This window comes from Ictalurus punctatus, chromosome 1, assembly GCF_001660625.3.
Source record: "Ictalurus punctatus breed USDA103 chromosome 1, Coco_2.0, whole genome shotgun sequence".
Taxonomy (NCBI): domain Eukaryota; kingdom Metazoa; phylum Chordata; class Actinopteri; order Siluriformes; family Ictaluridae; genus Ictalurus; species Ictalurus punctatus.
The window spans coordinates 24085187-24146134 of NC_030416.2; the positions used below are offsets into that span (position 1 = coordinate 24085187).

Here is a 60948-nt window from a genome sequence, read left to right on the forward strand (position 1 = left end):
GGCAGAAAACTTAATGACTGTTAAAAAATTCTGACACTGGAGACTCCTTCCATAAGCGTTAAGTAAAAACCTCCTCTCCATATCAACAAGTTGTGTTACAGCTAGAACTGTTGTCAGAACTGCTATTATAGAAAATTAGTCAACACCTTCAGTCCAATCAGATATGACGACTCAGTAGCACTGTAGTATAATTCATTTGAATTTGTTCAAATCCTACGAGGCAGCTATATTCATTGACATAATTCTGTCAATGAAATATGGACCCACATTAACAAAATAAAAAAGTCCGCTTGTCTAATCGTATAAAGCTAGAATATATTTACCTGTCAGACTAAAGGACAGCATTACCTCACTGGAAAATACATTTCTAATTATCAGCAGAATGCAGCCAGACTTTGCATCAGACTAGTGATATAGGAATTCATTTACTATGCAGTAGAATGATATTCATCATATTCCACTATGGCGTTCGCTGATTTGAGTGCAAGCATAGCCCATATTACGTCAGTGGTAGTCACTCTCCAGACACTATGTAAGACTGTCCAAATAAGCCCAGAGGACAGTGTGTGTACTTGAAGGATGATGTGCAAGATTGACAGATGTTTAGTATTCAGAACACTGCTGTCTCGGCTTCCTGTCCCCATATTTGGTGGCTCTAGACTCATTTAAAACTACGAATGAGTCATAGCACAGAAGGCAGAGGCTGAATTGGCTCCTTCCTAACCCTCTCATTAGATTAATCTGCCATTGCCATGTTTATTGGTATAAATAAAAAGACTCATCCCTCTGATTCTTCCGGGAGGAGGTTCATCTACATCCAGTCCTGGCAGGCCTCAAGGTTAGCTTGAGTTGTGCCAGGAAGAGAGCTATGAGCTGGGTGGCTGGGCGGGGGATGTCTAAACAAATCTCTGTCCTGACAGGTGTCCTCTTTGCCAAGGTTTGTCTGGGGCTGCTGGTGGAACAGGGTGCGGGGAGGTGGGGGGTAAGAGAGTGTGTGTGTCTGTGTGTGTGTGTGTGTGTATGGTGGGGGGACGCTGTGAATGAGGATGACGTGATCCTTTTTCGCCCAGCCAATAAAAGAGAGTGCCCAGCAAGACCTAGCTCTGTACGTGCTGTCAAATTCAATAAGGTAGTGCTTTAATGTTTTGGTTTAATCAACCAAATTGCATTATACACAGAAGGCCGGAGAGGAGAGAAGAGGAGAGGAGAAAAACGAGGGGAGGAGAGAAAAAGAGGGGAGGAGAACAACGGAGAGGAGAGGCAAGGAGAAGAGAGCAAGATAAAGGAGAGGAGAAGAGGAGAGGGTAGGAGAGGAGAGGAAAAAGAAGAGAAAAGAGCAGAGGAAAGAAAAGGAGAGGAGAAGAAAAGAGATGAGAGGAGAGGGAAGCGAATGAGAGGAGAGGATAAATATGAGAGGAGAGGAAAGAAAAGGAGAGGAGAGGAAAAGAGATGAGAGGAGAGGAAAGAATAAGAGAATAGAAGAGAAGAGAGCAGAGGAAAGAAAAGTAGAGGAGAGGAAAAAAGATGAGAGGAGAGGAAAAAAGATGAGAGGAGAGGAAAGAAAAGGAGAGGAGCAGGAAAGAGAAGGAGAGGAGCAGGAAAGAGATGAGAGGAGAGGAAAGAAAAGGAGAGGAGAGGGGGGAAAGAGAAGAGAGCAGAGGAAATAAATGTAGAAGTGATGAAAGAAAAGCAAAAGAAAAAAAATTAAGAATAGAGGAGTGGAAAGAAAAGAAAGTGAAAGAAAGGAAAGGAAAGGAAAGGAAAGGAAAGGAAAAGGGGAAAAAAGAGGAGAAAAAAGTCAGGCTGTCTATCACAGGCAGGAGAACTGGGAAGTCGGGTTAAAGAAATGTCTTGCACATCTGAATGTAAACCAAAAGGAAAAGTGCAGCTGGCCTCTACAATGAGAAACTGCAACATAAGAACCTTTACAGAAAAATGATATGATCATGTGATTATTCACATGTGAAACTGACACATGATTTTTATACACATTACATCCCACACATAACTCGTTAAGTTTCACACATTTTCACATGTAATGCACTTGTTTTCATTTCCACATGTAATTTTATTCACGTTCCATTTCTTTTCACGTGTACGTTTTCACATGTATGGCATCGCATTTTTCAGATGTGAATTTCTCATACGAATAATTCTTTTTTCACATACGATCAATATATTGTTCACATGACGTCACGTGTGTTTGAGTTCACATGTGCAGCTCCAGGGACTAATTTGTTCAATGTACTGTCACACTTTTTTTTTTAATCTCATACTTTTTTTGATCTCATATTATTCATATGTGGATCAACTAACGATCAGAGATGCATGTGAGTTTTCTCTATGGAAAACTTCCAGTATTCTCCTTGTTCTGTTACTAACTTGGATGTGTACAGTTAGGGTGATCAGCTTTGTGGCCTTCACTGCAGGCATCTTAATGAATGCTGCTGGAAATAATCATTCTCACTCAGTATCTAAACCAGCATCATGATTGGCTCAACACCACTGTCAATCACAATAACCTCTGGTTTTGGTGATCTCATCCCAATGCATGGCTCTACAGGGATTCTCCAAAGAACTTCTAGAAAAGTTCCATAAACGGTAATAGATGAGGGGAAAAAAATTAACATGCAGTACGCTGCAGTACGTTTGAGTCATTGAGAGCATGCAGAGACTTTCCACATAAGTTATGTGTGGGTTTGCCGCCTTGAAATAAGATATACTGAAGATTATATGATTATATGACTGTGCGCTTTCAGGATTGAAGATAAGCAAGAGAAGGAGAAAGGGAGAAAAATGATAAACAGAGATGGATGAATGTGTGTCAAGAATCTCCAGCCTTCGTTACTCTTCACCGTTTGTGGCATAGCCTGACTGGTTCTGACTGCATGCCATACCATATGCCATGTTCAGATGACGGAGCAAGTGCTCAGTCCCACAGACAGCATTAAAACAGTTGAGATCACACTCCGCGCTCAGCAAAAACATCTGAGCCCTAGAGAAGATGCAAAGTAGAGGAGAAACTAAAGGGATGACTTCAGCCACAAAGTCACTTTGACACAGCCAATGAGGAATCAGGTAACGGGATCAGGCTTCATTATGTGACTTCAGGCGGGCTGGCAGGCGACCAGGTGAGCTGGACGCACAAATGGACATTGATTTTTCAATAAGGGCCCTCAGAGCTGTCAGCCAACCACAGCACACTGATATCTTCCCCCTGAGGAGAGGACCTCTGCTGCCCAAAGCCTAGGACTGACTGGCATCCACATGCAGACTCTGCTAAGACCACTCGCTCTTAACCTTAACCTACAGTACTAGCGGGTGTGTGAGAAAATGCAGGTAGCGTGAAAAATTTGAAACCTTGAGAAAGTAATTTGTTCGTCATTCAGCAGGACACAGCCCAGTGGTTAGGTTGTAGGCACAAGCACGCATGTATTGTTTAGAGTGAGCGAGGTTATAATATTCTCTCTCTGACAGCTCGGTCATATTTCCCAGTTCCCTGTAGGCTGGGATATGGGCCCCCTGCTCCAGGGCCAGACACATTTAGTGCTCCCCATTCATCAGAGCAGCGAAGTCCAGCACACACAACACTGCCCTGCTCCTGAACCCCTCAAGCCAGCCACTGCTCTGAAAACACAACAAAGAATATGTAGCAAATGCACACAAATATATTTTTTTCCCGTGAGTCTTTTTCCACACTTGGCTGATATCCCGACTGCTAAGTGCTGGCCAAGTAATCATTATTATTTGATAGATCCACTTTGGTTTTGTCAGGGACAGCCAGTAATAAGGCCCGTGAAGTTAGCAGATGAGGAAGTCGATATTTGCACAAAATCATACAAGTTAGACTTCATACACGTAATTATCAGGTTTCAAAGCCATTCTCTCAGACACCATTTTAAGAGATTGAGTGGGTATCTGTTGTGTTAAATAATCCATATTCAGCCCTGCTTTCATCATCAGTTATGCTCAAATGAATGTCAACCCAGCCAGATTTTCTTGAATATATACTGCATATTTTATGTGAATATACATATTAAGCCATCAGCCATGCAATAAAACTTGACTAATGGTTACTAAGCGGTCATTATTAATGAAAAGGCACTTGTCAACAACTATGAGGTAATCCGAACTCAAAATGGTATCACCCTGTTGTAAAAGAGAAAGTGTGCTGGGCTAGTCTCTGGGAAAAACTGTGAATAGTTTAGGGCGGTGAGCTTAGTAAGGAAATTGTGGGGGGGTTTCTAAAGCTATAGACAAAGCCCACAATCCGTTTAGTATGCCTTGGGATCACACAAAAATATAAAATATTATATACCACCCCCTTTTAGCAAGAAGCAGTTGTGTAAATTTGACATATGTACCCTTGTGGTCTCTTTGCTTCTCACTGTGCTATAAGTATGTCTCTCTCATATACTGTCTGGCTACATTACAAACAGAGTTTTATGACAAAACATAACAGGAAGCATCAATCATCAGCTCTTTCGCTGCGTGTTTGGGAATGCAGAGTTTCCTTTTGTGTTGATTTTAGCCATTTAGTGCATTCTGAATGAGAAGAGAGGAAAAGCGAAATGTGTGGTACTAAACAAAGTGAAATCTAATAGTAGTGAACGGGTGTAAATCATGCGCTCCTACTGACACGTCTAGGTACACAGCTTCTCGTATAGGAAATGAGCAGGCTTATGTCAACAGTCTTCTGTTCGTAAAACTGCAAACTCGCATTAGATGTCAGGTCATAAACGAATCACCTGCAGGCTTTTGGAGCTCATCGAGGCTCTGACATCAGTGAAGTGCAAAGTGTAACGCACAGCTTTAGCCAGACTAATTTTTTTTCACCGCATTTTTATTTGAATACGATTTGCCAAGATAAAGCAAAAGCAAGTAATCATTTTCCTCGCTCTATACCCGTCCCTTCCAGTAAACTCAATGAAATAGCCATAGCAAACCGCGGCTGCCTTTTACTGTATTTATGAATCAAATATGAAAAGTTTTATGACCAAATGTTGTATTCCTTTTATTTTATAGAGCCAATACCATATGACTTTGGATGCCAGTTCTACTCTGTGCTCCTTATGCTTGTCCTATCCTCTGTCAAAGCTGGGCTTTATGCATAATTCATTCAGGACTGTCCCTAGAGAGCAGAGAGATCAAACTAACCTACTATTTCACTGCAAGCAAATGCTATGCATGACAATCTCCAAAAGTGATCTCAACCCGTCCGAAAGCAAAAGGATGCAGTTCACTGGGTTCAGCGTTATGAGAATGCTTTTCACTGGATCCTTGAACTGTTCATTTCAGAATTAACTAAGCTTTCTGATGTGTCCTGCAGAGCTCCCTGCACATGTGCACGCAGTCTGGATCAAGACAGCACAGTTCCATTAGGTTGCTGGATGGAGCCCATTTGCCTCGCCTTGTCTTGTTAACCACACATTTCTCATACGCGTCAACCCCTAAACTGTCTAGATTCTTTCAGCAATTAAATTGTTTCTCCCTTTCCTAGTCTACTTTCTTCCCTTTCTCTTTGGCAGGAGAGGTGACCATGTTGGTCAAGTTGTCTCAGGGCTTGCGTTCCAAAGCTGCCAGAGTCAATTTGCAGACACTGCCGTGATTTGTCAAACAAAAGGAGTGGCGTCTTATTGTGAGGGGAATGTCTGGGGTTCGGTGGGTGTCAAGAATCACAAAATCACAACAGGGCGTGCCATTGTTTCCCCAAACCCCAATGCTTTTCAGGGAGCTCTGTCAACCCTTTTTTTTTTCCCTTTCCTCTGCTAGAGGAGTTAGCCCACTTTGTCAAAATCCTCACAGAGAGGACATACGGAGCATGAATGGAAAATAAGAAGCATTTGTGTCCTTTGAGGGATGTTGAAGAAGTGACAGCCAAAGATGGGGTTGTACATGGTATAAGTGTAAGGGCTTCTCCCCACATCACACATAACTCAGACTTCTATCTGAATAACAAAGCAGCCTTGACTAGCAAAGAATTGTGCCGAAGGGGGGCTGGGGGGGGGATTAATTATTTGAACATTCACATTGGTTTGACGACTCACTTAATTTCATCTGGTATATGATTCTGCCAAAAAATGGGTAATAGTTTTATAACAAAAGTCCAAGTGATAATGGAGCAAAAGTTTGTGCATATACAGGATATAGGCTTTATACATGCATTCAACTTTTGGCCTGGAAGTCACAAATCAGTTTGGTTAAAATAATAATAATAAAAGTTTGAGGGTTATACAACCATTTCATGCGCCTATGGAGAATGATGAACATAACCGAGGAACATATAGATTGGCACTAACATTGTGTTACAGTACCTTTGCTAAATATGTTATTCATTTAACGGCTAATACTAATGACAAAAAGGTGATTACATCATACCTGCCTACACCTGAGCAAAATAAAACTTTTATCACCAGCTGCACAAACTAAACAATATCCGTTATTCTCAGTAATGTACTTCCTCAAGGCATAGCTTTTATTATTTTTGTATATTTTTTATGTTACTGTTTCTCATGGAAAAGGCCAAAAAAAGTATGAACGTCCTTGTCTTAATGGTTGAGCGAATATTGAATGATGTTTGACTGGAAGTCTTAATGTTATGAAAGCAGCGAAAAAACAAACATGACAAAGATCGATTTTTGCTGAGAGGTATTGTGGAACTGGGCTGGAGATATAGTACATGCATGTAAATGCTTGTGTGTAATTGTTGAGAAGTGAAATCACAGACGATGGGAACCGCACACAAACGTTTAACACGGCACGAGTGGTATGAGAGAGATGTGTTTTAAGGTCTCCCAAACCATGTGCTCTAGTGAATTGGGTCATGAGAGCCATGATTGGGTTTAGCTTTTATTTGACAGTTGGGTCTGGTTAATGTAAGTTCCTGCAGCTTCTGCTAGCAGACTGGTTGTAGCTATGCCTTTTCATTCATTCATTCATTCATTCATTCATTCATAATGTATTGTATAAATCATTAGCCAGCATGAATTATAGACCAAGTACCTGATGGATAAAAAGCAAAATGAGACCTGAAGGACTGTATGCAAGGTTGCTGAGGTGCACTCTAGATGAGCCTTATGGATAAGATGCAATATGTACTGTTCATTGTACTGTATTGTGCAATAGACATTGTGTACACACAGTTGTATCAAGAGATTAGTGACATCCGCATTATAGACATGTGACTCACTTCATATTTAATATAGTGTACTACACCAATTGCTCATTTCTGACCTTGGTTATATTATACTTCCATTCTTCCACAAACTGCTCTGACTCGAGTTTATTTTATGGAGTTAAATATTTTGGTTTACAGTTATCTGTGTGCGCGGTCATCATCTTTTTCTCTATTGCTTCCCCTGACTGATTAACAAAAAAGCGTACCTTACAATTATGCAGGGTTTATCATCCTGCTACAATCAGACTTGACTACAACTAACAAGATGATTTGGCTAGTTACATTACGAGTAGTTTGCATTTTACAACCCACCAATTTCTCTCATAAACCCTCACATGTATATATAATACGTTATCAAATAAACTCAAACATTTATATCATATATCTATCTGATGTGTGTGGCATATCTTTCAACAAGAAGTCAAAGTCTGGAAGCATAGTGTGCTGGGAAAGATAAACATGGGGAATTAAGTCTATGGGCAAAAGCTCTGAGGTCAGTTGAGAACCAGTATCCTGCTGATTTGGTAGTCTTGGAATGCAAGTTTTTCCACATAGTAGGCTACATTCTGCCAGTACATTATCAGGATGTCACTGTTTCCATACTGAACTTGACAACTGGAGATGATATGTGAGAGATTAAAAAAAAAAAAAAAAAAAAACTTCTGAAAATACTGTGTCCTCATAGCTAGTTGCAGCCATGTATACATGCATAAAGACATCACTTATTTTTCTATTATTTTATTACTTACAATTTCTTGGTTGCAGACCAGAGGTTCATAGAGCTCAAAACTCCCATGCCTTATGTGAACCATAATAAATCTAAAGCATTTATGGCAAGAACCACTCAAGATGAGGTTGACATCCTCAGATTTGCCTGGGAGTTCGATTAGGAGGTTGACAGTAAACCTTCCTATATGTGTTTTTTGCTGACACAGAAATTCTACTCTCATGCTTTATTCCTGCTGCCTGGTTACATGATACTAGGCAGTAATGGATTGAGAAACACAATGTTTCAAGTAACTTCCTCAGGGTGTAGCTTCTGAATGTTGCTGACTCTAAGGCTTCACATGCTACTCCTGGACTCCAGGATCTTCCGTTAATTCTGGACTGCCTCATGGATAGGAAGAGTCACCCGAAAACACTATTACTCCACAATCCAATATGTGGGTATGACTATGACATCAAATATCTTGGCCCCTTGCCATTTACCACAACACCCACAGAACAACGGTGGTAACTATGTGCTCTCACACAGTCCAACTTAAAGAGCTCCCACTGAGGTAAAGTCATGGGTCACTGAGGGCCTTCAGCGTGGGCCATGAAATATTGCTCTCCTCCTGTAACAATCTGCCAACTCAGATACCTTTGGAACACTCACCCTGGGAGTACTTAAGATGCACTAATGCTCTGTCACCATACTACATTTGCAATAAAGTGAGCTTGGTGGGAAACAGTGTCTGACTCCTTCAGCAGTGGGCTCCAGCTGGAAGCTACATTGTTCCCTTTAAGTACTTCAGGGCTTTAGACATTCATGTTGTGAGATGGAATTCTCTGAATTCTCTGAAAACTGAGTGTATTGCACAAGTGCTGTTCTTTAAGTTTCTTATGGGCATATCTCTGTTGTAAGGTTTGCTGTCAGAGCTTTCAATAGAGCTGTATGCAGATAAAATGTACTTGCAGAAAGTCAACAGTGCTGACAGACTGCTTTACAATGATGTTTGAGTAGACGACCAGTCCATCACAATCTACTTCGCATTGATCGAATACATTTGCAACCAAATATAAAAGCTACAGAGGATTCAAAATATACTCAAAAAATAAAATGGATATTTTATTCATGTAAAATTTACAACAATGTTAATTAATTTATCGTTTTACACTCTAAATACAAACATTATAATGTCAGTTTTTATATACAGTTAAATAGAGTCACATTCAGTTGAAATAAATCATTTATTATAAGCATCTCAACATTATTATATCACTTCAAGTACTTTATGTAAGTCATGCCCTTATGTTCGAAGGAATTTATAGAGATAATTGCCTGTATACATACATCGGCCATTTTAATAGGAACACCTGTACACCCGTTCATTCAGAATCTGCTGATCTCCTGGGCTTTTTCATCCACAATAGTCTCTAGACTAAATACGTCCAGTGAGCAACAGTTCTATGGGGCGAAATGCCTTGATAATAAGAGGTCAGAGGAGAATGGTCAGACTTGTTCGAGTTGACAGGAAGGCAACAGGTGAGAAAAGGCACACCAAAACTGGGCAGTGGGAAAAAAACAGGTGATGTTTTTCCTCAAAGTTCGACGTGTGAATAGTGATATGCTTTTTTTGCTTACCATGGTTGGTGTTTGAGTTACTGTAGCCTTTCTGTCTGCTCTAACCAGCCTGTCCATTCACCTCTGACCTCTCTCATAGAAATGCCACTTACTGGATGTTTCATTTTTTGCACCATTCTGTGTAAACTCTAGAGAGTTTAAACTCTGTGAAAATCCCAGGAGATTAGCAGTTTCTGAAATACTCAAACCAGCCTGGTGGGCACCAGTGATCATACTACAATCAAAGTAACTTTTTCCCCATTCTGATGTTTCATATGAACATTATGATTTTATTTTATGTATTGCACTGCTGCCATATGATTGGCCGACTGGACACAACATGATTGTAAGAGTTTGCGGGTGTTCCTAATAAAGTGGACGATGAGTGTATATGGTACGCTATCATGAACTTGCATAAGCACAGATACTGAACTGGCAATAAGTAAGAAAAAGAATTTCCTAATACATGGAGATTTTTTGTGTGGTTTTCTTCCCGTAGTTTATTAAATTTCAGGGGGAAAAAATTGACATTTTTATGATTTCTAAAATTTGTCTTGTACAAACATGGAGGAGATGCCAAGGGCTTGGGAGGACACAGTAGGTTTTTTCATTGTCATCTTTTTACCCTTTGGCTTTCCGATCTAACATTTTATCCACAGTCAGTAGCAGAAACAGCACACAGATTCTTGTCATATTTTTACTTTTTTGACTATTACAGTGGGTTAGAATTGAACTCCTCCTACCTAAAGCCTTCTGAACAGTATTACGCGGTGTGAGCAGTTTGACTTGCCCTGATGCTGGTTTTGGATTTTTCCCCATCTCCAGTTGGCTGAGGTGGTGGGGGCGAGAGAGGAAACTGAGAAACTATAAGCTCTGGAAGAAGTTTCTCTTCTATGTAAAACTTCCCAAGAGTCAATCAAAGCCTGCCATCCTTAAGAACATATCAATTCTTTAAACATGCTCAGATTAATAAAAGATTAAGGAAACGCCGGTATGAGTTTTTACCTCCATAAAACACAAAAGCACCAAACAGAAACATATACACAATGAAGAACAACATATGCACAATCAGTAATAATAATTAAATTATAAAACTCTTGGCTCAAAGTCATCCAAAATGTGCTTGAATTTCCATAAAACATGCACATCAGTTGAAGCTTATAAGGGCCAGAACTTCAACATTTAAGCATGTGATGTGTATATACAGTACAAAAATGTGCTCTAAATTCAGGGTGTAATTGCTGAATCAACATTGTACATGCAGAGCTATTATGCCATGTAACCAGCAACACAGCTGGGCAAGAAGTCATCAAAGTGACGTTACTTTAAAGTGACAATTCAAAGAGCAACAACGTCTCATTTTCGTGTCGAATCCTCTATACTACTCATTCCATCCTTTCATCTTTTCCCCGCTTTCTTACAGGGAGAAATTCAGATGTGAGGATGGGAAGCCAATAAACACAATTTGAAAAAGCAGAGCATATTCTCCATGGTCACTGAGAATATGTCTCTAGGTGGTGCTCAGGAGGTTTCACGTATGAGGGGCCTCAGCGATCTGTATCAGTAAGCAGTGATCAGTATGGCAAGAACAACTTTAATAGTTCCTGGTTCGCAGAAAAATACAGACTCTAGAGACGGAACTACAAATAGGCCCTGGTTCATTGAATGGAAATGCTACTATGGTTTCTGAGTTTAAAAAATTCCTAAATTCCTGAAGATGTTTCTGTGGAAGTCTAAATGATGTATTGTCTAAATTGGGATATAATCCTGAACACTACATATATTATATTGACCTAGGAGAGTTTAGCCTCATGGACAGCAAAAGGGTTAGTCAGAACCACATCCCAATGAATAACATATGTTGCCAAGAGCTTGACCAGGATTTTAAATGGATTTTAATGTATTAATTCTTATCAGGTGACAGCAGATTGGTGGGATTATAAATCATTACAGTTGTATAGAGAAAAGGAAAACAGCAATAAATGTGTTGAAAGGATACAGAAAGTTAGGTATGATCCGATTGTGAATAGTGAGTCCTGAGATGACTTGGACCTGTTTTATGATTACAGCAGCAGTTCTTAGGAAGCACACGTCTCTGCAGTATTGAGATGAGATTATCCACTCAAGCAGGAAGGTAAGTAATATGCGTAACTGTCCAGTGTTGCACAGGAGGCAAATCATAATACAGAGTGTGGAACATATTAAGAATATTTACAAAGCATGAGAAGTGAGCGAGTCATCTGCCAATGAAAAGTATTAAATTATCATGCTAGCAAAAGTGCAATAGGCCAAGGAAATATAATAAGATCAATAATAATGGGAATATATACAAGCTCGGATTAACCAAAAAGTGTCACACAAAAAAAATCTCTCAACAACCGTTGGTGGAATACTTTGCTCCCTGCAGTGAGAAAAAAAACACTTAATGTGTGGAAGAGTTTTGAGGAACAGACATGCCATGGTGCCGACTATGTCCAAGTCTGTTAAGATTTGGATGGAACAACTCGCTTCAGTGGCTTTGACTGTAGGCCATTTGAAATGTCTTCAGCTGAATCCCAGGTCAGAATGGCCTATTACTATGATTGGGTATTATGCGGCCTGACTAGTTGGAAAGCTGTGTACAATAAAATTTTACTGAGTTCATAAACCTCTCATGGATGTAGGAATTGCTCCACTCCATAATTGGAAGGTGTTAAAGGCAAAGCCATAAAGTCAAAGCAATGGAGCACAGATATCAGTGAAGGAGTAAGATGCCTGTAAACCACTCACAGCTGAGTAAAATGAGCTTTACTTGCTAATATAATAACTATGTATATATTAATGTTTGTGTCTTATAGGTACATCCTTTAATGACCTTCAGCAATCATATCAGTCCTTGTTAATTATATTTTTAAATCTTTGCATTTTATCGCATCATCCATCCATCTTCTACCACTTACTCCTTTTCAGGGTCACGGGGAACCTGGAGCCTATCCCAGGGAGCATCGGGCACAAGGCGGGGTATACCCTGGACAGGTGCATCACTGACACTCATTTCACTAATTTATTCTCATCACACTACCCTTAATTGTTTCTCTGACTAATGCCCTACTTACCCGGGCACACAATTTTGCTACACAGAGTCATGGTGTACCATATTTGTTACATTTTTATTTATTTAATGGTGCTCAAAGGGATGTTCAAAGTTTGAGATATATATATATTTTTTATAACAAAACTCTGGTTGATAATTTTCCAGAACTTTATTCTCTAACAAACTCTACAGCCTTCCAGGAACAGGTGTATTTATATTAAGATCACGTGACACTTCAATTACACAGGGATGACTTCTGATTGCACCAGAATTACAGTAATTTAGGGATTTCACAGCAATGGAGGTGAATATGCAATCACAATTATTACATCTTTGAATTTGAATGAACTATTCAGTGTTGTGCGCTATTTTGTGTAGATTCAAAATATATAACCCCAGTTAAGTCCATTTCAGTTCCAGGGTTTAAATGCAAACTGGTGGTGGTGGGGTTTTGGGTGGGGGGATACAAGCGCAAGGCACTGTACGCATAAGAGTTTTTTTTCTGGCCTGCAGGAACTACATTTGCCTCTGAGTACAAACCACAAAAAAGTAAAAGCACCCCCTCATGTACCATGAGCTTTTAAATCACCCCAAAGCAACTCCAGATTGGTGCACTGATCACAAAAATGTAAAGAAAAGTATTAACTATGTTATGGGAATATATGCTGCTATGGCTGATACACTCATACCAGTGCTAAACACACTATGTTATGCTCTGCAAACTATGGTCTGCCACCCAAATAATTCAGATCAGTGATGCCTTTCCACTGATGGACGAGGTAGAGTAGAGCTAACAAAATAGACAACGATCCTCTTGAGCTATGTCATATTGGATGGAGAAAGTAAGTGAGCCATAATGTTCACATCTCTTCAAGTCCAGTCTTTTGGCTAGTCTACTCAAGGACATTCAGATACTTGTGCCAAGGCTGCGAGTCTCCCTCGCCATGTGCCTCATTCTCACTTAAAAATTAAGCAATTTTATATTAGTTTCTTAATATAGGGAAACTAATTTAAAAAATTGACATTGAATCTATAAAATTGTGCAGATATTTAACAAAACCAGTGTATATACAGTAAAACAGACTAATGTGGAATTCAAGGCAGGGCTTCAGTTTGGAAAATGCCAATATTTGTCCAAGGCTTGTCATATGACAGAAAGGAATATATGGCATTTTTACAGAAAGACAATAGTAGCAGTAATAAATACTGCTAATCTAATTCATGTGTCTGAAACATGTACAGTATAAGAAGAACTGTATGGTACTGTTTTGGGTAATTTTGTCTTTAAAAAGATACACAATTCAAGACAACATGGTTAACAAAACAAATGTAACCCTATAGCCTTAATTATTGATTTATATTTATATCACAGTGCCGTTAAATTCTCCAGTCTATACGTTGTTGGTTTTTTTTAACAGCAAAGAAATACACGTATGTGATATCATCATATTGTAAATGTCCTGTATTTAGTGGTTTGCAACTTTCTTGCCTTAAAAAAAAACACACCATACTGTATGTAATATGTTTAATATTTTCCTCTAAATACTGCACGTGTATATATTTTTCCCCCCTTAATTCCATTTAATGGGAATAAAATCTGACAAAAAATACACTAATGTTTTACTGACTTCATGTTTACAGCTCAGGCACAAATGTACTTTATAGGAATGTACTGTATGTGGTTGTAGAATGCATTTAATTCTTGGATATGGTTAATACATTCAGTATTTCTAGATGATGATGATGCATATGGGTATATTTGGTCACTTTGCTGCATGCATGAAAACAATAAGCTACAATACTAGAATTTATTCCAGGACCATAAAAAACAGCCTCAGCCAGTTCATTATTACAGGACGGTTTGGTCTTTTTAAAAGCAGAAATGTGTGATAAGAGTGGCTTGTAGCAGCACTTGCATTTTAAATAGACTGATCATTTGAACATTCCACTATAATAAAAAAAAATACAAGACAAAAGCTAACAAGCTCACGGCATTGTGCACACGTTTACTGTGCATGAGAACTCTGAACTGCAACATGAATCTTATTAACTGTAACATTAGTGCTCTAGGATTTCTTTTTGTGAGTGTCAGAGAGTGCTGTGTTGCAGAGAGCCTACCAGTGTCTTCTACCGCTTCCACCGCTACTCAAGATTTCTGCGAAAACATTGAAGGATGTTCTGCATCGCCATGGAGAGGTAGCGTTAAGACAAGCAATGTGAAAAATGTCAGTGCTTGATCTGTCAGAGGTGAAAAATGGTAGGGCTGTCTCCAAGACGTTTGGGGTTATAAAGCCAAGCTCATAAATCTCTTCTGATTACATCTCATGCTGAGCCAGGGGTAAGTGGTCAATGTTAACCCAGTACACATGTAACTGGGATGGGGCTTCCTGAGCGTAGCAAGGCCCAGTGCTCTTCTCATTCCCATACCGAAAGGGCCCCAAATGACAGTGTTCCCCAAGTCCAAGAAATGCTTTGGCACCCTCATTTCCCCTCAGAACAAAACCAAAACATCCATATGGAGCTCAGGCCGCAGGCAAAATCCAAAATACAAGTTTTTGTTGTTGTTTTTTTTTTCCCTCAAATGTCAAAGTGTTGCCCTCTACAGGTATTTGGGTTTAATGTGAGTGTAGTATTTTGAATGGTTTTCCAATGCTCCAACATGTACGCGATTTTGTTTCAACGGAGTAAGAAAAAAAAATACTTCAGTGGGAAGGTTTACATTTACACATTTTCCCCCCCTTCCCCCAAATGTAACTGATCATCCAAGATCTTTTTGCTCTGGAGATAGGAGACTAAAGTTTCATTCAAGTGCACTGGCATTTGGTTACCTTCACTGATTCATTCATCTTTAGTAACTGCTTTATCATGGTCAGGGTTTTGCGATGGATCCAGAGCCTATCCTGGGAACACTGGACACAAGGCAGGAATACACCCTGAATCAGTTCATTGCAGGGCACCATGCACACACTCATTCACACCTCAGCACAGTCAATCCATCGACTGGCGTGTTTTTGGCAGGTGGGAGGAAACTGGAGAATGTGGAGGAAGCCTATGTGGACATGGGACAACGTGTACCTTATACTAATTTAAACACTTTGTATTAATAACAATGTAACCCTGAACAGGATGAAGCAGTTGCTGAAGATAAATGACTGAATGAAAGTACTCAAACACCAAAAAGTCTCTTATTAGTAATGTTGGCTTGTAGATAAAGTCATTACCAATAACAATTGAAGATTTAGTTTAGAAATGCAAAATAAAATGTAACTCTTCTTCAAATCTTGTATGGCAAAGTGGCACTGCAGGTAGTGTTGCTATCTCACAACTCCAGGGTCCCATGTTCACGCCTGAGCTCGGGTTTCTGTCTGTGTGGCGTCTCTGTGCATGTTCTCCTATGGGGAGCATGGGTTACCTATGCATGGGTTTCCTCTCATGTCTAAAAAACAGGGTGGATTGGCTATGATAAATTGCTCCTAGGTGTGAACGAGTGTGGTCACGGTTCTCTGAGATGGACTGGCATCCTATCCAGAGTGAATTCTCCCACCTTGTACCCAGCGTTACTGTGACAAGCTCCGGATCAATCACGGCCATGACCAGGAAAAAAATGGTTGCTGAAAAAGGAAGAATAGCAGGCCAGCAGGTTTCTTAGACTGATCTTTATTTTTTTTATTAATCCACTTTCTAGAATTGATCTTTCAGGTCAAACATTTGAAATGTTTGAGATTATTTTTCTGCCTTCCCAGCACAAATCTTACTCAACTGTGGCTTTTTGTCTAGCAAATCATTATGAAAACATTCAAAACTTTAGGTCCAAAACCAATTAGGTCCAAAAATGCCTAAAATGGCAAAGTAGAGAGAGAGTGAGAGAGAGAGTGAGAGTGTGTGTGTGTGTGTGAGAGAGAGAGAGAATGACTAGCTAAGATGGTATTTAGCCCAGCTGAGGGATAATTGTGACAGTAATTTCTCCAGTTAGCCACGTGTTGCTGATGATTGTGGAGGAAGATAGAGACTCAGTGGAACCCATCACGATTACCTTGCCTTTTTGTGGTCACCACTCTGCCATTTCTCTCTCACCACAAACAGATGGTAGCCTCTGCAGCCTGCCAACTATTTAGGCATAGCAGAAGCCACAGTGTGTTCTCTGCACCAATGTTTTAACATTAATCTGTTGAACTCAGCTCTCCACGGAAAGAGTGCCTGCCTGCCTTCCTTTCCCTGCAGCCTTAATGCTCCATGTGAGCTGTGGTGAGAAAGATGATAAAGAATAAAGAGAGAAAAGAATAAAACACTGCTACTGAATATGGGTGTTTTAAAATCCAAAGAATTGGGATTTAAAGAAAACTTTGAGCTAATATTACAGAGCAGGGCTGAATGATGCACAGGGTGTTACCTATCCTCAATTTCATAATGGGTTATGCCATGTCTTGAAATGATGCCTTTCCTTGTTCTAAAAGACAGGCCTGCAACACACTGAGCATTCAGAGTCAACATGACCTTAATGTCACCCTGAACATTGTATGCCCTACAGATGTGTAGGAGAATTTGCCTCAGGGAACAAACTCAAACAAAACAAGAATGGGCTAGGGTTGTTTAGATCATATCTTTAAGCTCTCTTAACCCTTTCCACATCTCTCAATTATCATTTGTGTTTAAATTATCAGTGGCCAATTACCTTGAGTCCTGTGGACAGACTGAACCTCTTTCATGAGGAATTCTGAACCAAAGCCTGCTAGTAAAGACAACCATGCGTATCCACAGTTATCTTCAGAACATGTGGAGGCCATCAATAATGTGTCTGTTAGTTTAAATGCTGGAAAGCACATGCATGTATACACACACACACACACACACACTTTACACAATAAACTTACCTCATTAAATAATCTCATGTTCTAGTCTTATAAGGAAAAGGATGAGGTTTCTCATGAACATGTCAGAAAGTTTATTATACAACAGTTAATTCTGATTCACTAATTTGATTGTATTCGTGGTGATTCAAGAGGCTAATATTTAGCACAACCGCACTGGGACCTTTCGCTATTTGTATCACTTCGCTTGTCTGTGTTCGCCAAACGATACATTTTTCATGAATATAACTTCTGACTTAAAATATGAAAACTCAGAAGAATCTGAAAAGGAAGAACGGAAGCCAATTTCACTGAATGCACTTTTAACAAGAATGTAGAAATCATTGTGAGCTAGTTAGCCAGCTAGCCAACTGGCTATCAGCGAGTGTGGCTTCTTTGGGATCTATTTCCCTTCATGGAACGGCGTTATTATTATATAACAAATTATTTGGCCATACTGTGTCCAAAATGTCAGTTACTGATATTAATTTCTTATTTATAAAACTGTTATAAAAGCAACGTCACACTCGCCATCGTGCTGTTATACTGCATATTGGTATAACTGCACTCTTGCTCATGAGATATTGCTTAAATACCAACTGTACATTACAGTTTCAGTCAGAAATGTTAGTTGTTCAATCACAGATAAGTCTTGTTTTGTGTCAAAAATTGGGCTGATGTGTGGAATAAGGAATATTTATGAATGTAGGAAAACTACAGTACAATGACATTTGGAGGAACAAATTTGCTGTGATGTCCCAAGAGGAGTATTGTCTAAACCCACAGGATCCAAACTCTGGTCCTGGAGTACCCCTTATATTAGTTAAATCAGATGTGTTGGGAGCCACCATGATATGTGTATCACACAAGGTACTCCAGGACTAGGGTTCACAACTTGTGGACTAACCCATCCAAAGGGGTGAACAAGATAAGCCAAAGATGGAGTAGTCATTGTAGGTTGGAATGAGACACTGCAAAAAGAACTACAAGAACTACTACCTGCAAGAGGAATGGAGGGAGCTGGTAGCTTGAACGCCACTCCTGAATCCCATGCTCAATGACAAACAGTTCTTGGGTCTAGAAAGACATCTAGAAAGACTAGAAAAACATGGGGCATTATGTAAAATTCACAGTAAAACCCAGTATCATGGTTTTCTGTACAGTTGTATGCAAATGTTTGGGTGAAAAGGTGTTCGTTTCATCAAATGCTAACCCTTTTTTCTCTAAACATACCTTTAGTGATTGTAGCCAGAGAGTTCCATTTGTACTTCATCAGTCTACAACATTTGTTTCCAAAGTGTCTCTGGTTTATCTAGATGTTGTTTCGCATACTTTAGATGGCTTTTGTGATGAGGTCAGAATTTCTGTATGAATTCCTTCTGGTGACTCTTCCATGCAGATCATATTTGTGCAAACAACACTCTGGAGTAGAATGGTGCACGATCCATTCCTGTGTCAGCTAATCCTTCCTGCTAGTCCTTGCTGTCATATGGGAGTTCTTCTTTGTCTTTCTGCTCAGCATACCAGCAGTTCTATCAGAGAGTTTCTGAGTCTTTCAGATCATGCTTTGCCTACCACAGTTCCCCTTAACTGACATTTCTTAATGACATTTCGGACAGTGGAAACTGCGAGCTGGAAGTGCATTGTATTTACTTTTTATAACCTTTCCCTGCTATATAGGCATCAGTTAGATTCATTTTCAGACCCTTAGTCAGCTGCTTAAAGGAGCCGATGTTTGTTCAGTGTTAGCACAAGGTTTGAAGAGTCAAAGAATTTAGTCAAGGTTTGAAAATCATTTCAATGTTATTTATTTTTTTTTTATCATATTGTTTTTTCTATTTTGAATTTTTATTTTTTAAACATAATGTTCAATAAATATAAAGTATCTGTGCATAAACATTTGGATAAAATGTTGTTGTTTTTCAGCAGTTTGCTGTAGATGTATTGTTTACTTCTTTTCATCTTAAAATATGAGATTGGGTGAACAGAGTTTGTACATTACTTGTGTATTTGAGCAGGGAGTCAGCATCATTGTAGAAGAGGTGTGTAAAGCATGTATATGAAAGTCAACACAAAGCCCCAGATCCCCATCACAGAGCTGAACATGCTTTAACTTGAGCACCAAGCAAGGTTCTACCCCATACCAACTCCATCTTGTACTTACCAACAACATTCACTCAGGAAGATCAATCAAAGGACAGGCTCCCTTTTTCTCATAGTCTCAGGCCTCATGAAGGCAACTAGCATGCCTTTGAGGCAAGATGATGGTTAGTAAGGGAATTTGTGGTTTAAAGTATTATGGTGGACATCACAACAGTGTAATGAATGCACTTCCTTTCTTATAATTGAACACATCATGCTTGCTGGATAGTTGTTGAATGTGCCGATTATTGTGCATTTCCAATAAAAGTATGTAAATAGTCTCTATAGCAAGTTAAAAGCAGATATTGTTTATTACTGAGAAGTGCAACATACTGCTGTATGTTCAGTTTGCTTACTTCAAATGTTTGTTATATTTCAACTGTGTCCTACACAAACAATTAAGACATTATACATTTCTCTATATCTGAGGTGATATCCATATTGCCTGGTGCAACTAATGAAGTGCTTGATTAGTTTCATCACGTGTGCTTGAGACAACATCTGTTTAGCATATTTGTGCTGTTGTCAGGGGGTTGAATAATTTTGAAACTGGAGAAGTCATTATAAGTTGTATTCAGTTGAATTTGGGGAAACCACTTGAAGCATTTGTTGTGTTGAAGTATTTCAATTGCTTTTGTTGGATTTGTTCATTGCAAACAGCTGAAAGTCTGCACGTTTTGACAATAAACCTGATTTGCAGTGTGGGTTGAATAATTTTGATTGCAACTGTATACACACACACACACACACACACACACACACACACACACACACACACACACACACACAGTCCTAGGCAAAATTTTTAGGGATATGCAAAGAAATGTTGTAGATCAAAGATGCTTTAAAAATAAGGAAATTAAATGATTCTACATTTAAAATAAATACCATAAAGAGCAGTAAACAGTAGTAAATGAAAAAGTCAATATTTGGTCATTTAACATGATAAAGGTTTTGGGTATGATGTACGTATTATGTTTGCATTATAAGACGAATACATCCAAGACTTTCCCAGAGCACTGAACTGCTTCTTGCAATAGTCATTCTTAAACAGGTCCAGAAATAAATCAGTTAGGTCTGGAATAAGCGTACACAGTAGTGAATATGCTTTGGTATTGCTTAAATGCTTGGACAATTCCGTAAATGAGGGGTAAACTCACAAGGCAAGCTTCTGGTCAAAAGCATCTGGGCTGTTTTTCATGGCACACTCTGTTCTTGGAAGACCACTGCTTGTGAGAACACATTGTTCCAGGAAATTTCATTTAGAGCATTAAACTTTGAACAGGGGAGTCTATAAGGCAATACTTTTATCAAATTAAAATTGTTGTGATATAAATTAACCCAATATGCATTGAACTTCTGTGCATGAAACCAACTGGAAAAAGCAAACCATATGAGCAGTTAATAGCAGATCTGTGCCTTATACTATCCAAATGTACTTACTGAAAACTTGGGTATTATAAGTCAGACTTTGTGCCATTACTGAGCAAGTCTGGACAAAAGAAACACTTTTCACATATTTTTGTCTGCAAAAAACAGGCTATGCAGTAGAATAATAGATCAATCATTTGTTGAAAATGAAATTTCTTCCTGAAGTGTTCATGCTAGGAGACGGACTTCTTCAGAGACAAAGAAATATTTATTGCTAATGACAGAGTCAAAATTCTAAGACATTAATTTTTTAAGCATGCTGTCTTGCTGGATAATGGTATGCTTAAAAGACAAACATTGGCTAAGTGTATACACGGATCAGCCATAACATTAAAACCACCTGCCTAATATTGTGTAGGTCCCCCTTGTGCTGCCAAAACAGCTCTGACCCATCGAGGCCTGGACTCCACAAGACCTCTGAAGGGGTGCTGTGGTATCTGCCACCAAGACGTCAACAGCAGATCCTTTAAGTCCTGTAAGTTCCAAGTTGAGGCCTCTATGGGTCGGACTTGTTTGTCCAGCACATCCTACAGAAGCTCGATCAGATTGAGATCTGGGGGATTTGGAGGCCAAGTCAACACCTTGAACTCACCTTGAACCATGTTGCTCAAACCATTCCTGAACAATTTTTGCAGAGTGGCTGGGTGCATTATCCTACTGAAAGAGACCACTGCCATTAGGGAATACCGTTGCCATGAAGGGGTGTACAGTACTTGGTCTGTAACAGTGTTTAGGTACATGGTACGTGTCAAAATAACATCCACAGGAATACCAGAACCGAAGGTTTCCCAGCAGAACATTACCCAGAGCACCACACTGCCTCTGCCAGCTTGCCTTCTTCCCATAATGCATCCTGGTGCCATCTCTTCCCCAGGTAAGCAACGCATATGTATGTACTGTATATGTATACACACACACTATGCACACATGCAGATACATACCCACACCCAGCTTTGCAGAAATCTCAACCTTTCAATCAGTTGCCTTAAACAATGAATTCCTGCCATATTTCTCTTTATACAAATAATAATAATGATGATGATGATGATTATACACAACAAACACCACTTTATAACTATGTTTAGCAGTGACTATATATTAGAAGAAAATACTTGATCAAACTCCTATCCTCTTCTCTGAAGCATGATGGCTGTATAATCTACTCAATGACCCTATCCTTTTTCTGGGAAATATGTCTATTCTAGTAATGGATAGTCTTGCATGCTCTCATCAGCTCTTTACAGACTTTCCTCTTGGTGAAAATCCTGTTGCAGCACAGTGACTCTCACACACTCACCAGCTTTTCTCTAGAATCTGGTCAATGTGGTGATGACATATGGTGAACCAATGATTAATATTGCTGTTGAGTCATCCACTGGGGTGAATCCACCAGGGGTTTAAATGTATAATGCAAAGCAGACATCTGTCCTACCAGCTTAGAATCACCTGCTTTCCATGAATAAACTTTCTAGGCCTATAGTTTGCCTTGAGAACATAATAAGGAGGCTTGCCCAAGATATAATAGTAAATGATGTATAAGAGATGGGATCCTGTTACTAGTACAAGCAAACTGCAGACACAAGATTAATACATTGAGTGAGGAAAAAAAACTTGTGTACCTTAGTTCCTCAGTTTAGTGAGACAGATGGGATGTAGACAGCATGAATTACTATTACATGTAAATTTATTACATTTACAGGCAGCATGGTGGCACAGTGGGCAACATTGCTACCTGAAAGCTCCAAGGTCCCCGGTTTGATCCTGAGCGTGGGTAACTCTCTGAGTGGAATTCTTCAATGTTCTTCCCTGTGTCCACATCGGTGTTCTCTGGGTTCTCCAGTTTCCTCCCACTGTATGGGATGAATGTGTGTGTGCGTAGTGCCCTGTGGTGGACTGGCGTCCCATTCAGGGTGTATTTCTCAGCTCATGCCCAGTGTTTCCAGATCCACCGCAACCTGGACTGTGATACAGTAGTTTGATTTTTTGTTTGTTTGTTTGTTTGTTTGTTTTTTAACAATTGTGCTAATAAATTTATATACCCCTTGCAGAATCTTCAAAATGTTAATTTACAAAAAATAAATAGATACATAAATGAAGGATCATAAAAATAGTATTTTGTTTTTTATTTAGTTCTGCCCTGAATAAGCTATTTCACATAGCAGATGTTTACATATAGTCCACAAAACACAATAATTGCTGAATTTACACAAATGAACCAGTTCAAATGTTTACAAATGCTTGATTCTTATTACTGTGCGTCGTTACCTGGATGATCTTCAACTGTTTTTATGTTTTGTACAGTAAGAGCCAAGGGGGATGTATATTGTTTTTTATTTTGTTTAAAGATCTTTTTTTTTTTTCCCCATTTAGTACTGGCCCTTCAGACACTACAAAAAAATATTTACATCTTTCCCAGAGGACAACATAATAATTTACCAACCCCCCCCCCCAATAATATGCAAATATTATTGATTAAAACATTTTGCAGATTCTGCAAGGTGTATGTAAATTTATGAGCACAACTATACATTTATAATATTTAAATGAATGACTATTAAATCCTTTTTATGGATTTCAGGAGTTAAATCATGCTGGTAAACTGTGCAAATGGTATAAATACACTATATAGCCAAAAGAATGTGGACCCCTGACCATGAATCTCATGTGTGAGGCACATGATTGTCTAGAATGTCTTTGTTTGCTGTAGCATTACAATTTCCCTTCACTGGAACTAAGGGGTCCAACCCTGCTCCAGCATGACAATGCACCTGAGCACAAAGCGAGCTCCATGAAGATATAGTTTGCCATGGATGGTTTGGAAGCACCGAGGGGGCCTACACAGAGCCCTGACCTCAAGCCCACTGAACACCTTTGAGAACCAACTGTTCCAGTTGCTCTTGTGGCTGAATGAGCACAAATAACCAAGCAACACTCCAAAATCTAGTAGGAAGGCTACCCAGAAGAGTGGAGGCTGTTATGGCAGCAAAGGAGGAACCAACTTCATATTAACGTCATGCCTTTGGAAAAGATGATCAAGAAGCACATACAAGTGTCATGGTCAGGTGTCCACATAGTTTTGGCCTTATAGCGTGCGCGGGACTCAGTCGCCGGGCTACATATCAACAATTTTCTCCTAGTATTTGCGGTCATATACTGTATCTGCTTTACTTGAAAATGTTTTGGTTTTCACATCATGACCTTTCAGTTTCTTGACGTCCCCATTTTGGAAACACCCTCCCTCCCCCTGACTACAGATGGCACCATTGCGTTAACTTTAGCCAGGTTTCAAAGTCTCAAACATATCATTCATACATCAAAGTGATTGACATGTTCTTTCACAACCCACTTACCAGCATTTAATGACCTTTACAAGAGAGGCCATTTACTTCCGCGTCCCTCAGGTGCCAAGGAGACAGGATCCACATGTAAAGATATTGTCTCTCAAGTCAAACATCCTCGATGGCTCTTCAAAAGGCGCACTTCAGTTCAGTGGTTTGTGTAAAAATAACCGCTCTGTCAGTCCCTGGGCTTTCACTGGCTTGGGTAGGATGGAATGTGGAGTTAAACACAGACACATCCACTGACCAAAGTATTAAAACTGACGTGTATATGGGTTTCACCGCTGCTACTTTGGGCTCTCGACCCCTTTACAACAACTCTGGCTTGCTGCGTGACAAAAAATGAGAAGCCATAAAGTCAACGCTCAACTTTTCCACCAGACTGGATGTAAAATTATGAGACAATTGCTGTGACTTAATAAACAAAGGAGATGGAAGTAGCAGCTGACCTTGCATGGGTGAATGAAAAAATAAGACCCTCATTTAGCCCCAAAGTGATTCAGCAATTACAAACCAAACCAGTGCGGTAGGAAACCAGACCTACTTTTCACAGCACCGCTCACGCTTGGTCTCTCAGAAGAGAAAGCTCTTTTAGTTTTATGTATCGGATATGTTCATGTGTTAATTAGTGGCAGAGCTTTGGTGCTTCCTGGTTTCCAGAAGTTCCAGTTGGATGATCAGTCTATAGAGCTAGCTGTGAATCAGCCTGACCTTCTTTTTAATGAGAGGTAACATAAGTGCTCCAACAGATGCCTCCACACTGTGGGTTATGGTACAGCCTTAGTTTTGCCTCTCTAGAAATAGTTAGCTGAGGGTGGATTACATGAACATGGTAATAGTGATTATTATTCTCTTTATTACAGTTATCAACACAGTGGTCTGAGGGTGGTCTGATGTGAAAAGTTGGTTAGAACAGGGAGCACTGTGTTCAGGCTCTTAACTTCTGCTCCTTTATTATGTGGAAAGATGATGATCTACCAAGCAAGGAGCAGCTGGTCAACTCAAAGGACTTGCCAAGCAACCTTTAAAAAGGGGGAAAAGAAATGAAAGGGGTGATGCACACTTCAACAGTCATGTCCTACATGGAACCGATCATGGAGACACTGAAGCTTATGCATGTTTAAATAGTGAAGTTCTTTAATTAGAAGGACAGGTGACCAAAATGGACACAAGCCATATATTACAAATGACAGCACACATACACATTTTCAGTCTAAACCACACCTGGCCTTCCAATAAACATCATTCACTGTCTATTCACATTAGCACACCTGATTTTATATTAATCATCTATCTGTACTGTTAAAAACACTATTAGCCCACCCAGGCATTGCTCATGATTCTGCATACCACCTATATACACCTGTGTGCGTTACTTCCCCAGTTCATGACCTTTCAGCCCTTGATGGGTTGTTTTAAGACTGACAGATTTATAATAAAAGAAACATGTGGAACGTCTGGGGGTCCTTAAAGCCTGGACTATTGGACAAGCAAGGACTGTAAGGGGGGAAAAAAAAACAAAAACAACAAAATAAAAAAAACAACAGAGCGGGAGAATGTGGTGGGGGCGGTCGGGGTGGTCCGCGCCGATCCGCATTGTGGGTGGTGCTGGGCTGCAGTGTGCAGGGAGAGCTGCCATGCTGTTGTGGTGACCGAGGCTAAGGAGGAGAGAGTTGAGGCTTAGGACATGGTGATCTGCATGGACTCCAACATCTCCTCTACCGCCTTCATCGAGCATTTGTTCTCCTTCTTCCCACGGCCGGCGAGCTGAGAGACAGAGGAGAAGGGGAGAGAGGGGGATTGACAGAGAATAAAGAGTTGAGGCAAGGACATATGGTCAGCCTAATTCATAATAGTTCTCTACAGATCATGGTTTAACACAAACTTTGTGGTTCATTGGATTCAACAGGAAAGCGAGATCATCTTACAAATAGGTTATGTTAAATGACAAGTATTTAAAAACATTCTATATATCTCATTGCACATACCGGATTCCAAGTTTCAAAGGATGAATAATGTGTCAAATGAATTCAGTTAACTGACGCCATAAACTTGCAATAACTTGCTGTTTAGTGCCAGCTCTCTGACCCCTGTGGATTCTCCACTGACGTGGCCTAATTGAGTTGCTAAGTGAGTCTCAGAGGTCAGCGTTTCTCTCTTCCTTTGCCCTACGTAGGGAACAATGTATGGAGGGAACAAATCTTAATGAGTCAGGCGCTTATTGGTCTATGGTTATTTGCCCAAACATGCCACCTCTCACATACACAATTTCTCCATCCAGTATGACTCATCCCAAGAAACCCTAAGAACTCCTCTGCTCTATTAATAAAGGACAAAAATGACCACTTCAGCCACGCCACAACCTTCCATATCCCTCCACCCAGCCATACTGTGGACCCATAAAAATTAGGCCAAAGGCCCTGCACTCAATTTCTCCTCATTAGCCTTTCTGAGAACCATACTGAGAAACTGAGGACATATGCCCACTGCTTAGCTCAGCACTTACTCCAATTGAGGTGTGTGTGTGTGTGTGTGTGTGTGTTACAGCTGTGGGTGCGCTGGCACTAGCCAAGGAGAGGAGCATGAGCTAGAGTGAACTCACTGGGTAAACAGCGCTAGAAACAGACAGAGCATGGCTGAGCACACTGCAGTGCTGTTTCTGGACGGACACACACATTTCTCTGCTTCCTCACTGATATCTCATTAGCCCCAGAGGAATAGAGGAATAGTACTCCTCCCCACCTTCCCTCATCACACAAACACTATGAAAAATGGTATTGCCTCACTGGGAAACCTTGCTGGATAAATATTCTGATGTGCGACATGGACACATTACTGCTTTCTCTGACAAGCGAGCGTCTTAAAGTCTAGAGCCTTACTGTCCTAATGCAAGTATTTCTTAAACACACTAAGCCTTAACATAACTATAAAAGATGATTTTAGCTCTCAATAGGGCTGTTACAGTGTCATAGTTCCCAAGTCCTATTTGGATTGGACTGGTTTTACATAGGGAGCTGGAGTAATATAATTATTACTGGAGTGTCTCTGGGATTTTAGTCATGTCCATATCAGTTTTGGTAATTTTTTATGGACTGCGTGTGCACGTCTTGAAAGATTACATTGTATAATAATGCATTATATATGGGATAGATAGATATATATCTCCAAACTGACACGTTGGTAACAATTCCATCATATCCTGTGGGAAAAGAGGTGTTTTGAGCTGTTTCCTTCAGTATGAAGCAACTACAAGAAGTGCTCTTTTCTATCGTCTCACACTGGAACCAAGTACTGGCTGAGTTTAAAGAATGTAAAAAGACTTGTCAGAGATGTGATGAGGTGTTCTAGGTACGGTTTGTCCTTTTTACCAACAGATGCAGCATTCGCTGGAAAAAACCCAGGGCTCAAACTATCCATCAATTCTTTTTCCGTACCGCTTATCCTACACAGGTTTGCGGGAAGCCTGGAGTCTATCTCAGGGAACTTGGGGCACAAGTCGGGGACACCCTGCCTCTTGCAGGGTACACTTGTATACACATTCACACAATACAGACAAGTTGGGAATGCCTACAGCCTACAACACATATCTTTGGACTGGGGGAGGAAACCTCCCCCGAAACACGGGAAGAACATGCGAGCTCTGCGCACACAGGGCGGAGGCGGGATTCGAACACCCAACCCTTGAGGTGCTGTGTATGATGTCCCCCTTTCTCCTGCCTAGGTATGCTACGTCCTACCTTGAGTTTGTGAAGGGTGCTATACAAATAAAATATTATTGTTATTATTTTAAAAACTCAATATTTACCATGTTGTCCACATCCTGTGTAAACCACTTTCATCCAATAATTCGTAGTGATTTTTTTTTTTTTTTTTTTACTAGAATTGGTCCTGCATGGAAGCAGGGGGATATGATATTTATAAATAAATGAGTCTATACAGGATTTTGAGGTATTTGTTTGTGATAAAAAATGCTTTTTTACAAATGTTTTGGCTCCCCCCCTTCAGAAAACTACTTCAATTGGGGAAATTGCAATTGCGCGAAATTGTTTTGCACAGTCTTTCGCAGTTATGTTTGTTGGTAAATGAGACCTTTTAGGTGTACTCGTGTGAACTGAAGACGGCTTGCTCTGAATTTGCGTTGTCATGACGTCACTCAAATATGACGTCTTTGGCCCGAATATGGAGAAAAGCTGCGGTAATTTTGAAAAATGCCAAGGTCCTCAGAATATTGTGGAGTTTGAATCGGGAAATCCTGGAGGGACCGATGAATATTAAGTACACTGATCCAATTTGAATGAACACTATCTCTGGACCATGTCCCATCACTTCATATGCTCCGGGTGAAGAAGAATCCAAAGCTGCATTCACTTTCAATGAGACACCATCAGCATGACAGAAACGTGAGCAGAACAATTTAATATTAGCCACCATTTATTGCACTCAAGTCTTGTCAAGTACAAATAAAGTATTGCAAAAATGTTAGGACATGGAATATACTGCCTTCCACAGTTAAAACTCTTTATAGCCCTTAGTCATGGAAAGCCTATTGAAGTGTGCTGCAATTATATCCAGGCAATATTCTCTCTTTTAGCCTGGGGAACATATTACTGAACTGAGAGAAGAGCCGTGTCATTTAAAACGTATTGGAAATCACAGAAGAAGCCATGTCACTACAATTTTCACTGACGTCCTAATAACGTTTTTTTTTTTTAGTGAATCTCTTCCAGTGATTCAGAATGCTGCAGCGCTCCTCGTCTTCAACCAGCCCAAGAGAACCCATGTCACACCCCTCTTCATCTCCCTCCGCTGGCTTCCTGTAGCCGCCCGCATCAAATACAAGGCCTTGATGCTCAGACCTTGTCTGGAACAGAACCCTCCTATCTCAAATCTCTCCTGAAGTTCTACGTTCCCTCTCGCAATCTGCGAACAATCAACGACCGACGTTTAGTAGTTCCCACTCAGCGTGGCGCAAGGTCCCTTTCCAGATCCTTCACGCTAACTGCTCCTCAGTGGTGGAAAGAACTTCCAATCTCAATCCGGACTGCAGAAGACCCACCTCTTCCGTGAACACCGAACCAACTCATTAAAATAAATAAATAAATAAATAAAAATAAAAATAGCACTTACACCTCTACTCTGTGCACTTTGCTGCTTCTGGAACTCAATTAATAGATCTTGTATGGTAGCACTACTTGTATTGTTCTCTGCTTGATATCGCTTTGCTTGTATTTTTCTCATTTGTAAGTCGCTTTGGATAAAAGTGTCTGCTAAGTGAATAAATGTAAATGTAACTGTTGTAACGGTTACTAGTATGTCATTCTGTGACTTACTGCCCCGACTCTCCCATCACATAAAGGCAGGATAAGCACCAGGTAGGCGGCTCTGTAAACTTCGACGTTGCCACGCCTTAAAACATCCATCAAGCTGAAATTACACTTCTTAATGATAAGAGGTCATTTAACATCTTTTTCAAAAGACACATCAAAGCATGACGGACAAATCCTTCTCTTCAAAAAGAGTGTACAGACTAGTGAAAGCTCAGCTCTCTGACTGCAAAAAGTAACGACATGGAAAATGTCACATGTAAAGTGCAAGCGGTATGCGCCGCAAGTGGATTCTTTTGAAAGGTAGAGCAATCGCACCCTATATTTCACACCTCGCCTAATTCATCTAAGGTAATATAGACAAGTAGAACAGTGAAGTAGTGTGCTTGTTACTCTTCTCACATGAATATCCAAGTATTCCCTCCACCACCAACATCAATGCCTGAGGCACATCAGCTTTTAATATGCTCAGGGAAAAAAAAAAAAAAAAAAAATATATATATTACTCTGAAATGGTTTTGTGTTAGCCAAAGTTCATGTTGGATAGGGGAGTAGATTTTAACTCATCTCCGAGCGGGCCAATTTTTCCCCAACCCTCATATGACTTTGTACGCAAAAACAGTGTCATCCTAAACCGGTGGCCTTTTCTTTAAATCCAGGTTTCCTATCAGATTCAAATAAATGGTTCCAACTGACAATGCACTGATACGGAGAGTGGAGAAGTGAAGGAGTAAGATTAATATCAGTTATTTTTAGTGAGGAAATTCTACCTGCCACCCGCTGACACTGTAATATGCATCATGAGATTATGAGATCGAGAATACTTTGGGGAGATGGAAAGAATGAGGAATGAGCTTCAGGAGCAGAGGATAGCCGGGCTTACTAGTCTGATACACATAGGTGTAAAAGTAAATGGCTGTAATCAGTCACATAACCCCTCGTTCTTAAATGTTCTTCATTTACACTAATCGTTTCTCAGAGGAAAAGTCAGACATCACTAAGAGGATAACATAACGCTGAAACTCCCTCTAACCACAAGAAAATGGGGAATGTGGATTTTTAACAGGAGTCCCCATAACACAGGAGGTACACTATAAGTGTGTGTGGGCGGAATAAGGCCTTCTTTATTACACAAGCTTAAATTAAGTAATGTATGTTGCCCTGATGGCAGTTGCTATTTCTATTAAATGTACATTTATTCTCCATGTGCCATAGCAACAGCATAAACCATCTGAGCAGCACTTCAGTTTTTCCTTTCCCAGTATCCCTACTCCTCTCTGCTATTTACTGATGTTAGTGGTACATATTTTCCTCTCACCGGGGCCTCGACACCAGAATTTGGCACAGGCTGGTATGATTCATGCCGAGGGGGAATCAATAGCAGTGCTTTCACAAACATAGAACAGCTGTGTAACAAAACGCTGGGCCATGTGGGCTTAAGTCAACACATTAGCTGAGCCTGGCCTGGGCAAGAGTGCCGAGAGTGGATCCAATGTGTAGGCAGAGTAGAGAACGGCGACTGTATGTGTCTCACCTGATAGGCTCTGTTGATCTGAGAGGCAGCCCAGGCAGCATACTTCACATTGTCCTTTTTTACCTTTGCGCTCACTTTAGGGCTACTGGCTATGTGACTCGCTGACTAGAAGGTGAGAAAGATAAAGAGCAAATCAGAAACAATGGAAATAAATAAATAAATAAAAGAGAATCAAAAATCCACAACAAATATGAAGAATAAATATATACATGGATCAACAGAGCGCGAGAGCGGGAGGGAGAGAGAAGCTGCTCGGTTTAAACAAGCATCAAATCATGGAAGGTAAAAAGCTCAGATGCCACACCATGCTAGTCTTTAGAGGGAGGAAAAAATGAGTGTTTCCCTGCTGATTGCACTAAAAGCCCTGCACCATGTTCTTTAATGCAGCCTCGTTTCTCCAAACGCAGAGATAAATGGTGCTGACAGGGACACGAATGTTTGGGAAGCGGCATGTGGCTAGTGCGGTGCAGTGTGAATCATACACTCCACGCCACCCAAAGCTCACTCCTTGACAACCACAAAGCCCGTATCGCTCCCATGTTTCTGCAGCCAGTCGCACACGGCAAAACCCAGAGCAGCCCATGAAAGTCCTCTCTGTGGATATGCTGAAATGTTAACTGCACACTAATCAAATAACCCCTCCGGGTCTGGCACAGTGTGGTATGATTTTTAACCTCAAATATCACCTTTAAGCAAGACACTTTGTCAGAAAGAGAAATGTAATGCTCCTGTGTGTGCCTGTTACTAATATTAGGTACAACACTCTACATACTAAGACAATGTGGGGCACTGGGACTATCAGAGAACCTCAACACACGCAGAAAACAACAGTGTGGAAGCCAGCTGGATGAGTAAAGCGCAGCGAGTGCCAACAGAGGACGTCTATTCCTCGTTCCTTGCATGCATGTGACACATGCTGATAGCACATCAAAGCAGCGTGACTGCCTGAGCCATGTCTGAAATCCTGCGACAGTCATGCGTGTACGTGTGTGCGGAAGAGAACAGTGCACGCCTGTGTGTGGTTCCCCACATGCCCTCTGCCTTCCTTCTACTCCCAGCTGGCTATTTGTGTTCCTATGTCAGGAGTCACTTACAAATGATGCATTGGTGTTAATGGACAACTTCCTGTTTAAATAAATACGCAGATGAAAGGCTTATTCAGCGCAGATACGTCCTAAGCTGAGCAGCTGGTCCATGTTGGACAGAACAGCGGCCGGCTCTCTTCCGTTTGTTTTACTGTCCAGAGTTTATTTATCATCATCGTAACATAAACATGAAAAAGCCTGAAAAGTCCACAGCGTTACGTTACAGAAATGATGCAGAGAGAGGCTTTTCCAAGGTAAGGGGCAGGAACAAGGTCTGAGTCAGCAGTGACCAGTCATTTCTGAGGCATAAAACATCTCTGCTCCTCTAGCACAACCTCAGTGTGCCAGGAGGAGAAGGAGGTGGTGTTTGTTTTCTTTAGCTTTGGTGCAAGTTGTGACTCACCATATACAGGCCAAACAAGGCCCTCATGTTTCTGTTGTTCAGCTTGAGTGCCTGTGCAAAATACTTCCTGGCCAGCTCCAGGTTCTCTGGCCCCCCCTGGGTGTATTTCACCTAGAAGGGAAAACAGCACAGATGCACTCGTAAGACCAACATGACACCTGAAGAATTGCGTGACAGCTGGAGGGTATAATCTCATCGTTATGAACAGTAAGCTGGACCGGTGCAGACAGTCTCATGCAATGGAGAAGAGTACAATACAACTCGGTTCAACTAAAGCCAGGCAAACATACTGACAGACAAGCATGGGGATAAAACAAGCTGTCAGTTACGGTACCTCTGCATACTGCTCACAGTACAGGTGATTGTGTGGGTTGGTCATCATCAGCTCCTCCAGACAGAAAGCTGCTTTAGCATAACTAACAGAGCACAGACCAAACAAACAAACAAAAAAATTAATAAGGCATACAGAAATATCATACTGCACAGAAATGCACTGCTGTATACTGGTATCAGTATACAGCCTAGTGGCTTCTGGAACAGAAGAGGTTTTCGACTTGCTGAAAAGCAAGAAAATGGCTCTGCCCAAGGTTTTCCTTTTATCAGCCTTTAAAGGACTGATGGAAAAGTGTGCACGAACATCCATATGGTGAAATGATGGATGTAGCTTTGCATTAGCACTGGCAATTCTGGCCTATTCCCCCCAATCTCATCTGTTCTTGGAAACTGATGAGGAGAAAGCAGACAGTGTGAGAGATCTACCACATTTCTAGGCACATAGTATCAATCTGTCTGCCTTTTCCCTCCAGGCTTAATACTCCGTCTTGAGGTCACTGCCGAGCAGCGGCGCACTGTGTGTCACTTTCAGATGAGATCACTTCTTTCTGCGAGTTGCTGAGCTATGTACTCCAGGCTAATCTGCAACCACTTCATGTCTTACAGACACTTTCCCCTCCATGGGCTCGATCAGAGAGGACGATGGAATTCTCGCATACTAGACACAGACTTTCCAACTGTTCCCTCCCACAAATAATCAAATCATTTTACAGCGTAATGCCCCACAAAAGACTTACATGACAAACCCGCAACACACAAACAGAGCCAGACTATAGTGTCCAAAACTTGCAGATGACTTTAAGGGGTTGGTTAAAGGCTTCAGAGCCTCAAGAGTCCCCCGTGTTTTCAGATACTCCGTACGGGATCATTTTTCTCATCTCGGCTTGTAGATTTCCAGGGACTCATTGGTTTTATCAAACCATACCAATCAAAATCAAGCACTGGAGACTTACAGTCAGAAGTCTACATCTTGGTTCTTTTCTTACCAACCAAAATAAAAAAATATTTTAAGAAATAGTTTGGTCTAATCTATTTCAAAGGAAATTTCTTCATTTTTAATATATATATATATATATTTTAAATAGATATGTGTTATTTGTATCCCACCAGAGTTAGAGAAGCATATTTGCGTTGATTAATCAAGAGCTAATTTTTCACAAATCAAACAAATCAAACAAATTACCAAGGAGTGTAAACTAGAATTACATTATTTATTTATTTTATCTATATATTTATTTTAATGTCAAAAGGGGAGAAAAATAAAAATAAAATAGAATAATAATTTTGCCCTTTCCAGGGCAAAATCTTAATCTAGGATATGGCTAATTACAAAAACCATTTACATTTATGTGTAGTTGGGGAAGTTGATCAGTGTTGCATTTAGCTGGTTTAAATACTTCACTGCACCAAACCACCACTATTACATACTGGTGCTTTTTTTGTTTGTTTGTTTGTTTTACTCATCTCCAAACAGTTGACTGCAGTACTTCTAGAGGAGATAACCGAAACATACTCTTCGTTAAATGTATAAAGATCCCCAGATAAGAATAATAATCCGCTTGTGTCATTTCTTTCCTAATACTTAGCTACACAAAAGCTGTTTCAATAAAAAAAAAAAAATTCAATAATAGCCCCATCTTGTGGAGAATCTATTACCAGCTCATCACTCAAAACGCTGAACTCTTGTATTTCATCCAACAGCCACAAAAGGGTCAATTAAAATCTTTAAATAAATAAATAAATAAATAAATAAATAAATAACATCTACGAATAGGAGTTATACTGTACAATGTTAATAGGTGGCACACGTGAACAAATCTAATGTATAAATCAATTGAGGTTGACTTATGCCAAATGTCCACGTTAGACCAGCGGTCACCAACCCTCTTCCTCTTCTACATTCCTGCAGGTTTCATCTTCAACCAAAATCTAAACACACCTGTTTTAGTTGATCAAGAACTTCTTTAAGGCAATGATTAGATGGTCAGGTGGGCACGGTTATGGTCTTCAGGAAGGCAGAAGAACATTATTGTGATATGAAATTGTCATGTATAAATAAATAAATAAATTTTTAAAAAGATATTTTAAAAGCAACAAAATTTATTTCTGCCTTGGGGTGGAGTAAAAAAAAAAAAAAAAAAAAAAAAAAGTTCTTTGGGGGGAATAGCACTGGCATTACTTCCTCTCACGACATGAACAGTCTATCAGATGATTTGGAGTATGTTTAAGAGACATCAAAGATCAGAGAAGGGGGCAGACAGTGAAGGAGGGAGGGAGAGAAAGAGAGAGAGCACGAAAGAGACTGAGGGTTAACAAAGAAGTGGGGAACAGGCCATTCGGAAGGTTGCAGGCTGCTTGCAATTACCACTTCCTTTCCATAAAGACTTTCAGATGTGCTCCTGCCATGGCCCAGGCTGCAGAAGAGTGGAGAGAGGGAGGGAGGGAAGGAGGAGTGGAGGAGGAGAAGCGATCAGGAGAAGCGATCAGCACACGCCACAGAGCTCAATATACCCTACCTGAGCTTCGGAGTGCTTGATGCCAATTTCACACTACATGACTTTAAGACACAAAATGATAACGCCAGCATGCCAAGCACTTATGGGCTTCATTAGAGGGGGTTAATTCTATCAACATTAAATCTACATTTACAGCATTTGGCAGGCGCCCTTACCCCGAACAACCTACAGAAGTGCTTTATAGTTTCCATCAAACACACATCCTCATGCTGGTACAAATAGTTCAGGATCTAAGAACACTATCAAACTAAAACCTTGTTAAGAGGTGAGGTAGTACGGTCACAAAAACAGTACAAATCAATTGTTTTAAAAGTTAGTGCTTATACCAGAGCTGTACCTGCTACCACAGCTGTAGCACTGAGGATTATAGCACTATATCAAAACACAGACACCCTTCCTCAGTTTTAATTGTTGTGTGGGATGTGCATTTCTAGAAAAAGTACGCGAAGATATTTAGACTTTTATTGTAGAAGCTGCCAAAAGTACATAAAATTCGCCTGCATATATTCGGTTGGCAAGCAGGGCACTAAAGAGATATAGCGGGAGCATATTTCTCAACAACTTAGCCCATCAGGTCTTGTTTTTACTGGCTGGGAGAGCAAGTGCCACCACCTTCTCCTGGGAATTTCCCCTCGCTCGCTCACTCTCTCTCTAAACAGCGTGGAAACGAAAGGTGATAATGCACAGCTTGCAGGAAGAGGAAAGGAATGGAGGGGGAGGGGGAAAAATGTGACCTAAAAGAAAGAAAAGAAAGAAAACCAGGGGTCAAAAGAGAGAAATTGACACACATGTAGACAGGGGGTTGTCAGAGTGAATGGTGTGATATTAGAAAAGTTGGACTAAGCGAGACGGTAATCCTCTCACCCCTGGATTTCCTCTGGCCACTACAGCAATAAAGCCCTTAAACAAAAACACGAGCTAGCCAATATACAACCCCCTCACTGGGCTCCCGAATTCCTATAGGCTGCACCCTCTAACCACGGTGACCATCTCTCCCACACCCACCCAAACACACACATACTCACAGGCAAAGTGAAAAACAATTAAAGAGGGATAGAGAAGAAGTGACACAAACAAAACTATTTTCCTACAATGTTTATGTCTGGCAGACACGAACCCCTGGCAACACAGATATCAAAGAAGGGGGAGTTTTATCCTAAGAGTATGAAAGAGGGCTTAAGGAGCAAATCCTTTTAAAGCCCTACTCCATGTGACAATCAGATCCCGAGCTCAATGCAGGCCTCTGACCGAGACTAGATTGGCATTTCTCTGGATTTCCCTCGGGCTGTCCCACAACCCCTCAGGATGCAGTGCTCATCAACTGAAGGATTCCCTCAGACTGACATCCTGATAGCGAATCTGAACCCTTATACAGAGGATGTGAGATGTTTAGATGGTCATCACAAAAACAGCTTACAGACATCAAATTAAGTCACACCGTCACCATTATTTACACAGAGAGGACAGGTCAGTTTGGTATAACTCCTGAAATTTCATTAACAGCTTTGCTGACCTCTATTAGCAGTGTGAAATAACAACGAAATAAGCCTTGTTTTCATATGCTAAAACGACTACCAAACACACCAACTACAGATAAGAGATCAATTGTCATTACTCATGTTCGTTGATGTAGAGTTCTGACAGCTCATGCCATGCTTCCTGGTCTCCCACAAACCTGCAAGACAAAGTGACAGTTAGGTTCTTTGCCAGACAAAAGCAGGGTTACGGAAGGGCTCAGGGGCAAGCTCAATCAAAAGGCAAAGCCCCTTTTAATTAAAAAGTGGAGGGGAAGGGGAGGAGAAAACGGGGCCCAAATCCGCTTGTAAAACACTCACTGCTCCAGATATTCATTGAGCGCACGGATGGCCTCATTGCTCCTGCCCTGTGCTCGCAGAATGGAGATCTTGCGCTTCCTCGCTGCCTGTGGAGACACATCGACAGAGGATTAAGCGCTCTGAAGCTTCAAGTGTTTGGCAGAAAGAGAGAGAGAGAGAAAGGACACAAGAAAGCAAGCAAGGACGAGATGTGTAAATGATCAGGGAAGTGCTGGAGTGACCTGCTGGAATGTGCACTTTCACCTCCCTGTCCATGCTACATACTGATCAAGCTTATTCACAGAGGTCAAATCAACATTTCGGTGAAACCGTTATTCAAACAGAAAAATAACAGTGTTGAACTGCAGCTAAAAACTTTGTAATGCACTTTATTAAATCACAGCGACGTTCCAGATTACGGACTGTAAAGACTTTATTGGGGATGCTCAGACATCATGAGCTTGCTACTTAGGAATGGGGAACATTTAGCCAGACCAGATAAGTGGTGACTCATCATGTTTAAGTGGAGAAATTAATATATTAATCTAAAGCTCAGGCCAGCATGAGCCCATGCGCTCCTTAGGCTTAGCTTGCATCAGCCCCACATCACGTTTTTTTTTCCTCTTTAATTCAGAAGCGACCTTCGGGCGGATAAGACTCCCATCAATCTAAATCATAGTGCATTGCGAATGCTTCCATGACCTTTCCAGGAGTTTTTAATATATATATATATATATATATATATATATATATATATATATAACATTACACACACACACGTACAAGTGCAGCTTTAACCATGGAAGTGTGCAGTCTTGCCACATAGATTATTTATGGACTGGCATTTGATAGTGGCTCTTCCTCACTCCCACACTGCAGACCAGACCCTGTTGCGCAGGGCATGAGTCACATCAGAGCAGCCATAAATCTGAAACTGTTCCGACACTGTTGCCACTCCAAATCCACTTATCCATCACAAAGGCAGGCACAGCCACCAGCTCTGCTGAGTGCACCAGGCTGAGACGTTGTGCTGACAGACACACACACACACACACACACACACACACACACACACACACACACACACACACTTCAAAAGAACTTCATATGGAGCACCCAAACTGAAACCCAATACCTAATTAGGCCATCAAAGGACAGACAGCAACAGATGATCTATATGGAGTACTGACATGTTAGTACACCCAAATCTGTGGGTTCCTGGTAATGTTGGCAATACATGAAGTTAGTTTAATGAACTGTAAATATATTCTACAAAGCACAAAATGAGCCACTGTGCTGCGTTTTACCTTCTTCCTTCCAGAATGACGGAGACTGATTGGAACATGTAAAAACGTGTTAAACACATCACTCTCCCAGAGGTAACAATTTCGAGAAGGCTGACCATGTCATTGTCAGCACTCTTTCTGAATTAGCACTTGAAAGGCTTCATACTGAGGAGATGGGTGTTTATAGCTGCTCTCCTGTTTCTACAGGCCCACAGGCCGAAGGCATGACGCAGCCATTTTCGTCCTCCCTTACAGAAAAAGGCATTGATATGGATGAAACAAACTACTGGGATTTTAAAATCTTGCTCTCTCGTCAATTATGGATTCGAACTTTCTTTAACTCTCCACCATAACTAGACTGCGGACCGTAATGCTTCTTTCAGTGGGTATTAAGGAGGAGTCAGCACTGCTTTCGGCACCTAAAATAGTTCATAACCAAATTGTGGTTTTGCAATTCAATCAAATACAAAGGTTAATAATTTACTAGTTATTAATGCACTGTACACGTGGCCAAAACTCCAAAAATCCAAGTTATGTTAATACAGTGCAAAGATGAAAGATTTATTGGAAAACAAACTCTTCTGAACCAGTGTCACTGACTTACATCAAGTTTAGTGCTTTTTAATAACCATGTGGGTGAGTAGCGCCCACACATGATTGGACAAGCATCTCGATTTAGTTCAGCACAAATCCTCTTGTAGGAAACCGAAGCTTGCAAATGATGCATCGTTCAACAGATCTATTCTATTTAATATTACGGGAATTTTCGTTGACCTCATATGCTTTGTCAATTACAGATCGAATGAGAGGGCTGAGGTGTTAAGCAATCTGAACCGTTATTCAATCTGAACAAGCTAATTAAGTTACATTTGAATGTATTGAAGTAATGGTCATAATACCGAGCGATTAAGATCAAGTGAGTGAGCACTTCAATGTGTAGAGAAAGGAAGCAAAAGCAAAATGGTATACAAGAGCAAAGGAGAATTTTCTCTAGAGCGTTGCTGTAGGTATTGGAACACAATAAATAGTGGAAGGGCTAACGCATAGTTCTAACATATTTTAGACACCGCCATGGCACAGAAGCCTTGAACAATTTTTTGTTGATTCAACAATTTTGGTTAATGGGTACCACATCTATTCTACAGCCTATAATTACAACAGCTCAGTTTCCAATCTCAGCTCTGCATGTTGGGATGCCTCACAAGTCTTCACCGTAGTCGCCAATTTTCCGCCATTTTCTTGGATCATCCTCTCCCTTCTCACATTCCACGATGAGAAAATAGTGTCCAGATAAGTCTAACCCAAACCAACAAAGACAGGTAGCCCAGATGATGTCACCCACTCCCATACCACAATCTCTGCTGCCCATCTGCCAGCCAGCCCATCTGTTAGGCAGAGTTTTGGATTGTGGGAAAAAATACATGGGCTGGTGGACATCGCAGCACAGCCCTATTTTGTTCCATTCCCGCCCACAGGTTTGAGGACACAGAATCTAATGGGAGGTGGCGGGTGTTTTGGACATCAGGAAATTTGCTGATCCTATCACAGAACTCTGGGCTGTACCTCAATTTGTCAGAAGAGTTCACAGGGCACCTGCCTATTAACAGAACGTTCCCATTAGTTGGTGATTCTTACCCAGCTTACGCCAGATATGGAGGACAGAACTTAATCAGTTTTTATCTGCACGGATTCTGACAGAGTAAAACAGTGCCTGGAACAGCACCTCCCTACCTCAACACTCTCCTTGAGGTTTATGTTCCCTCACACAACCTGCAATCAGTTAACAGCTGAGGCCTGGAAGTGTCTACCCAGCGAGACATGAGGTCCCTTTCCAGAATCTTCAAACTGACTGTCCCTCAGTGGTGGAATGAACTTCCAAACTCAATCCGGACCGCAGAATCCGTCACCATCTTCAAAAAAATGCACCTCTTCCGTGAACACGTACCTAACCCCTAACATGCCTAATAACTTATACATCTGAGAGTTTTGTTTAGCAGGTTCGATGTTTCTCGTGATGTTTCTTTTTTGGTTCAGCTAGAACTTTGAGAAATGTTAGGTTTAAGTGACTGAGCCATCTCTAAATATCTACTGCATGGCTTTGAGGTGTATTCTGGATCGTTTTAAATCATTTCATTGTATTCCATTTTTGACACTACTTGTACAATAAATGAATAATATTTGAATAATATTTAAATGTATTTAGGGCCAAAATAAAATAACACCTTTCTGCCTGTTATTGACCAGTAAACTTATCAAGTTACCTTTTGAAAGATTTTCATATAAATGGTCTGTTTTTGGGCAATCATTGCACATTTCATGATTGCTGTACTTCTTAAATTACTATACTCTAGTGTTGAGCAACTTTTACAGCAGTATATCTTCCATCTGATTCAGAATAAGATTACATAAATCAATTAAAATATCTTTTTTTAAACCATATACTCTAGCCACATCTACTTACATTTAACCTCCAAATGACCTCCATAACAGGCCAACACAATTTCTCCATATTTTTAACAAATCATGGATGGCTCAGAAAGAACACAATGTCTTCAGAGAGTTGATTAGTAAATATGATTAGGTAATGCACATTACATCACATGTTCAATTTGGACAGTACGTGGAAAAAAAAGGAAACAGGTTCCCTCAAGTGAACGTATTAGGTTAATGCCTTTTAAATGTTAGCAGAGGAACAAAAGGATGTACAAATGCCAGATTGTAGAGAAGGAAAAAAACGGACACTATCCGTTTTGCATTAGTAATCTTGAACTCCCGTTTGTTCAATGTGTTTGCAATTTAATCATGGGAATCGGGACGGTGTCTCGGTTGACTAGCCTGAAAAACAAACAAAGAGGCTTGCTTGTTTTCCAAACGGAAAAAGAGTGATGGGGTCTATATGGGCCAAAAGAAGCAGATAGTCAAATAAATACCAACAGTAATGATATAATGAAGGCAAGTGGGATTGAGGACAGGCAGTGAGCGAGATGCTGATGACTTGAGGAGACTTTTCGAGCGAGTTGAGGATGACGACAGTCCAGGGAGTGCAGTCTGTGAAAGTGGGAGAATAAGAGAGAGGTGACTGCATCAATGCACGTGAGGGTTTATTGACTTTGTCAGCAAAGCTGCCATGGGTTTGAAACAGACTGACTTTTAGGTGTGGAATCCTCAGATGAAGTCCAAAGAACAAATGTCTATGGTTCATTTTGCACATTTTGCCAGCCCAGAGAAAACATTTAATATGTCTAAGCAAGTCCATGTGTCAGAATCGTGTTGAGCTTCTTCAAGAGAGAGCCAAAACAAATATTGATTCTTTTGAGAATCCATTAAAGCCCCCCCCCCCCCCCTCCCTATATGGCCACGTATCCTTTGTGGAATAAATTAACAGCAGGTATGTGTTTGGTGATGGCAGGATGGGGTGATTGTGACAGATGGGCAAAACTTCGGCATATCTGGTTGCTGTAAATGATTCGACTGAAATGTAGTGCAAATCACATTTTTTTTCAAAAAATGGATAGTGTGTGACACACGGCATTCGACTAATGATAAACTTCATGTTATTCACTGATGCCTGATCTGATTATTAGAAAATGCTGGGTAAATGTACTAGGCTATGGTGAGACCAGATTCTGGCCTTCAGAATTTCTTCGACTTCTGAGGGGCGTTTTCAGACCTGTACATCTGTGCTTTGTTCTGAAACGAGGGCCTTAATTGTTATGAAGTTGCATTTTCTCCTTGGCTCACAAAGCAACATTTCAAAGCGTACCGAAATGTGTTTATGCAAGTAATGTGTGAGTAAACTGTCCTCCCAGTGGTCAGAGTGCACCTGTTTATGCAAAGTTCCGCCTATAGCGGTCATCCCTCAAAATGGATAGACAGCAGATCTATCAGAGATTATGGCTTTTTTTTTTAAGCTGTAGTCATATAATTTATCAGTTTGAAGAGGAATCAATGTTCCACAGAGTGATTAAAGCCCATATCCTTGAGACACTCGCTAAACACCTTGTAAACCTCAGTGTTTTTATCCGTTGTGAAATTTGTTCAGAAATATGTTCGTCAGATCAAATTTCAATGTGTTTGGTCCAAGTTAATCTGCAATTCATGTTGCGAGCCATTACCAAAACATACACGCTTTTTTCCCCCTCACACAGTTCCCATCATGCATTGTTACACAGGTTGGTTCGTCGTTTCGGATTGCTTTCTCACCGCCAGCGAACCGCTCCAGAATTCGTTTGCAATCGGGCTGAGACCACCTCATCCAGCTGGTCTCGGCCTGATTGTTTGGAGCGGATCGGAGTGCGATTGCAGTATTCTGCAACAAAACGACAAAAATGCTCCAAACGAGCCAGGTGTGAAATCGCCTTTAGCCACATCGCTAGTTCGTTGTTTTTGAATTATGAGGGTATGTTAACTGAGGAGCAGCATAATAAGCATTTCCAAGTTGTGTATCAAAAACTTGACATGAGCACTTTTTTTTTTCCTTTATTTGCCCAGATTGGCGGATCTGTGTAGTTAAAGTTCAACTGGATGAACTCCGTATAAAGCAAAATGTAAGGGGACAGAAGCCAATCCCTTTTATGCATACTGTACCCTCTTCCATTCAAGTGAATTAGCTATGCCTTGAAGTGTTTATATTTGCATGTATTTCTGTTAAAAAGTAGTTAGTGTTAGTGAGTGAGTGAGAGAGAGAGAGAGAGAGAGAGAGAGAGAGAGAGAGAGAGAGAGAGAGAGAGAGAGAGAGAGAGAGAGAGAGAGCACGCAAGAGAGAGCGAGAGAGAGACGCAGACAGACAGACAGACAGACAGTTAGTAGAAAGGCCAGGGTTCAAGTAAAAAGATACAATTTAAGCACAGCAGGCTGATCTTCATTTCTTTACTTACCGTATTAGTGGGATCGTCTTGCAGTATTGAATCATACAACTTGTTGGCATCATCGTACCTTTAAAAAGTAAAGAGCTGGGTCACCATTTGTTAGGCAGCAGTGAAATCAACAGAGCTCAAGGCAAATCAGCTTCTTGTATACAGGGTAGCTTAACTCCACAAAAAGCACTAGCACAGATCAGTGGTGTGTCTAAGGAAGGAAATAAACAGTTGTCTAGTTTATCTGTAGTGAGGGTCCCTGTGCAGCTTAAAAATGAATCAAGTGTACAAATGAACACAAACATCTGTACAGGCAATAACTGCAAGGGCTTTTTTCTGGATTTGCAAAGACTGCTGCAAAAAGATCAGTGTTCGCCTGCATCACCAATTACACATCATTTGCAGATTTCTTTCCTTGCATGTTGAGTGAGAGAAAAAAAATCAAATAGAATCAAATCTTTATTGTCATTGTACATGTACAACCAAATTAGATGCAATCAGATCAGTGCAACATCACAAAAGTGCAACAGGTATAGAAATATATATAAACATAAAAGAGCCTTTAGAAGTAGCTATAAAATATATAAAAAGAAAGATTCAAAAAGGAAATGAAAACATATCATATCATACATACACAACAGTTCGCTGCACGATACATCTCCTTAATATTGCATTCAAGTAATGTTTAGTGCTGCTATTGCTCTTGGATAAAAACTGTTTTTTAAATCATTTTGTTTGTGTCTTCATCGTCCTGAACCGTCTGGCGAGGGCAGCAGTTCAAACAAAGAGTGTCCGGAGTGGGGATGATCTTTTAGTATGTTCTGGTCGTTTTTGAGGCAGCAGGAACTGTAAAGCTCTTCCAAAGAGAGGAGAGGGCAGCCAATAATCTTCTGGGTGGTGGTACGACCCTCCGGAGCGGTTTCCTCTGTTTCTGTGCAGCTGGAAAACCACACACAGATACAATAAGCAGAATGACAGTAGAAAGCGGTAGAAAGACAGAAGCACTTTTTGGGTGAGGTGGTTCTTCCTAAGGATCCTCAGGAAGTAAAGTCCCTGCAGTGCCTTCTTTACCAGTACTGTGGTGTTGGTGCTCCAGGTTAGGTCCTCCCCCACGTGCATGCCCGGGACCCTCTCCACACATTCCTCGCTGATGAAAAGGGGCTGAATCTCAGTTTTATTTTGCCTGTAGTCTATTAGCAGCTCCTTGGTTTTGGTGGTATTGAGGACCAGGTTGTTAGGACCAGGATAGGGATCGGTTGAAGATCTTGGTAAAGACCCCAGCCAGCTGGTCCTCGAAGTCAATCAGCACTCGTCCCGGGACGGCATCGGGTCCCGCAGCTTTCCTCGGGTTCACCGCCCTCAGTGTGCCCCTCACCTCATGCCCCTTTACAGTGAGGATGTGGCTGCTGAGGACTGGTGGATGTTATGTGGTTGCCTCGGGTTGCTCCACCTCGAAGCCGGCAAAGAAGTGGTTCAACTCCTCCGACAGCGAAGCACAACCGACCGCAACTGAGAGGCCATTTACTAAATATATTCATCTTAAAGAAGACATAAGAGCACCGTTTGATATTTGATATGTGATAATAGTCATTTCAATACAGAAACTATATTGTCAGTACTCTCACAAAATAAATGAGAAATAATTTAACTAATAAAGTTCCTCAAGAGTTCTTTGGAAGGATCTTTGGAGAGATTATGGAGAGGAACACCAGAAGAACCCTTTTAGAGCTCTAGATGATTAAGTTTTTTGTAAGCAAGCAGGATGAAGAGAAATTTGTGATTTAAAAAAAATACATGTGTCCCCTCATGATTAAGACCTGTTCGTGCTCACAGCTGTCAACAGAAGCGACTCTGGATCATATTATCAGAGAACAGCTCCATTCCACTCCACCTCTACCCCAACATGCACTTTATTACTCAACTTCACTCTAGCACATCTCACATAGCACAGCAACAGGCAAGCACGCCTTCGCCACTTGGCTTTATTTAGGTCGGATTCAAGCATGTTGTGTGTGCGTGTGAACGTGTGCGTGTGTAGGGCTTCGTTTAGGCAGCACCGTCTGATGGCAATTAGACCGAAATTTGCAGTTTATTTAATCTAACAGTGCAGAAACGATCACTCTCAATTATGGCGCGAGTGATAAACAAGTCGATATGGTGCACAGACTGAAAACCGATGAGTCATGAAATATAAACATATTAACATTGATTTTTATTCCTTTCTGCTTGCAGAAATGAAAGGGTCTAGTGAAAACAAGATGGGAGATAGTCTACGTTTGTGAGTGTATCCAAATATTTCTAATGCACATGGAGCCTATGCAAAAGAAAAGGAACAAAAAAAATAATAAAAGAAAGAAAGAAAACAAAATGGGGTAATAGCGTGACCCACCACTTCCTCTCTGGGAATTCCTCACTTGGGCAAAACAACCACAGAACTACATAATCCTGAAACTACTCTTCGCTCTCCCACTTAGTCAGTGGAATAGTGGCTTACTAAACAAACAGCCTCCCACCCAACTTCTCAACCTGCGTGCTGATCAGACCCTCCACACCCCAGCCATAAACCCAAGGACAAGCTTGCTAAATCTGGGTTCTAATTAATCTTACCTCTCCAGAGCCTCGAGCCGCATGCCCGCTAATCGCGTTACTCTGTGACTGTCTGGAAACTGCCTCTTCAGCTCCTGTAGGCAACTCTGCACAAAATATAAAAAGCTGTAGTATAAGCACGCACAGCCGTGTATAAAAACACATGTACAAAAACAGAACGTGTGGGGAAAGTGTTGGATTAGGACATGTAAATCACTCTGTGGTTATTTCATTTTTATTTACATGCTTGGGTGTCAAATCTGTATATTCAAACTCGAATTTTTCTTCAATTCAAGGCTTATTGAAAATCTGGTCTGAGAAAGCAATATTACACTAAAGGCCTTTACTGACTATAAATTAAACCCAGGTGAGAAAAAAAATTACTGATGCCAGTGATAACTTTCAGTGCGCTACGGGTACCCCTAATCTCACGCCAGCTACTATACCAGGATTTTCATCTTCACACTGAACTACCCTTGTTTTTTCCACATGGTGAGGAATGGTGCTTTCCTAGTTAAAAAAGAAAAAGATATTCTATGGCTTAATCCAGTTAAGCAATCAGCATCATGGTCAGTTTCCCTCTTCTTCACACAGTGTTCCAGCTGAAGCCAACAGAAAAGTGTCTCCTCTCCACATAAATATATCAACAAAAAGAAAATTTCAAAACCTCAAGGAGGCCAAATTGGTTTCTATCAAGATAGTGCTGTTTGAACAGGTCTCTACTGACAGGCTTTCTAATAGTCATTACCATTAAAATTATTTTTTATGTTTTAAATTTGACAACTTCTTGTAGGTCTGTTATATATATATATATATATATATAATGATAAAAAAAAAATTTAAGTGTTAATTTCCCCTATGTATGGAAAATTTTGGGACACCCTGTATATACAGTGTGCCTCAACAGTCTCCATACATAAGGGACTATGGTTGCCAGCACCACGTCGGTTGTGCCTTTGTCAGTGGATGTTTGTGGACGTTCAATTCTCGGTTGGTCTAATTCTCGGTTAAGTCCATCGCAACCTTTGGGACAGTTTCCCAATCCAGCCATGAGAATGATTTCAATACGTTCTTCTTTTCATCAAAGGCATTCTTTTTTCTTTTGTTCCTTGTACTCGGGTTTATCGCCATACCAGCTTCAATGGCTATTTCATGGCGAATACAGGAATTTATCAGACATGAATAAAACAAAAATCTGTAATAATCAAAGTAATGAGTAATAAAAAAAAATAAGCATATTAAATCAAAGATGGCAATATAATTCAGCTTAAAAAGTCAGACTTTTCTGTACAAAATGACTCTATAAAAGATTCTTTAAATTTGCTAGTGATAAAAATTTTAAAAGTTTTCCAGGGTCCATCTTACAAAACAACTCTTTCAAAGTTTGACCTGATAAAAGGTGTTGTCTTTATAAATAGGGCAAACTAAAAAAAATATACTTTATGGTCAAAGGAGTGCTGTAATATTGGGATTTTGGTAATTCTTCTTCCTTCAATAAATATCCATGTGTAAGACTTGTTTACACCATTTGATCATGTCTAGTTTTAAAAGGGTAAGTGCATATTCTTCCTATTACAGGGTTTATTCCGAATAATTTGTTATTCGACATTCTTCTCATTGTACTTGCCATTTGTCGAGTATATACTGGTTGAGCAAGGGATTAAGGATTAATATATTAATATATATATATATATATATATATATATATATATATATATATATATATATATATATATATATATATATATATATATTAATATATATATATATATATATATATATATATATATATATATATATATATATATATATATATATATATATATATATATATATATATATACATACATATATATACACACACATACACACACACACACACACATTTTAAAAACTAAGTATGCAAGATTTTGGAAGATATTTTGTTAAAAAGTGTTCATTTACGTTAATGCATGGAGACTTTTGGGGCATCCTGTACTATACTATACAAGAATATAGTTAATGTTAACTACATGATATACTACACGATCAACATACATTTATAGATTTTATTTCACATTAATAAACATTCTCCAGTTTCCTTAACAGAAAGCAAGACTGCACGTTTTAAGTGGGAAAATCGAGTCATGGCAGAGAGTATCGGCTAAAAGATTTCTAATGTGAGATGGCAGGAAGGGCAGGGCTTCCAGGGGACCAGTCAATGTTATTGGAGAGTTCAAAGCCTACGCAAGTGTCAGTCATTCCAGATTCATGTCAACTGGTTCATCTCCTGTTGGAGAAGAAAAAGGAGACTCTTTTTGGCACATTTTTGACAGAGAACACGTAGGAGCGTTCTCAGATATTTAAATGCTGCATTCCTGGTTGGCAGGTCTGCATTAGAAGAGATTTCTCACAGTCCCTGAAGTAATCTTCAGCAACTCTTTTCCAGTACATGTTTTCTGGCTGAACAGCAGAGCAGCAAAGCAGCACAGTGTGTGCAGGATGAAGCTTGGGCTGAAAGGATGAGAGAGACTAGAAACTCACCCAGGCCAAATCATCCCGACTGCAGTCCAGCGCTGCGATCATCACCTGCTCATAAATTATCCAAACTGTGCAGGAGAGGGAGAGAGAGAGAGAGAGAGAGAGAGAGAGAGAGAGAGAGAGAGAGAGAGAGAGAGAGAGAGAGAGAGAGAGAGAGAAATACAAAACGGTGACATTCAGTAAACTTAGTTTTTAGTCAGGTACTAAAGATGACACAAAAAAAAAAAAGAGTCTGTTTGACAACAAATTGTATGGAAAATGTATATGAATCACAAACATCACTCCTAAAAGGTTTCGTGTTTAAATGCTGATTGTATGCAAGTTTTACTAAACAATTCTCATGAGATAGGAGAGCTGTATACAGAGTGCTGCAACATATTTAAACATAATTACACATCTCCAATACTGTTAGTCCTGACTAAACATCCATGACCTTAATAATATACAACCCTAAATAACATGGCAACCATTAGCACAATAACACAGTAAGCTACACTAAATAATTACCTCTGTGATTAGCACCATGGATTAAAATAAAATCAAAAAACAATTTCAGAAGTTAAAAACATTTCTGCCATGACTCATAGTTATTATCTCACCAATAAGAGATTCTGGAGACGTTTGGGAAGGTGCCCTGTTGCCAATCATCAAAATACATTTCCTCATGTTTCCACAAAGTGCTAATAAAAGTCAAACGCTTAGCAAAACGTTAGTGTGACCTTTTCACTTCAACAATAAAAAAAAAAAGTCTGATTAATGGGCTTGGCTAATGGATCCAATTAATGGAATTAATGCTTCATATCAGACAAGTGTGTTTCACAGGCTGTGCATTCTTCATCAGCTGAAACCTGTTAATTGAGAAAGAGCAATAAAATCTTACTGAGCAAGAACAAAAATGATGTGCCAAAACAAACGCCTGCAGCTCCTTCTAGCTTTTGTTTTTTTGCCTTTTATGGATTTCGAGTCGAGTCTTGCTTTGATAATGACCATCTTGTTTCACAGCCAGTTTTAGAGCTGGTTTCAATAAAACCAGGCGGTATTAAGTGTTTACCTCTTTCCTTAAATACTGTATGAATCATAATGACTGCAGCAGCCAGAACAGTAAAATAAAGATCTCCATATGTGAAACTCATCACACTCGTTTACTCTTTCGACGGAACGCGCATCGCGTGTGTGTTGCGGGAAGGCCAAAAATAAACTGATAAACATGAATCTGGTAGAAATCTATGTGAAGTAGATACTGAGTTGATCAAAAAGGAAGTTAAAAAAAGAAAAAAAAAAACTGAAACACTGCAGAGAGTTTTTGACACGAGCCACATACTGGCCTTTGGTCTTCTGCTGCTTATTTATCATCAGGTCAGAGTAGCTTGATCATAAAAGGTTGAAAGTAAGAAATATTCTTTAGGAAAAGAAAGTAAGAAATACGGAGAAGAAAGTAAGAAAGGCAACGACATCATCAGTTATTAGCAGAGATCTCATAATACCAAGATTTTTCTTTCCTAATACCCACACTGAAACCTTGAATATCAGCTGACACCAAGAAGCAGCTGATATTCAGTACATTTACATGTTGTTTACATGGACAACAATAATCCTATATTAACCCGATTAAGACTATATTAACTCTGATTAAGAAACTACAATGTAAACAGTGATTTTTACTCAATCCGATTAAGGTCATACTCGAAGTAAACACAAATCAAATTAAGACATGTGGAGTACTCCTGTTTTAGTCGCATTATTGAGGTGTATTACAGACATGTACACACCTTAATCACACTATTAACGTCGTGTGGGAGTTTTCACCACATTTTGCGACAGGACACGATCACACACGGCAGTGCTCAACCGTTTTACGGCAAACAAGAGAGCACGACTGCGTCCCAAACCGCGTACTTACCTACTATAGGCCTGTAGTAGACGAAATACATCTGTCTCAGCTACTATATAGTAGGCAAGTACGCGGTTTGGGACGCAGCCCACGGCTTCAAGCAGTCGTCTATTTGCACGTATAGTATGACAAATAATTAACCGCACTTGAAGCGTTCGTAAAAATTTTAAATAAAAATACCCAAAACTGTATACGGTACCAAAATGAAGACGAACTGTATGTCGATGCGTGAAATTCTGGAGGGAACGTCGGACGACGTGGCGCGGTGACTTAATGACGTGTGCTGTTAATTGATCCATGTTCTATAAACATGTAAAACGGGTACATGAAAGGAGTCTTCTAAAAGCAACATATGTAAACACCTTAATCACAATACTGTCTTACTCAGAGTAAGGTCAGTAATTATATTACTACTGTCCATGTGAACGTAGTTATTGTCTTCTATTCAAACTACAAAGCTTTAAATAAAAATTTTAACTGAAGCACTTCACAGTTCTTTCCACCATAAATATAACCCATTGTAAATATACAGTACAGTGCCCACTAATATTGGCACACTTGGTAAATATAAGCAAAGAAGGCTGTGAAAAAATTCTTTATTGTTTAACCTTTTGATCTTTTGCTTTTTTTCTTGAAACCCTAAAAAAGATTGAACACTAAAAGACAATTTTTCAGTCTTCTTCACTCATTTACCAAGGGTGGCAATATTAGTGGAGGGCACTGTAATACAAAGTATAAATATAATTTTAAAAAATAATAAAATAAAGAAAGATAAAATAGTCAACTTACTTTATATGTAAACATTTCTTTTCCAAATCCGAGATCTACTTGGTGCCATATCTAGTCCCTCCAGGATTTCGCGATCAGAGAAATGAACACAAAATGAAGCAAACTCTCCAATATATAGAGCAACTTGTAAATTACTGCAGATTTACTACAGATTTGGGTCAATCACGAGTCACGTGACATCGTCACAACCCACATTCAGGCAAAGCCCTCTTCGATTCACGAGCATCGAACATGAGTTGGGTGAGTAAACGAATGACTTTTTCTGATAACACACTAATGTAACGCATTACATTTTAAATTTATGTAATTTGTTTACAATTACTGAGGTCAATAAAATTATATTACTTGCGTTACAAATTTACTGTTATGAAAGCAATATTAAGTAAAGTGATTTTTTTTTAAATAAATCATGTTTTTCTTTAGCCCCGAATGATTCTCCACTTGGACTGGTTTGACACTACGTATATGAACATCAGTAATAGAAGATGGCGGTGTTGTAATTTTATATCTTCAGTGAATGGAGGCGAGACCAATCAGACAGGGTTTACAGGTAAATACGTAGAAACGCTCGTGTCTTATTGGCGGAATTGAGAGCCGTCAGCTAAACGCTAGCTCACAGTCAGTGTGAGGAAAAATGGATAAACTGTACGGCAGTTTTTTTTTTAACTAGTAAATGGGTTGAAACTGAAACCATAGCATCCTCTGATGCTGAGCAGGAAAACAAGGTGTGTAAATGTCTATACGAGTCCAGTTTGCGTGAACATGATATGAGCTGAGCATAAGGAAAGATAATGTACTTTGCATGGCACTGTAGTGGCTAAACTCATACAATGATAGCTTAGTTGTGCCTCCCCTTAGCTAGCGACCCCAAACTAGCCTAGTTAGAAAAGTTTTATATTTTATCGATCTGGTAGTCCTACAAACAGTGACAACACCCAAAGCAAGTGTCATGATAAATCTGACTTTTCTGATCATGTCATAAATTGACGCGCGGTAAAATTACTGAAAGAACTACGAGTTTCACTTGGTAGTGTATTTTTGTAGGTTTGATAGGTTTTGACAGTAACGTGAAAGTAAAGTAATTAGAAATCTGTAGTGTATTACTTTTTTTTAAGTAACTTACTGTTTACCAACAACCAACTGTGCAAAACAATTTCGTGCAATTCAAGTAGCTTTCCGCAAAAAAAAGCTCAAAAGCAAACTGCATCGCATATGTTTGTTGTTGTATTTATTTATTTTTTACATTTTTTTTTTTTTTTTTTGGGGGGGGGCAACAATTTAGCATTTTTAAATGCAACGATCACAAAAAAAAAAATCCTGCATGGATTGGCTAGTTATTTATTATTAACACTGAAAACAATTCTTAGTAGTTTTGGTAACTTCACATTATTTTACCATTTAAGGAAACATGTTTTGATACTTGCCTTATTTACAATGTGCAGTAGGAATCTTTTTTTTTTTTTTTTTTTTAAACTGGACCAAACAGAAGACAGTAGAACATGGACTACTGGTTTAGATTTATTTATTTATTGAAAAGAGAGATAACTGAACTCTTGTAGCCATGACCACGAAAGCAACTGCCTCATCATCACAGCCTGCATCTCATCGCTCTTTGAAAGATCAATTTTATCCAATTTCAAACAACTAAAATTTTGTCCATGGTTAAGCTAACCATGTTAAACAAAGTACAAATCTATACACACTCAGGAACACATAGTGCATCTGGTGTCTCCTGTGAGATCCTGCCATTAGGTCCGACCTTGAGCACAATAAGAACACTTACTCGACTGAGGGCCAAATGAAAATGTCCCATCATTTCTATTTATAACGGTTCTGGTATTCTTTGTAGTGGAAAAGGTCTTTAAGAGTAACTTTAAAAGATGCAAATTTTTTAAATGCTTGATATCAACACACTGAGATTACCCATCTCACAATAAATGGTCATTTTTTATTAAGTAGTAGGTATGTCTATCCTTATGCCAAACCCAGGTCGATGACGGTTTTATGGTATGAATCCTACTGTTTCAAAACTATTCACTCATTCTTGTAATTCAATTGTAAACAAAGCTCATACGCATCTACACCAGTTCTTATTTGATCAATTAACTCACATCCAATGAAAGCTCTAAAACAGCAGTTCAAACTATGAATGAATTTCTAGGTACTACATTGAGACTGTTAATGAATAAGACCATCTGTGGGACATCCTCAAACGGAAGGTGGAGGAGCACAAGGTCTCTAACATCCACCAGCTCCGTGATGTCGTCATGGAGGAGTGGAAGAGGACTCCAGTGGCAACCTGTGAAGCTCTGGTGAACTCCATGCCCAAGAGGGTTAAGGCAGTGCTGGAAAATAATGGTGGCCACACAAATATTGACACTTTGGGGACATTTTCACTTAGGGGTGTACTCACTTTTGTTGCCAGAGGTTTAGACATTAATGGCTGTGTGTTGAGTTATTTTGAGGGGACAGTAAATTTACACTGTTACACAAGCTGTACACTCTCTACTTTACATTGTAGCAAAGTGTCATTTCTTCAGTGTTGTCACATGAAAAGATATAATCAAACATTTACAAAAATGTGAGGGGTGTACTCACTTTTGTGAGATACTGTGTGTATATAATTTTATTTTATTTATTTTTTTTACACAAACCAAAAATATTCAGCACAAAATGAAAAACTTTGCTTTTGATACCGATTCACCTCCTTAAACATTCGATTACATTTTCCGCTGCTTTCCATGGGATTGTCAGTGACAGCTGTCAGTGTCTGGTTGGGTGAAATATTGATGCTGAACAGTCTGGTCATAATTCAACAAGCATGCTGTTTCATATTGGGCATCCACAGAGGGTGAAAATATTTCACAGATACTTTCACACACGATATGATGTGTGTGTAGCAGCCTCCTCACAGAAAACCATTTACGTGCGGATATTTTGACATTTTCTACTAGGAGTTACGAAAACGACATGTTTTCCTGAACTCGAATATGTTTTCCTTTTACTCGCTTCTCATGTAAAGTTGCAGCATTCATTTTTACTTCCCCTCAAAAAAGTGAAATGGGGGAAAATTGCATTTAAAGATTCTGACTGCGGTGCAGGAATGTCACACACGGAGCATCTAGACAGCCATTACCGGATTATAAGCTGAATTAATTAAGCAACTTAATCAAAGCATGATATTCACTGTGTGAGGGAAGGGAAGCACTCTCCGTTAGCAAGGTTTTAGACATTGTAAACAGAATGACTTTTTACCACTGCATTTGTTCAACTGGTTCACTACTCAGCATGTTGTTTGAAAGAAGATAGATAAAAACATTAGTGTAAAAAGTTGTTTTGGTGAAATATTTTCATGATTTCTTAAAACAGAGGTGTTATGATTATATGCAAAAAAAAAAAAAAAAAAAAGCTTTTTGCTGTTGAAAGAATTCACATCCCTCAATATTTAACAAATAAACTAAATGAAACAAAAAGATTCATCCATCCACTATCTGTACCGCTTTATCTTACACAGGGTCACGGGGAACCTGGAGCCTATCCCAAGGGCTCGGGGCACAAGGCGGGGGCCAACCCATCACTGGACACAATCGCACACACACACACACGACGATTTGGAAATGCCAATCAGCCTACAGCACATGTCTTTGGGCTGAGGGAGGAAACCGGAGTATGCGGAGGAAACCCCCACAGCACGAGGAGCACATGCAAATCCCACTTAAAAATAATAATAATAAATTACTCCACTAAGTAAAATATTTTTAAACTGTGTGACGAGTTTGACTAGAACCCACTGAGAGCGATAAAGCTGCTATCGAGGCTTCATTCCATGTTAGCGATCTCCTGGAAGAGCACGAGAACCCCTTCACTGATGGTGAGAGTTTTTAAAAGAAACAGTGACTGTCACTACTGACACATTATTCACACACTTTAAAAACAAGGAAGACTTCAAAATGGCAGTTAGCAGTGTCCCGCTTGGTCTAGTAATGGTAATGAAAAGAGTGGAGCTGTTATCGGAGGACATTTCTACAGAAGACCTAAGAGGCCATGCGTGATTATTTTTTCCTTCTTGTTTTCTCGTGATCTCGACATCACAAGTTTTTTTCAGGAGAAAATCTTTGCCTTGTGAACAGGACCGGTTTTGCACGCACACATCTCTCACCGTGTCTCTGGTTGGTCGCAAACCATTTAAACAGAATCTTTCACCGGCGTTCTGTAGCCATGCAGACACCGCGGTCCCTCAGGTAGTCTGGCAATGAAACTGACTACACGTTCAGGGGTGCCATATTGTCCTCGACGATAAAAGTTGTAAACCTGACAGCCTCCTTATCAAGTGTCACACAACAATGTGGAAGTTGTCAAGCGCTGACAGACACAGAGCTATTTCGGCTTGATCGAGTCACTGATCAAAATAAGAACGATTCATGATGCTGCGGGATTGTGGTGAGCTTCTGCTGCCTCCAGAACAATAAAAACAACGTTATGTCGAGTACACAGAAAAAAATTATAGTAATCATGGCATCTAAGGGCTTTCGTGCATATTCTTAAGAAATTTACAAATGCATTTTGACAAATACAAATCAAGTCCATGTAGCAGCCACGTCTGTAGAATAGCAGAATACAAACGTTTTCGTACATTTATAGGATTTTCAAGAGTACCAAATTTAATGTGTAATGATTTTCAATCATTTGAATGATTTCATTCGTAATCAGTCAAATGATTTACGGATTAAACTCCTCAGATCCAACTTTCTAAATGAGGCCTATTGTTTGTATTTCTTGACCTTGCACTGCCTCTGGCCCTGTTTACACTAGTGCGTTTTTGTTTTAAAATGAAAACAATCCTCATCCACATTGGCGTTTCTGCCGTGCTTCAGAAACGATCTCCGTCCACACGACACGACCGAAAACGCATGTCACGTGACCATTCATGCACACCGGGCATGCGTATACAAGGGTAAACAGGAAGTTGGTTGCTAGTCCAAACCGGAATTCCATGTAGGGTTTATGCTGCTTGAAATGAGATTCATTGCCGATTGCTCTAATCGTAGCTCGTCTCTTGCGCATGTACACAGCTGCAGTATTATAAAATACAGAATTTAACTGCGCAATAGCTGATAACAATGACTACACAGCCAGCAAAGCTTGCAGTTCAGTCTCCGTGTTGTTGTGTATACAATCAAGGTAGCGTAATGGTCATGTGGTAGGTGCTTGACGAATCAGGGAAGGATACGCAATGATCCAGAAGAGCCAATCAGGGGGCGAATGTGGGCGGAGCCACGTTTTGGTCTTCATTTTGGTCTGTTTACACCGAAACGCGAGCCCGTGGTTTTCAAACTAAAACAGTTTCTTCTTCGTTTCCAAAAGTCTCCAAAAACGCCGGACTAGTGAAGACGTCAGGCGTAACCATAAAAAAAGCTATGCGTTTTAAAACCAAAATTCTCTCGTATAAACAGGGCCTCTGTCACACTTGTCACTGTTTCTTGTTAAATGTAGCACTACAGTGAAACTTCTTTCTTAACATTACACCAGGGATGAGAGGAATGACAATAAAGCCTTGAACTTGAAGCTTGAACATTTGAAGCTGATATCTGTACATAAAAATCCAATCCAAGTAATACATTAAATACAATGAATCATACAGCAACATCCTTTTCATCTGCTGTAGCTTTATTATCAAAGCTCTTCTACTCGCCCACAGCTCCCGCTAAGTAGCAACCGTAAGCGATTTCTGTAAGAACCTCAGGGAAGTTATAAGGAAACATCAGGGAGAGAAGTTTCAGAGAAACCCCATTACACCCACAGATACGGAAATGAAGCCGTGCTGTAAAGCTGGAGTTAAGACTTACTGTCATCTCCCAGCTTTGACGAGTGTTCACCGATCAGCTCCTCACCAACGTCCACTATCTGCTCGCTATTCCTGTAATTCTCCTCCCGCCACTTTCGGAGCTTGTCACGCATCTCTGCAAGACAAAACCATCAAAGAATGCAGTGTTTTATACAGCACATTACTTCAGTGTATTACATTTCAAATTAACAGTGGAGACATAGGATTAAACCATGTCATTTCATTTGAAAATTTCTTAACAAATGATCAAACTGCAACAGTACAGTGCAGGTACGCTACAACATCCACATCTACCTCACTGCACGGTTCCTGAGCTGCTGCAAGTGTAACCAGGACAAAATACACCTTTGAGTGCGAGGTGAGACACACAGCCTTGACTTTTCCTATAACAGCAGCTCCAACTGGTTTATATTAATGCTGTCATTCTAATATATTTTTCTAATCTATGGTATAGATTAGAAAAATATATAAGAACGAGAGGATTAATATAAACCAGTTGGACTTCTACGTAAGGAATAATTGACAACAGGCCATGAATTATTAGAAAATAACGCACACCCTGAGGCTGTAATGCGGCCATTACGCCTCACGTGTGCATTATTTTCTAATAATTCAACAGACCAGAGTCAATTATATTGCTTACAACAAACTTGCCAAACCTAAAGACATTGTTCATACGTTTTATTTCAAGACATGTGTCAGGCTGTCCTTAAAACGCTTGTGTGTACGGAACCAATTTATTACGGATCCCATCTCAAGCCTCCGTTGCTAATTGAAAACAGTCAATTTAGAGCTAATGACAGAGGCTTGAGCCACTGATATGCAGTTATTGGGGAGAGAGAGAGAGAGCCCAATTTTTTTTTTTCCCATTTCATGCTGATAATATAAAAAATAGAACAAATAAATTTAAAATATTGATAAGCCTACTTGTTCATAGGGTTTTTCGTTTATTACTGCAGAAAACACAACAAATAAATAAATAAACATTCATACTTCTTCACTGGCTTAATCACACGTGCTCTCTCTCTTTTTTTCTTTCTGACTACATTTACATGGACAGCAGTAATCTAATTATTGACCTTATTCTGAGGAAGACAATATTGTGATTAAGGTGTTTACATGAGTTGCTTTTAGAATACTCTTTTCATGGTCCCGTTTTACATGTAATAGAACATGGATCATTGGCACCCATTTCCAGGCTGTACCCCGGCTTGTGCCCGATGTTCCCTGGGATAGGCTCCAGGTTTCCCATGACCCTGAGACGGATGAGCGGTATAGAAGATGGATGGATGGATGGAGAACATAGATCTATTAACAGCACAAGTCATTACGTCCCTACGCCATGCCGGCTGACGTTCCCTCCAGAATTTCACACATCAACATACAGTTCATCTTCGTTATGGTACTATATAGTGTTCATTAATTTCACGAAAGCTTCAAGTGCAGTAAATTATTTGTCATACTATACGTGCAAACAGACGACAGCTTGAAGTTGTGGGCTGCGTCCGAAACTAGTTACTTACCTACTATATAGTAACCGAAATACATGTACTATACCTACTATATAGTAGGTAAGTACACGCTTTCGGACGCAGCTGTGCGCTGATTTGCTGTAAAATGGTTGAGCACTGCTGTGTGTGATCGCGTCCTGTCGCAAAATGCGTTTGAAAACTCCCACACGACGTTAATAGTGTAATTAAGGTGTGTACATATCTGTAATGCACGTCGATAATGCAACTAAAACAGGAATACTCCACACGTCTTGATTCGAATTGTGTTTATGTTGAGTATGACTTCAGTCAGATTAAGGCCATCAGAAATCGCTATTTACATGGTAGTCTCTTAGTATTGTCTTTTTGTATTATTAAGAGTATAGTCTTAATCTGGTTAATATTGGATTCAGTAAATAGTGAGATTTAAAAATCTCAGACAGAAAACTTTGTTGTAATTTTATCTGTAATGAGATAATTGACAAATTTTCAATTAATAGAATATTACCATGCACAAAGTATGTATTAAATGACATTTATTCAGGTAAAATACAAAACCATTCATTAAGGAGAATCCCTACACCCTCAGAGCGTGACTCACACTGGCTGTGTCCGAAATCGTGTACTATGACAGTACGTACTGCATTGCCGTTGAAACAGTACGTACTAATGAGTATGTGTGTGTATTATGACTACAATCCCAGACATATTACATCCACCATGTTAGCATTGTCATGTGACCTTCGACGTCATCTAAAAATCTTAAACAAGTTAACAATTTATTCAGGTATTGTTAAACAAGTCCTGTTTAACCAAGGTTTAATACTTAAGAAGAACCGACGCCGTCTTCCACGTTTTCTTTCCTGAGCTCATCCACACCAGTCCCGTTGCATCATGGGATTGTTTGACTCACGTAGTGTGCATCGGTTGCACACTGCAAAATCTTGCCGGAAGCAGTACACCATCCAGGTATTTCTCACCTACTGTTTCTCGCATACCTAGAATTCGGACATACTACCCCTCTGGCATGCTGCTTTTCGCCTACTGTGCAGTATGCAAGTATGCGGGCGTGGACACAGCCATTTAGTATCGGCTCGGCTCGCTTGGAACCTCGACCGAGGTGGTACTAAAAAAGTCCCAGGTACTATCCACAGTGGAAAAGCCCTGAAATGCGAGTAGAGTCGAGTCAAGCTGTACTGTGGAGTGGAAAAGTGCCATTAGTTAGGACCAAATGTCCCCACAAAGCTAGTAATAACGAAGACCTTAGACCTTTTGGAAACTCAATGAGAGAAAACTGCCTTTTTAATTTTACAAAACAACAACCCTAAAATCGTCTAAAATGTTTCCTTGTAGTTACTGGGGTAAAAGGATTTAAGTGTACACAGAGCGTTCATAATTTTGACAAGAAGGTTTTCACAAATATATTAACATAGATGTTAGTGAGAGAAAATATACGTTCATAGTCAAGCTCATTTACTCCGCGCGCACCTGCTAGAACCTTCTCTACTTCATTTATCGTATAATGAGGATTCACTTGTCTCCTTAACTGAATGAAACCTGGCTAGCCAGTTAGCATAACAAAGACACTTATCTGAGAAGCTAGCTAAGCTAGCTAACTGGTCGTAACGAAGCTAGCTACCTGACTAGCTAGCTTATAATGTACTTACAATTCCTGACACCAATCCCACATGCTCTTATTTATTGATTGATTGATTGATTGATTAACAGTAATAAGGACAGCTTCATGGCTAATATACAGTCTAAGTGGTTTGTTAAGCAGTTTTTTAGCACTCTACTACCTAGCTATTAACACGCTAGCTTTTAGCGCTAATTTGACTAAATACGGGAATCAGATATGTGGGAATATGAGATTATGGAAATACGTTTTCCACACGTTCAATTCATGCATGAAAATAATATCGTCAATACAGTCAATAATAATAAAAAAATCTTGTTATTTACCTTCCCAAGTGACATCGTACAGTTCAGAAACCGACGCCATTTTTCCTGCGACCACCTTCCTCTGGATTAATCACTGGCTCACAGTTATGACGTCAGTCTGTCTAAGCTTTGGCTCACCATATAGCGTCACTCTTAAATACATTCAGTACGTTTACATGGACAGCAATAATCCAATATTAACCCGATTAAGACAATACTGTGATTAAGAAACTAGCATGTAAACAGCAATTTTTAATTACCTTAATCCGATTAAGGTCATACTCGAAGTAAACACAAATCAAATTAAGACATGTGGAGTATTCCTGTTTTAGTCGCATTATCGACGTGCGTTACAGACATGTAAACACCTTAATCACACTATTAACGTCGTGTGGGAGTTT

At 39.9% G+C, this 60948-nt stretch overlaps 1 protein-coding gene across 1 annotated transcript; it reads right to left on the reverse strand.

The window, feature by feature from the left end:
- Positions 1–25444: 25444 nt before the first annotated feature.
- emc2 (ER membrane protein complex subunit 2) lies at positions 25445–60662 on the reverse strand. Its single transcript, XM_017476906.2, has 11 exons — positions 60569–60662; positions 57118–57231; positions 48595–48659; positions 46093–46178; positions 43507–43564; positions 37365–37450; positions 37145–37204; positions 33015–33096; positions 32681–32791; positions 31193–31297; positions 25445–26101 (listed from the first exon to the last, which is right to left on the reverse strand). Exons 1-11 carry the CDS (start codon positions 60606–60608, stop codon positions 26015–26017), a joined length of 894 nt encoding a protein of 297 aa, XP_017332395.1. The 5' UTR covers positions 60609–60662; the 3' UTR covers positions 25445–26014.
- Positions 60663–60948: the final 286 nt, after the last annotated feature.

Coding starts and splice junctions, on each gene's coding strand:
- emc2 (XM_017476906.2), bottom strand. CDS start 60,608: ATGGCGTCGGTTTCTGAACTGTACGATGTCACTTGGGAAG. Junction 46,179..48,594: donor GTCGGGATGATTTGGCCTGG/GTGAGTTTCTAG, acceptor TATTTTGTGCAG/AGTTGCCTACAGGAGCTGAA. Junction 37,205..37,364: donor CTCAATGAATATCTGGAGCA/GTGAGTGTTTTA, acceptor TTTGTCTTGCAG/GTTTGTGGGAGACCAGGAAG.